This window comes from Oncorhynchus tshawytscha, linkage group LG19 (genome assembly GCF_018296145.1).
Source record: "Oncorhynchus tshawytscha isolate Ot180627B linkage group LG19, Otsh_v2.0, whole genome shotgun sequence".
Lineage (NCBI taxonomy): Eukaryota > Metazoa > Chordata > Actinopteri > Salmoniformes > Salmonidae > Oncorhynchus > Oncorhynchus tshawytscha.
The window spans coordinates 58265485-58336687 of record NC_056447.1 but is presented as its reverse complement, the minus strand read 5'-3'; the positions used below and the strand labels follow the sequence as shown (position 1 = coordinate 58336687).

The 71203-nt window shown below is 44.2% G+C and overlaps 3 protein-coding genes across 8 annotated transcripts; 1 reads left to right on the top strand and 2 right to left on the bottom strand.

Annotated features, from left to right (window-relative positions):
• Positions 1-13425: 13425 nt before the first annotated feature.
• Positions 13426-52068, bottom strand: kif23 (kinesin family member 23). 4 transcript variants are annotated; one of them, XM_042301991.1, is made up of 24 exons: positions 51964-52068; positions 51681-51747; positions 50928-51056; positions 49862-49967; positions 48336-48472; positions 48051-48163; positions 45653-45823; positions 42429-42476; positions 41962-42074; positions 41314-41435; positions 39063-39165; positions 38695-38774; positions 36762-36881; positions 35635-35794; positions 33378-33542; positions 32894-33060; positions 30905-31078; positions 25810-26010; positions 24463-24825; positions 23786-24022; positions 20243-20331; positions 18310-18391; positions 14569-14639; positions 13426-13528 (listed from the first exon to the last, which is right to left on the bottom strand). In XM_042301991.1, exons 1-24 carry the CDS (start codon positions 51975-51977, stop codon positions 13513-13515), a joined length of 3048 nt encoding a protein of 1015 aa, XP_042157925.1. In that variant the 5' UTR covers positions 51978-52068; the 3' UTR covers positions 13426-13512. The 4 variants fall into 4 exon arrangements, with proteins under 4 accessions (XP_042157925.1, XP_042157927.1, XP_042157926.1 ...); XM_042301993.1 differs by lacking the exon at positions 24463-24825; XM_042301992.1 differs by lacking the exon at positions 42429-42476.
• Positions 52069-56190: 4122 nt separating this feature from the next.
• On the bottom strand, positions 56191-59831 carry LOC112221693 (protein FAM180A). Its single transcript, XM_024383937.2, has 3 exons — positions 59210-59831; positions 58898-58977; positions 56191-56670 (listed from the first exon to the last, which is right to left on the bottom strand). The coding sequence occupies exons 1-3, from the start codon at positions 59316-59318 to the stop codon at positions 56317-56319; spliced, it is 543 nt and encodes a 180-aa protein (XP_024239705.1). The 5' UTR covers positions 59319-59831; the 3' UTR covers positions 56191-56316.
• kbtbd4 (kelch repeat and BTB (POZ) domain containing 4) lies at positions 59774-63822 on the top strand. Of its 3 annotated transcripts, none has more exons than XM_024383933.2 (7): positions 59774-59822; positions 60229-60403; positions 60681-60835; positions 60967-61138; positions 61377-61518; positions 61655-61761; positions 61977-63133. In XM_024383933.2, the coding sequence occupies exons 2-7, from the start codon at positions 60251-60253 to the stop codon at positions 62835-62837; spliced, it is 1590 nt and encodes a 529-aa protein (XP_024239701.1). In that variant the 5' UTR covers positions 59774-59822; positions 60229-60250; the 3' UTR covers positions 62838-63133. The 3 variants fall into 3 exon arrangements, with proteins under 3 accessions (XP_024239701.1, XP_024239703.1, XP_024239702.1); XM_024383935.2 differs by having other exon boundaries at positions 59812-59933; XM_024383934.2 differs by lacking the exon at positions 59774-59822 and adding an exon at positions 63653-63822 and having other exon boundaries at positions 60019-60403; positions 61977-62867.
• Positions 63823-71203: the final 7381 nt, after the last annotated feature.

Here is a 71203-nt window from a genome sequence, read left to right as displayed (position 1 = left end):
GTAGCATGGTAGTGTGGTAATAGTAGTTTAGTAGTATAGTGGTGTGGTGATAGTAGTATAGTGTAGTAATAGTTGTATAGTAGTGGAGTGGTTTAGTAGTACAGTATAGTAGGGTAGCGGTATAGTAGTATAGTGTAGTGGTATAGTATAGTATTATAATGTAGTAGTGTAGTAGTCGAGGTATAGTAGTGTAGTAGTGTGGAGACAGTGCTGGAGTGTAGTAGTGTCTCGGCCCACAGCAGACAGTCTTGGTAAAACTCCACATAACTCAGCTGGTACTCCATCTTGGACAGGACATGAACAGGAACCACCTGTCCCTCCGGTGTAAAACGGTGCCCCTCTGTGAATCGGTGCCCTCTCGGTGCCCCTCTGTGAAATCGGTGCCCCTCTGTGAATCGGTGCCCCTCTGTGAATCGGTGCCCCTCTGTGAAACGGTGCCCTCTGTCGGTGTCCCTCTGAAACGGTGCCCCTCTGTGAAACGGTGCCCCTCTGTGAAACGGGTGCCCCTCTGTGAAACGGTGCCCCTCTGTGAAACGGTGGTGCCCCTCTGTGAATCGGTGCCCCTCTGTGAATCGGTGCCCCTCTGTGAATCGGTGCCCCTCTGTGAACGGTGCCCCTCTGTGAATCGGTGCCCCTCTGTGAATCGGTGCCCCTCTGTGAATCGGTGCCCCTCTGTCGGTGCCCCTCTGTGAATCGGTGCCCCTCTGTGAAACGGTGCCCCTCTGTGAAACGGTGCCCCTGTGAATCGGTGTGAATCGGTGTCCCTCTGTGCCCCTCTGTGAAACGGTGCCCCTCTGTGAAACGGTGCCCCTCTGTGAAACGGTGCCCCTCTGTGAAACGGTGCCCCTCTGTGAAACGGTGCCCCTCTGTGAAACGGTGTCCCTCTGTGAACGGTGTGCGGTGCCCCTCTGTGAAACGGTGCCCCTCTGTGAAACGGTGCCCCTCTGAAACGGTGCCCCTCTGTGAACGGTGCCCCTCTGTGAAACGGTGTGAAACGGTGCCCCTCTGTGAATCGGTGCCCCCTGTGAATCGGTGTCCCTCTGTGAATCGGTGCCCCTCTGTGAAACGGTGCCCCTCTGTGAATCGGTGCCCCTCTGTGAATCGGTGCCCCTCTGTGAATCGGTGCCCCTCTGTGAAACGGTGCCCCTCTGTGAAACGGTGCCCCTCTGTGAATCGGTGCCCCCTCGGTGTGAAACGGTGCCCCTCTGTGAATCGGTGCCCCTCTGTGAATCGGTGCCCCTCCGGTGCCCCTCTGTGAATCGGTGCTCCCTCTGTGAATCGGTGCCCCTCTGTGAATCGGTGCCCCTCTGTGAATCGGTGCCCCTCTGTGAAACGGTGCCCTCTCGGTGCCCCTCTGTGCGGTGCCCCTCTGTGAAACGGTGCCCCTCTGTGAAACGGTGCCCCTCTGTGAAACGGTGCCCCTCTGTGAAACGGTGCCCCTCTGCCCCTCTGTGAAACGGTGCCCCTCTGTGAAACGTGTGCCCCTCTGTGAACGGTGCCCCTCTGTGAAACGGTGCCCCTCTGTGAAACGGTGCCCTCTGTGAAACGGTGCCCCCCCTCTGTGAAACGGTGCCCCCCTCTGTGAAACGGTGCCCCTCTGTGAAACGGTGCCCCTCTGTCCCCTCTGTGAATCGGTGCCCCTCTGTGAATCGGTGCCCCTCTGTGAATCTGTGGGTGCCCTCTGTCGGTGTCCCTCTGAATCGGTGTGCGGTGGTGCCCCTCTGTGAAACGGTGGTGAAACGGTGCCCCTCTGTGCGGTGCCCCTCTGTGAAACGGTGCCCCTCTGTGAAACGGTGCCCCTCTGTGAAACGGTGCCCCTCGGTGCCCCTCTGTGAAACGGTGCCCCTCTGTGAAACGGTGCCCCTCTGTGAAACGGTGCCCCTCTGTGAAACGGTGCCCCTCTGTGAAACGGTGCCCCTCTGTGAAACGGTGCCCCTCTGTGAAACGGTGGTGCCCCTCTGTGAAACGGTGCCCCTCTGTGAAACGGTGCCCCTCTGTGAAACGGTGCCCCTCTGTGAAACGGTGCCCCTCTGTGAAACGGTGCCCCTCTGTGAAACGGTGGTGAAACGGTGCCCCTCTGTGAATCGGTGCCCCTCTGTGAATCGGTGCCCCTCTGTGAATCGGTGCCCCTCTGTGAATCGGTGCCCCTCTGTGAATCGGTGCCCCTCTGTGAAACGGTGTCCCTCTGTGAAACGGTGTCCCTCGGTGCCCCTCTGTGAATCGGTGCCCCTGTGTCCCTCTGTGAATCGGTGCCCCCTGTGAAACGGTGCCCCTCTGTGAAACGGTGCCCCTCGGTGCCCCTCTGTGAAACGGTGCCCCTCTGTGTGAATCGGTGTCCCTCTGTGAATCGGTGTCCCCTCTGTGCCCCTCTGTGAAAACGGTGCCCCTCGGTGCCCCTCTGTGAAACGGTGCCCCTCTGTGAAACGGTGTCCCCTGTGAAACGGTGCCCCTCTGTGAAACGGTGCCCTCTGTGAAACGGTGCCCCTCTGTGAAACGGTGCCCCTCTGTGAAACGGTGCCCCTCTGTGAAACGGTGCCCCTCTGTGAAACGGTGCCCCTCTGTGAAACGGTGCCCCTCTGTGAATCGGTGGTGCCCCTCTGTGAATCGGTGCCCCTCTGTGAATCGGTGCCCCTCTGTGAATCGGTGCCCCTCTGTGAAACGGTGCCCCTCTGTGAATCGGTGCCCCTCTGTGAATCGGTGCCCCTCTGTGAATCGGTGCCCCTCTGTGAATCGGTGCCCCTCTGTGAATCGGTGCCCCTCTGTGAATCGGTGCCCCTCTGTGAAACGGTGCCCCTCTGTGAAACGGTGCCCCTCTGTGAATCGGTGCCCCTCTGTCTCTCTGTGTCAACCATCCATCTGCTCCAAACTGGTATGACATTGTTGCCGCTAGTAGCATTGAATGGAAAGCAAGGGAAGCCAGCGAGCATTTGACCTCCCTTGATAAAAAAAAGGTATAAGAAATTAGCCAATCAGCATTGAGCTAACCTGAGCAAGCTCAACTGTGAATGGTCCTGGCACACCAAAAAACAAGTGTCAAGAGAAGCCACTCCAATCAAATCGCATTGAGAGCAATAGGTCATTGAAAGAAACAACTTGAATTGTTGCATCTCGTTGTGTTGTTGTCCTCCGGTGGCTAGCTAGCTAAAGTTGTCCCTTTCCTAAATTAGCCGTGGATGGAGATAGGACTCGTGTTTTTACTTAATTCTCCTTACTGGTCAATGATTATAACGGCGATTCTGAACCAACCAGTCAAACGTTTGGACACACCTACTCATTCAAGTTGTTTTTTTCTTCTAGATTTCTAATCAATACAAAATGTAATTAAAATGACTGAATTAGGTTGGCTAAATGAGAAGGAGTAGACTACAATGATCCAACCAACAGGTAGGCTGTTGTTTCATATGAATAGAGTTGTTGTAGACAAGGACGCCTCAAAATATCCTTAATTAGCCTTGCTACATCAACAAGCTAGATGGTTAGGCTAACTAAGCTGGCTAATGTAGTTAGCTAGCTTCTTTACAAGGATGTGGTGCAGTCAAGACCGGCACTACCGGGTGGCATGAAGTTTGTCTTTATCAGCAGCAGTCAGTCTACACTCCCAATCACATCTGCTATCCATGTGTATGTGAGCAATAAACATTTCATTTGACATACACTGGCTTCTGCTCCTCTCTCGACCATCAAGACCACAAAATTAAACTTGAGCGCTTTCAATTGTGACTTTTGAGCATGGCATCATCGTCCCAGATCACAGAGAAAAAGTACATCTAGAAGCTTCCGTTGGCCAGTCCAGCGTTGTGATGCGCTATGATGAGCCGTCTGTTTAGTTAGCAAGCCGGGTTGACCCTTACAAAAAAAAGACTGCGGTTTTGAAACTGCAGTAAAAGTGCATTAAATGCTTTATTTTGGACGCAATAGTCACACTCTAACTGCAATCTTTTTTCGTAAGGGCCAGCAGCTTGATAACCAAATTAATTTGGGAAATAAATTCTAATAGGTATACTAGACCTTGTGTAGGGTGGAATCTACTTGCTAAATTTAGCTATTACTTGTTAGCCAGCATAACGAAAAGCAGACACGTCAGCTCTATCAAACACCACCACTAATTACAGGCACTAATACACAATATTTAGGAGATTAAGGAAGGACACACACAACACATGGGAGATTTTTGATTATATACTGAACAAACATATAAAAACACAACATGCAACAATTGACGATTTTTACTAAGTAATAGTTCATATAAGGAAATCAGTCAATTGAAATATATTCATTAGGCCCTATTCTATGGATTTCACATGACTGGGCAGGCCACAGCCATGCATAGGCCCACCTACTAGGGAGCCAGGCCCAGACAGCCATAATGCGTTTTCCCCACAAAAGGGCTTTATTACAGACAGAAATACTCAGTTTCATCAGCTATCCGGGTGGCTGGTCTGAGACGATCCTGCAGGTGAAGAAGCCAGGTGTGGAGGTCATCTTCTGCGGTTGTGAGGCCTGTTGGATGTACTGCCAAATTCTCTAAAATGACAGAGGTGGCTTATGGTAGAAAAATGAACATTCAATTCTCTGCCAGCAGCTCTGGTGGACACTGGTGTAAAGTACTTGTTTTTTGGGGTATCTGTACATTTGTATGTTTGACAACTTTCACTTAATGTACTTTTTACTGCATACATCTTTCCTTACACACAAAAGTACTCATTACATTTTGAATTCTTAGCAGGACAGGAACATTGTCGAATTCACTTATCACGAGAACATCCATGGTTATCCCTACTGCCACTGATCTGGAGGACTCACTAAACAGAGAACATCCCTGGTCATCCCTACTGCCTCTGATCTGGAGGACTCACTAAACAGAGAACATCCCTGGTCCTCCCTACTGCCTCTGATCTGGAGGACTCACTAAACAGAGAACATCCCTGGTCATCTCTACTGCCTCTGATCTGGAGGACTCACTAAACAGAGAACATCCCTGGTCATCTCTACTGCCCCTGATCTGGAGGACTCACTAAACAGAACATCCCTGGTCATCCCTACTGCCTCTGATCTGGAGGACTCACTAAACAGAGAACATCCCTGGTCATCCCTACTGCCTCTGATCTGGAGGACTCACTAAACAGAGAACATCCCTGGTCATCCCTACTGCCTCTGATCTGGAGGACTCACTAAACAGAGAACATCCCTGGTAATCTCTACTGCCTCTGATCTGGAGGACTCACTAAACAGAGAACATCCATGGTCATCAGAGTGCCCCTGGCTATCTGTAAATGATGTCTGAGTGTTGGAGTGTTCCCCTGGCTATCTGTAAATGATGTCTGAGTGTTGGAGTGTTCCCCTGGCTATCTGTAAATGATGTCTGAGTGTTGGAGTGTTCCCTGGCTGTCTGTAAATAAAAAGGAAAAAGTGGTATCATCTGGTTCTTTATAAAAAGTAATTTTAAAAGATGTATACTTTTACTTTTGATACTTCAGTATTTAAAACCAAATACTTTTAGTCAAGTAGTATTTTACTGGGTGACTCACTTTTTCTATTAAGGTATCTTTACTTTTACTCAAGTATGACAAATGGGTACCTTTTCCACCACTGGGTGGATATTCCTGCAGTCAACATGCCAATTACACACTCTCAAATCTGCGGCATTGTGTTGTCACACAAAACCTCACATTGTAGAGTGGCCTTTTATTATCCCTAGCACAAGGTGCACCTGTGTAATGATTACTGTTTAATCAGCTTCTTCATATGGCACACCTGTCAGGTGGATGGATTATTATTGCAAAGGAGAAATTATCACTAACAGGTAAGTTAAAAAAAAAAAAAAAAAAAGTGCACAAATTGAGAGAAATAAGCTTTTTGTGCGTATGGAACATTTCTGTGAACTTTTATTTCAGCTCATGAAACCAACACTTTGTTGCGTTTTATATTTTTGTTCAGAATATGAAGACACAAAGGGGAGAATCTTCTACATGCTACTGTTCATCCAGTACATAACCATTCCCAAATCATTTAAATGTAAATTTATGATAAACCAGCAAAACTCAGGTTAACATGTCAGAATCAGATTCATTGACCAGATACATTTATATGTACAGGAATTTGACTGAAATGGTAAACAATAAACAGAATATATAGAAAATAAAATATATTGATGCAGAATTTCCACAGATCCACATAGTGCATTTGGAAAGTATTCAGACCCCTTAACCTTTTCCCCATTTTGTTGCATTACAGCCTTAATCTAATATGGATGAAATAAAATTTGATGAATTACACAAAGTCCGTTAGTGAGGGCGATGGCGTGGGGGGAAGAAACTGGTCAGGTGGTGGGAGGTTTTGGTTGCGATTGACCTGAACGGTTTGCCAGAGGGGAATCTTTGGAAGAGGGGGTGAAGGGGTCGGCGATGATCTTTCCTGCACGTTTCCTTCCTGGAGTCGTGCTGGACCTCGGTGGAGGGCACGTGGCAGCCAATGATCCTTTTGGGGGGTTTGCCATCTACTATAAGTGGTGTATATTCACATTTTTGGGGGCAAATTTAACTTGCAACATGGCCTAACAGTTTTTATTGAAGCCAGTAACACAATCTTAGTGATTGACAATACACAATATTGCATGTTGACTAACCAATGGCAGTGAAATTAGATTAAATCTAGTCATGATCAGTTCCATATATTTCCTTCAGAAAGAGGCGACCCATCATTCAGAGCAAGGTGTTTCAGCCTAGCAGAGCAAGGTGTTTCAGCCTAGCAGAGCAAGGTGTTTCAGCCTAGCAGAGCAAGGTGTTTCAGCCTAGCTGAGCAAGATGTTTCAGCCTAGCTGAGCAAGGTGTTTCAGCCTAGCAGAGCAAGGTGTTTCAGCCTAGCAGAGCAAGGTGGGCCAGAGCTTTCAGCCTAGCTGAGCAAGGTGTTTCAGCCCAGCTGGGCAAGGTGTTTCAGCCCAGCTGGGCAAGGTGTTTCAGCCCAGCTGGGCAAGGTGTTTCAGCCCAGCTGGGCAAGGTGTTTCAGCCTAGCTGAGCAAGGTGTTTCAGCCTAGCTGAGTGCTTTCTGTGGTGGTGGGGCAGCCAGCGGAAAATACATAGCGTAGGGGTTGGTAATGTTCTCTCGTTGCGCCGTGATTGGCTCAGTGTTCTGTCACTGAAAAATCTACAGGTAGAGCTCAAAAATTCAAGCCCCTTGGGTGCTGCCATAGAGTTACATTAGTGCCCATTGGACTGATCATGTCAACATCATACTTTCAAAATCATAGCTTGCAAACTAGGCAAGCAGTCATCATCATGAATCAAGTTAACAATCTACTGGCAAATCCTATTCAATCCTTCAACAATGAGGGGTCTGGAAGGAATCAGTGGCTAAGTGCAAATGTTGCAAATCAATCACTGGCCTGCCTATTCAGTGGAGAGGGTGTGAAGTCCAAGTCCGGGTTTAAGGGTCTCTTTTCCAAGTTTAAAAGGATGAACATTCAACATTGGCCATGCTGTCAATCCAGCTTGACTCGGGTGGGTGGGGGGGGGGCAACTAGCTCTGACCGTGAAAATACACTTTGAACAGTCATCCAACCTGGAAATCCAAGTCGGGAGCTCTGGCCTGAAGATCACTGATGTCATGATTCAACCTGGTTTCTTTCAGGGTTCCAGTTGTCTTGAAAGCACCATCAATCCAGAGAATGACAGACTGATGAATAAATTTGCCCTTAAGAAGGACCGCCGCTCCACCTTTCTGTTCAAATGAGCACAACAAGGCGAGTCCAAAAATGTCTTGTATGCCGCTGCATGAATGATGTAATAGGGAGATATTATACTGTAGCTAAGAAAGTAATACTAAGTGTATGTTGTGTAGTAAGATGTTAGTAGCCCATGTGCCTCACACTAATCATTTGGTCTATTTTCACCTCTTAATTTCACCGACTGTTCTGACTTGGTGGTGCACATGTAGCCTATAACCTGTTTTTGAGAAATGTAATCATTGAATACTGCAACAGCTGTCATTGTCTGCTTGTATGCCCCTTTATTCTACGGTTCTGACTTGGTGTACAGGGAGACCACTGTAACGGTCCATTTTCGGAATTCTGTTGTACATTTCAAAAGTGCTGAAAAATATAGTTATATTGACTACGTCTGTTATCACTCGCTCATGTCTAAATCGAAATGACAGATTGCCACTTATCCGCTCATCGTGTTTTTTTTAAAAGGCAGTAAATTAAGCTGAATTAACCGTTTCGCTGCCAGACAAGGCTCCGCTGATAGCCAGGTGTAGCAGTGGTAAGGTGTTGGGACTGATGTTGGGACAGCTTTATGTCGGCCCTAACAATTTGTGGGCACCATTTGTCACCTTTATAGTGCAATTAATGTACTGTTTAGAATTGTGTAGTGGCTTTGCTGGCATGCATCTAAAATAATTTGGGGGAGTCTTCCCAACCAAGATGTACATGCTAAAATAGCCACTGCATTCAGGTAGTCTTTTCAGAGCTATTATTTCAGTGGCATAACTCACCACTAGAGGACTCAGGCTGATGGTAGGTCTTCAGTGATGTCATGTCTTTGTAATGGGTATAAAGTTCAACTCTTTACTGGCATACCTTGGTATGGCCCATCAACATAAGGTTCAAAGATGCCACGTCTATCAACTCAAATTGTCACGGGCCGAATACAACATGTGTTGTATTATAGTGAAATGCTAACTGACGAGCCCTTAACCAACAATGCAATTAAGAAAAGAGCAACAATAAAATAACAGTAACGAGGCTATATACAGGCTGTTACGTTACCGATTAAATGTGGAGGCCATTTTTATTTTACTTTATTTAACTTAGGCAAGTCAGTTAAGAACAAATTCTTATTTTCAATGACGGGAACAGTGGGTTAAACTGCCTTGTTCAGGGGAACAGTGGGTTAAACTGCCTTGTTCAGGGGAACAGTGGGTTAAACTGCCTTGTTCAGGGGAACAGTGGGTTAAACTGCCTTGTTCAGGGGCAGAAAGACAGATTTTTATCATGTCAGCTCGGGGATTCCATCTTGAAACTTTCCGGTCACTAGTCCAACGCTCTAACCACTAGGCTACCCTGCGCCCCCCTATATACAGGGTGTTACAGTAGAGTCAGTCTGGAGGCTATATGCAGGGGGAACAGGTTAGTCGAGGTAATATGTGCATGTAGGTAGGGCTAAAGTGACTGCGCATGGTTAAAACGGAGTAGCAGCAGCGTAAAAAAAGGTGGTGAGGGTTAATGCAAACAGTCTGGGTGGCCATTTGATTACCTGTTCAGGAGTCTTATGGCTTGGGGGTAGAAGCTGTTAAGAAGCCTTTTTGTCCTCGACTTGGCACTCTGGTACTGCTTGACGTGTGGTAGCAGAGCAAACAGTCTATGACTTGGGTGGCTGGAATCTTTGACAATTATTAGGGCCTTCCTCTGACACCACCTGGTGTAGAGGTCCTGAATAGCAGGAAGCTTGGCCCCAGTGATGTTCTGGGCTGTACACACTACCCTCTGTAGATGTGAGCCACGACCAGCCTTTCAAAGCACTTCATGGCTACAGACGTGAGTGCTACGGGTCCGTAGTCATTTTAGGCAGGTTACCTTAGTGTTCTTGGGCACAGTACTAGGGCGGTCTGCTTGAAACATGTTGGTATTACAGACTCAGACAGGGAGAGGTTGAAAATGTCAGTGAAGACACTGCCAATTGGTCAGCGCATGCTAAGTACACGTCCTGGTAATCCGTCTGGCCCAGCGGCCTTGTGAATGTTGACCTGTTTAAAGGTCTTATATCACCTACGGAGAGCGCAATTAGTCATCAGGAACAGCTGATGCTCTCATGCATGCTTCAGCGTTGCTTGTCTCGAAGCGCACATAGAAGTAATTTAGATCGTCTGGTAGGCTTGTCACTGGGCAGCTCACGGCTGGGATTCCCTTTACAGTCCGTAATAGTTTGCAAGTCCTGACACATCTGATGAGCATCAGTGTAGTAGGATTCAATCTTAGTCCTGTATTGATGCTATATCAATCTTAGTCCTGTATTGATGGCTCGTCTGAGGGCATAGCAGGATTTCTTATAAGCGTCCGGGTTAGAGTCCCGCTCCTTGAAAGCGGCAGCTCTACCCTTTAACTCAGAGTGGATGTTGCCTGTAATCCATGGGTTCTGGTTGGGGTGTGTACGTACAGTCACTGTGGGGACAAAGTCCTCGATGCACTTATTGATGAAGCCAGTGACTGATGTGGTGTACTCCTCAATGCCATCGGAGGAATCACAGAACATTCCAGTCTGTGCTGCAAAACAGTCCTGTAGCATAGCAGTCATCTGACCACTTCCGTATTGAGTGAGTCACTGGTACTTCCTGCTTTAGTTTTTGCTTGTAAGCAGGAATCAGGATAGCATTATGGTCAGACTTGCCAAATGGAGGGCATGTACGCGTCTGTGTTTGGAGTAAAGGTGGTCTAGAGTTTTTCCCCCCTCTGGTTGCACATTTAACATGCTGGTAGAAATGAGGTAAAACAGATGTAAGTTTCCCTGCATTAAAGTCCCTGGCCACTAGGAGACCCACCTCTGAATGTGCATTTTCATGTTTGCTTATGGCCTCTTAGTGAATCGACTTGTGGTGGTAAATAGACAACTAAAAATAGATAAATTCTTGTGGTAAATCTGGGATGTTCACATACTGCTTTACACACACTATATTCTATTCTACTGTATAATAGTCAATGACACGCCAACATTGTTCACCCTAATATTTATATATTTCTTAACACCATTTACTTTAGGTGTGTGTATTGTTGAGAATTGTTAGATACTACTGCACTGTTGGAGATAGTGAAATGCTTGTGTTCCTACACCCGCAATAACATCTGATAAATATATGTGATTGGATCTTCCTTAATATTAGATTTGGCGCACCAGCGGTGACCTATCAAATAGACCCACACCACCACACCTCGTCTTACCAGAGGCAGCTGTTCTCTCTTCCAGATGCACCGAAAACCCAGCCAGCTGTACGTTATCCATGTTGTCGTTCAGCCACGACTCGGTGAAACACAAGATAATACCGTTTTTAATGTTCCGTTGGTAGGATAGTGCTGAACGCAGCTCACCCAGTTTATTTTGAGTATGAGGAGAAAAACAGTAGATGTTCAGACTACATGTAAATCGAGGCAGGGGGAGGACAGAGAAGATAGGAGGCATGGTTCGTAAGGAGAGAAGGATCTACAGCTAGCCTAAGCCAATGGCATTACAACTTAGTTATTTTAGAGAGAGCTGCAGGCTGGAAGGTTTCTCTTGTGTTGATGGGGAAGTTGTTTTTTTTACACATCGCCCCAATCTCTTTTCCCTCCAGTGCATTCTTAGTTCAGGAAGAGAACAGCTGATCCTCTACAGTAAATTACAGTCATTCTTATAATATCCAGTCCAGCCATTTATACTTTTTACATTTTAGTCACTTAACAGATGCTCTTATCCAGAAGGGCTTTAGAATTGTGTACCATAAAACAGCAGATGATCTAAGTTAACACTTCACATGCAAAACTCATTCCATATCAAAATAATAACACAAAAAGGTGTTTTGAAAGGAATTTAATTCCTAAACTACTTTTACAATGAAAGCTGTGGAGATCAGTTTAGTTCAAACCAGAATAAAATATCTTTACAAAACGACCAGAGAAATATGAAAAATATAATATACCAGCTGATTCAAAACAAAAGTGAACATGAATGAAGGCTTGAACTTAGTTTCAAACAGACAGAAAATCAGCAGAGAAAATATTTCACTGAACAAAATGTATCCCGACATTAGCCTGGTCTCAGATCTGTGCCGTCTTGTCAACTCCTGTGCTCATTGTCACGCCACAATAACTATAGTATTTAGCAACACAGTACAAACGGATCTGAAACCAGGCTACTCTTCACTGACTTGCCTATGTGCCACCTAACAAAATACAACTATCCCTTATTTAAAAAAAAAGAAGAAATCTGAAAACATTGAACTATTGTTATATTGTCAACAGGCCCAGTTCGTTATGAACCACAGCAGTCCATCTTTGGCTGAATCATGATGCATTCAGTTAATACTGGCTTTATATGTGACCACACCACACACCAAAATATTAAATATTTTACAAAATAAGTTGATGTATATATACACACAAACACACTACTGTACAAAAGTTGGGGGTCACTTGAAAATGTCCTCTTTTTAATTTTTTTTTTTTTAAAGAAAAGCACTTTTGTCCATTAAAAAATCATATTGATCAGAAATACAGTGTAGACGTTGTTAATGTTGTAAATGACTTTTGTAGCTGGAAAAATCTGATTTTTAATGGAATATCTACATAGGCGTACAGAGGCCCATTATCAGCAACCATCCCTCCTGTGTTCCAAGGGCACGTTGTGTTAGCTAATCCAAGCTTATCATTTTAAAAGGCTGGCTGATCATCATAATTTTGCAATTATGTTAGCACAGCTGAAAACTGTTGTGCTGTTTAAAAGAAGGAATAAAACTGGCCTTCTTTAGACTAGTTGAGTGTCTGGAGCATCAGCATTTGTGGGTTCGATTACAGGCTCAAAATGGCCAGAAACAAAGACCTTTCTTCTGAAACTCATCAGTCTATTCTTGTTCTGAGAAATGAAGGCTATTCCACGCAAGAAAGATTTCATACAACTCTGTATATTACTCCCTTCACAGAATAGCGCAAACTGTCTCTAACCAGAATAGAAAGAGTGGGAGGTCCCGGTGCACATGGGCCTCTATACGCCTATGTAGATATTCCATTAAAAATCTGCCGTTTCCAGATACAATAGTCATTTACAACATTAACAATGTCTACACTGTATTTCTGATCAATTTGATGTTATTTTACTGGACTTTTTTGTTGCTTTTCTTTCAAAAAACAAGGACATTTCTAAGTGACCCCGAACTTAACGGTAGTGTATACACACTGTTTTTCATATATAAAAAAAGCAATAGGAAATGTTTAAATAGTTGTTACTAAGGCTAAAGATTAAAAATAAAACGTTTCCAGAGTGTTAGCTATTGCACACCAGCCGCGTGGAGGTGAGGAGGGAGGGGCTGAGGAGGACAGAGGGAGGGGCTGCTGAGGACAGAGGGAGGGGCTGCTGAGGACAGGGGCTGCTGAGGACAGGGGCTGCTGAGGACAGGGGCTGCTGAGGACAGGGGCTGCTGAGGACAGGGGCTGCTGAGGACAGGGGCTGCTGAGGACAGAGGGAGGGGCTGCTGAGGACAGGGGCTGCTGAGGACAGAGGGAGGGGCTGCTGAGGACAGGGGCTGCTGAGGACAGAGGGAGGGGCTGCTGAGGACAGGGGCTGCTGAGGACAGGGGCTGCTGAGGACAGGGGCTGCTGAGGACAGGGGCTGCTGAGGACATGGAGGGGGCTGCTGAGGACAGGGGGAGGGGCTGCTGAGGACAGGGGGGAGGGGCTGCTGAGGACAGGGCTGGGGGAGGGGCTGCTGAGGACAGAGGGAGGGCTGCTGAGGACAGGGGGAGGGAGTGTATGGAGCAGCCCAGACAGGATCTTCAGGGCTTTCTGCGTCTAAAAACACAAAAACATAACAGTTACTCACTTTAGAAACACACAAACACCTTCCTAATACGCTGAACATACCAAGCATGGGAGCATCTTCCTAATACGCTGAACATACCAAACATGGGAGCATCTTCCTAATACGCTGAACATACCAAACATGGGAGCATCTTCCTAATGCGCTGAACATACCAAACATGGGAGCATCTTCCTAATACGCTGAACATACCAAGCATGGGAGCATCTTCCTAATACGCTGAACATACCAAACATGGGAGCATCTTCCTAATGCGCTGAACATACCAAACATGGGAGTATCTTCCTAATGCGCTGAACATACCAAACCATCTCCTAATATTGAGTTGCACCTCCCCTCCACACTTTTCCCTTAGAACAACCTCAACTTGTCAGAGCATGGACTCTACAAGGTTCCACTGGCCAATGTTAACCCAATGCTCTTCCGGAGTGTACAAAACAGTTCCAACCCTTTTCGCCCCTCAGAACAGCCTCAATTCTTCGGGGCCTGGACTCTACAAGGAGTTGAAAGTGTTCCACAGGGATCCTGGCCCATGTTGACTCCAATGATTCCCACAGTTGTTTCAAGTTGGCTGGATGTCCTTTGTGTGGTGGACCATTCTTGATCCATATGAAACTGTGGAGCATGTAAAACCCAGCAGCGTTGCAGTTCTTGACCCAAACCGGTGCACCTGGCACCTACTACCATACCCCGTTCAAAGGCACTGAAATATCTTGTCTTGCCCATTCACCCTCTGAATGGCACACATACACAATCCATGCCTCAAGGCTGAAGAATCCTTCTTTAACCCGTCTCCTCCCCTTCATCTAGACTGAATGAAGTGGATTTAACAGGTGACATCAATAAGGGATCATAACTTTAACCTGGATTCACCTGGTCAGTCTGTCATGGAAAGAGCAGGTGTTCCTGATGTTTTGTACACTTGTGTATTAATTTAGAAACCTTGAAAAGTGTCCCCCCGAAAGTTCAGACGCATTAATAGAACAAAACCTATGGAAGACATTATACTTACTTCTGATGTCCATGGTGCTGGTAGCCTGGACCCAGGTTAGATCCAGCCCTCATCTCCACAGCCATAGAACACTGGAACACAGAACACACAGTGTGGAAGCTTCTAGAATGGTTAACTATAACTGATCAGAAATGTTTTAACATCAAGTGTCTTAAATGGGGGGCGTTGAGCCACCACAAGCCAGAACAGCTTCAATGCACCGTGGCATAGATTCTACAAGTGTCTGAAACTCTGTTGGAGGGATGCGACACCATTCTTCCACATCATTTGGTGTTTTGATGGTGGAAAACTGGTCTTGGGAGCCGCTCCAGAATCTCCAATAATGTGTTCTATTGGGTTGAGATCTGGTGACAGACTGCCCTGTGGATGGGGGCTTTGTCATGCTATAGCCATGGTAGTCAAAACAATGGCCTCCCAGCATTTTATACAGGACCCTAAGCATGATGGGATGTTAATTGCTTAACTCAGGCACCACACCTGTGTGGAAGCACCTGCTTTCAATATACTTTGTATCTTTAATTGACTCGTGCATCCATTGTTTTGGCAGTTACCTGTACCTTACTGTATACCCTACAGCCATGACAGCCTGGTACCAGATATGAGTGTACGGTCTTGGTCATTGTCCTATGGTCAGTCACAGGCCAATGAATATAGTGGTATGTAGCAGTGGTGTTAGCACACAGTTAGGCCAGGATACAGTTCCACACTCCATCCCCCAGGGGCAGCAGAAACCTTGTCCAGTTGCTGAGCCTGGTTGATGACCACAGCTCAGGGTCCCAGCTGGTAAGCAGTGAGGCTTTTCCTTTGGTTCAGTCTTTAGATTGGGGATGCCTTTGGCATTTTTCCTTTGGTTCAGTCTTTAGATTGGGGATGCCTTTGGCATTTTTCCTTTGGTTCAGTCTTTAGATTGGGGATGCCTTTGGCATTTTTCCTTTGGTTCAGTCTTTAGATTGGGGACGCCTTTGGCATTTTTCCTTTGGTTCAGTCTTTAGATTGGTGACGCCTTTGGCATTTTCCTTTGGTTCAGTCTTCAGATTGGGGACGCCTTTGGCATTTTCCTTTGGTTCAGTCTTCAGATTGGGGACGCCTTTGGCATTTTTCCTTTGGTTCAGTCTTTAGATTGGGGACGCCTTTGGCATTTTTCCTTTGGTTCAGTCTTCAGATTGGGGACGCCTTTGGCAGTTCAGTCTTTAGATTGGGGACGCCTTTGGCATTTTTCCTTTGGTTCAGTCTTTAGATTGGGGATGCCTTTGGCATTTTCCTTTGGTTCAGTCTTTAGATTGGGGATGCCTTTGGCATTTTTCCTTTGGTTCAGTCTTTAGATTGGGGATGCCTTTGGCATTTTTCCTTTGGTTCAGTCTTTAGATTGGGGATGCCTTTGGCATTTTCCTTTGGTTCAGTCTTTAGATTGGGGACGCCTTTGGCATTTTTCCTTTGGTTCAGTCTTTAGATTGGGGACGCCTTTGGCATTTTTCCTTTGGTTCAGTCTTTAGATTGGGGACGCCTTTGGCATTTTTCCTTTGGTTCAGTCTTTAGATTGGGGACGCCTTGGTATTTTTCCTTTGGTTCAGTCTTTAGATTGGGGACGCCTTTGGCATTTTCCTTTGGTTCAGTCTTTAGATTGGGGACGCCTTTGGCATTTTTCCTTTGGTTCAGTCTTCAGATTAGATTTTTCCTTTGGTTCAGTCTTCAGATTGGGGACGCCTTTGGCATTTTCCTTTGGTTCAGTCTTCAGATTGGGGACGCCTTTGGCATTTTTCCTTTGGTTCAGTCTTTAGATTGGGGACGCCTTTGGCATTTTTCCTTTGGTTCAGTCTTTAGATTGGGGACGCCTTTGGCATTTTTCCTTTGGTTCAGTCTTTAGATTGGGGACGCCTTTGGCATTTTTCCTTTGGTTCAGTCTTTAGATTGGGGACGCCTTTGGCATTTTTCCTTTGGTTCAGTCTTCAGATTGGGGACGCCTTTGGCATTTTTCCTTTGGTTCAGTCTTCAGATTCTTTGGCATTTTTCCTTTGGTTCAGTCTTCAGATTGGGGATGCCTTTGGCATTTTCCTTTGGTTCAGTCTTCAGATTGGGGACGCCTTTGGCATTTTCCTTTGGTTCAGTCTTCAGATTGGGGACGCCTTTGGCATTTTTCCTTTGGTTCAGTCTTTAGATTGGGGACGCCTTTGGCATTTTCCTTTGGTTCAGTCTTTAGATTGGGGACGCCTTTGAACCAAAGGAAAAATGCCAGTTGCTGAGCCTCTAAAGACTGACCAAAGAAAAAATGCCAGTCTTTAGATTGGGGACGCCTTTGGTATTTTTCCTTTGGTTCAGTCTTTAGATTGGGGATGCCTTTGGCATTTTTCCTTTGGTTCAGTCTTTAGATTGGGGATGCCTTTGGCATTTTTCCTTTGGTTCAGTCTTTAGATTGGGGATGCCTTTGGCATTTTTCCTTTGGTTCAGTCTTTAGATTGGGGATGCCTTTGGCATTTTTCCTTTGGTTCAGTCTTTAGATTGGGGATGCCTTTGGCATTTTTCCTTTGGTTCAGTCTTTAGATTGGGGATGCCTTTGGCATTTTTCCTTTGGTTCAGTCTTTAGATTGGGGATGCCTTTGGCATTTTTCCTTTGGTTCAGTCTTTAGATTGGGGATGCCTTTGGCATTTTTCCTTTGGTTCAGTCTTTAGATTGGGGATGCCTTTGGCATTTTTCCTTTGGTTCAGTCTTTAGATTGGGGATGCCTTTGGCATTTTTCCTTTGGTTCAGTCTTTAGATTGGGGATGCCTTTGGCATTTTTCCTTTGGTTCAGTCTTTAGATTGGGGATGCCTTTGGCATTTTTCCTTTGGTTCAGTCTTTAGATTGGGGATGCCTTTGGCATTTTCCTTTGGTTCAGTCTTTAGATTGGGGATGCCTTTGGCATTTTTCCTTTGGTTCAGTCTTTAGATTGGGGATGCCTTTGGCATTTTTCCTTTGGTTCAGTCTTTAGATTGGGGATGCCTTTGGCATTTTTCCTTTGGTTCAGTCTTTAGATTGGGGATGCCTTTGGCATTTTTCCTTTGGTTCAGTCTTTAGATTGGGGATGCCTTTGGCATTTTTCCTTTGGTTCAGTCTTTAGATTGGGGATGCCTTTGGCATTTTTCCTTTGGTTCAGTCTTTAGATTGGGGATGTCTTTGGCATTTTTCCTTTGGTTCAGTCTTTAGATTGGGGATGTCTTTGGCATTTTTCCTTTGGTTCAGTCTTTAGATTGGGGACGCCTTTGGTATTTTTCCTTTGGTTCAGTCTTCAGATTGGGGATGCCTTTGGCATTTTTCCTTTGGTTCAGTCTTCAGATTGGGGATGCCTTTGGCATTTTTCCTTTGGTTCAGTCTTTAGATTGGGGATGCCTTTGGCATTTTTCCTTTGGTTCAGTCTTCAGATTGGGGATGCCTTTGGCATTTTTCCTTTTTGTCCATGTGGGGCGTAACATATCTTCACCATCTTTACAAATACTCATTTGCTTGGAAGACCAAGAGGTCAGAGACAAAGCTGGCCCTGGACCAAGGTAATGTTGCCGTCTCCCTGAGTAAATATTCAGGTTCCAGACCAGTCAACAAGGCCTTGGACCCCTAGACATGATTCAGGTTTCAGACCAGTGAGTGCAGCAAAATCAGTAGGCTTGTTATGGGTTTCGTAACACTAGGGCTTGTACTGCAAAAACTGACCTGGGACGAGACAAAAACAGTACAATAGCCAGTGTAGGGAGTGAGTCCTGTCTCTTACCCTGGTCTCCACATCTGTCCAGTCTCCCTCCATACGGTCGCCCCCCTGGGCAGTGTTGCCCTCTGACGACCTCCTCTTACGGCTGAACAGAGGAACACAGTGAGTGTTTGACATCAACATCAGACGATACAAAAGCAAATGATCTTCACCTTATCGTTCTGATCTAAGACTCACAAAACGATCATTATGTGATCCAAGATTAGACATTTTTAGAAGTGTTTGCACATTTGTAAAAACTGAAATAACCTAAGTATTCAGACTCTTTACTATGTTGAAGCGCCTTGGGCAGCGACTACATCCGCATGTCTTAGGTATGAAGTTACAAGCTTGGCAACACCTGTATTTGGGGAGTTTATTCTCTGCAGAGCCTCTCAAGCTCTGTCAGGTTGGATGGGGAGCGTCTACATAAGTATTCAAACGTGATTTCAGTTTTTTATTTTTAATAAACCGGTTTTTGCTTTGTCATGTGGTATTGTGTGTAAATTGATGAGGGGAAAAAAATATTTAATCCATTTTAGAATAAGGCTGCAACCTATCAAAAGGGGTCTGAATACTTTCCGAATGCACTGTATGCAATGAACAAAAATATAAACGCAACATGGAACAATTTAAAATATTTGACTGAGTTACAGTTCATATAAGGAAATCAGTTAATTCAATTCCTTAGGTCCTAATCTATGGATTTAACATGACTGGGAATACAGATATGAATATGTTGAGCAAACAAGAGAAAACAAGTCAGTATTGGGTGTGACCACCATTTGTCTCATGCAGTCAACACATCTCTTTCGCATAGAGCTGATCACGCTGTTGATTGTGGGATGTTGTTCCTCTTCAATGGCTGTGTGAAGTAGCTGGATGTTGGCGGGAACCGGAACACGCTGTCGTACACGTCGATCCAGAGCATCCCAAACATGCTCATGGGTGACATGTCTGGTGAGTATATGCAGGCCATGGAAGAACTTGCGACATGGGGCCGTGCATTATCATGCTGAAACATGAGGTTATGAGGCGGATGGCACGACAATGGGCCTCAGGATCGCATCACGGTATCTCTGCATTCAAATCAATAAAATGTAATTGTGTTCATTGTCTGTAGCTTATGCCTGCCCATACCATAACCCCACCATGGGGAATTCTGTTCACAATGTTGACATCAGCAAACCGCTTGCCCACATGACTCCATACACGCCGTCTGCCCGGTGCAGTTAAAAGTGGGATTGATCCGTGGAGGAGCAAGTCAAGACCCTGGTGAGGACGATGCACACAGATGGAACTTCACTGAAAAGATTTGACAGTTTGTGCAGAAATTCTTTGGTTGTGCAAACCCAGTTTCATCAGCTGTCCGGGTGGCTGGTCTCAGACCATCCCGCAGGTGAAGACGACGGATGTGAAGGTCCTGGGCTGCTGTGGTTACACATGGTCTGCGGTTGTAAGGCCGTTAGGACGTACTGCCAAATTCTCTAAAATGACGTTGGAGGCGGCTTATGGTAGAGAAATTAACATTAAATTCTCTGGCAACTGCTCTGGTGGATATTCCTGCAGTCAGCATGCCAATTACACACTCCCTCAAGACATGTGGCATGGTGTTGTGTGACAACTGCACATTTTAGAGTGGCCTTCTATTGTCCCCAGCACAAGGTGCAGCTGTGTAATGATCATGCTGTTTAATCAGCTTCTTGATATGCCACACCTGTCAGATGGATGGATTATCTTGGTGAAGGAGAAATGCTCACTAACTGGGATGTAAACACATTTTGGCACAAAATCTGAGAGAAATAAGCTTTTGTGTGTAACATTTCTGGAGTATTTTAATTCAACTCGTGAAACATGGGATGTATGGAGCAAGTTAGCAGTAGCAGTAGTAGTAGTAGTAGTAGCAGTAGTAGTAGTAAGTTAGCAGCCATAAAATGGCAGTAGACAGGACACCTACCTTGGTCCAGTGGGCAGCTCCTGTCTCAGAGTTTCTATATCAGTGAACTGGACTGCCTGTCCTCCCCCTCGTGTCTTGAACACTTCACCCTAAAAGTTCACAACACAGGCATCACAACACAGTCACATTTTAGTCTTTGAGCAGACTCATATCCAGAGCCACCACAGTAGTGAGTGCATAAATTTTCAATACTGGTCCCCAGTGGGAATCGAACCCACAACCAGACGTTTCTAGCGCCACCAACTGATCCCCACAGGAATACAGGCATGAGAACACAAGCATTAAAGATGGCGATGTAGAGATGGACAGCTGGCACCTTTATGAGCTCCTGACCAATTCTGCATGGTGGTGGTAGTAGTACTGGTAAATTAGTAAAAGTAGCAGTAGTAGTACTAGTAAATTAGTAGAAGCCATGGATTACAGGCAACATTCGCACTGAGCTGAAGGATAGAGCTGCCGCTTTCAAGGAGCGGGACACTAATAAGAAATCCTGTTACGACATCCGACAAGCCATCAAACAGTCAAACCATCACTGCAGGACTAAGATCGAATCCTTCTACGCCGTTTCTAATGCTCGTCAGATGTGTCCGGTTTTGCAAACCATCATGGATTACAAAGGGAAACAGCCACGAGCTGCGAGCCTACCAGACGATCTAAATTCCTATTATGCTCGCTTCAAGGCAAGCAACACTGTACCATGCATGAGAGCAGCAGCTGTTCCGGATGACCGATCTCGTTCACCGTAGAAGATCTTTAAAACAGGGTAACATTCACAGGGCCGAATGGCCAGACGGATTAACAGGACTCATACCCAGAGCATGCGCTGACAAGGGTCTAAAGTGACATTATCAAACCTCTTCCTGACCCAGTCTAATACCTACATGTTTCTAGCAGACCACCATCGTCCCTGTGCCCAAGAACACCAAGGTAACCTGTAAATTATTACCACCCCGTAACACTTACACATGTAGCCCTGAAATTATTTGAAAGGCTGACATGGCTCACATCAAATCCATCATCCCAGACACCCTCGGCCCACTCCAATTCGTATACCGCCCCAACAGATCCACAGATGAACCAATCTCGATCTATCTATACACTCCACACTGCCCTCTCCCAACTGGACAAGAGGAACACCAACGTGAGAATGCTGTTCATTGACTACAGCTCAGCATTCAACACTACAGTGTCCTCAAAGCTCATTACTAAGCTAAGGACCCTGGGACTGAACAGTTCCCTCTGCAACTGGATCCTCAACTTCCTGACGAGCCACCCCCAGGTCCCGAGTGTAGGCAACAGATCCGCCATGATGACCCTCAACACGTGGGTCACTCGGGTGTGTGCCCTCCTGTACTCCCTGTTCACCCACAACTGCGTGGCCGTGGACAACTCCAACAACATTATTAAGTTTGCTGGTCCGATCGACGACGAGAGCCTATAGGGAGGTCGTCAGACACCTGGCAGTGTGATGTCAGGACAACAACCTTTTCCTCAACGTCAGCAAGACCAAGGGGCTGATCGTGGACTACAGGAAAAGGAGAGCCGAGCACACCCCCATCCACACCGAACGGGGCTGTAGTGGAGCAGGACGAGAGCTTCAAGTTCAGTGCCCATATCACTTAGGAATTATCATGGTACACGCATCACAAAATATTTTCTTATGGGCCCTCCGATCCTCAAAAAGTTCTACAGCTGCACCATTGAGAGCATCTTGACCGGCTGCATCATCGCTTGGTATGGTAACTACTTGGCATCCAACTGCAAGGCGCTATATACACTTTACACAGGGCGTTGTCAGAGGAAGGCCCTAAAAATGGTCATAAACTTAAGCCACCCAAGTCATAGACGGTTCTCTTCGCTACCGCACGGCAAGCAGTACCAATGCACCAAGTCTGAAACCAACAGGACCCTGAACAGCTTCTACCACCAAGCCAGAATACTGCTAAATAGTTAAACAATAGATACCCGGACTAACTATTTGCATTGATCATGAAGGCCATCGTAACAACATTTTGACTCATCACATACACTGCTGTTACTGTTTAATCTGGTTGCCTAGTCACTGTGTCCCTACCTATATGTACATATCTACCTCATTTATTTCATACCCCTGCACATTGACTCAGTACTGGTACTCCTTGTATATAGCCATGTATGTGACTGTGGAATGTGACTGTGGAACACAGAGACACTTGGACATCAAAAGGTTGAATAATTGAACAGTATTTCTGTATTCCAAGCAGTTGGAATGGTCAGTGGAAACTTAAGTCATGTCAAGCTTGTTTCATCTGGTGACCTCATGAAGGACAGGAGACAACTTTTTTTGTTTGTATACACTTCTCAATTATGGGGTTAGCATCTGAAAGTTGTATAAAATAAATGATTATGCATAAGAATACTTTTGGAAAGACAACGTGATGTTTTTCTTCTAAATGAGAATTGTTTTTCATAGTAACTTAGGATCAGTCAGTGGCCCGTGAACACCTCCTGTTCTGCTAAAAGGATAAAACCTACTTCCGACAAAATGTACAATAGACCAGAAAACATGGACGCTGTCGCTACATGTTGAAATGGTTGACAACTCTACCAAAGGACAGAACCAGAGAACATTGAGATCATTCCCACGTTGAAAATGGCTAAGAAATCTACAAACTAAAAGGAAAAATTATTCAGACTGCAGCTATTTTAATTCTATAGTCTGGTAAACAACCGGTTGAACGACCGAATGGTACTCTGACGTATCCATTATAACAATCTACAACTGATCTAATCAATTCTGTGATTGATTAGTTAGTATATAAATAACTAAGCCAGTTTGTATAGCGCTGATTCATGATGTTAGGGTTGGTGCAGATCTCCAAGGGTTTGCAACATTCAGGAATGAGACTGATGAGGTCATAACACATTAATAGAAGACTGTAATCGATATGAGTTAATTCGGGAAATAGACTATAAACATTTTCCCGTGGTGCCCCAACTTCCTAGTTAATTAAAGTTACATGATTAGTTTAATCACGCAAGGAATAATTACACAGAATTGATTTGATAACAGTCACATGTAATGACAGCAAACGCTACGACACCAGCACACATTTCAGCAAATAAACAGCGTGTCTAAATTAACAGATTTCAAGGTTACAATGGACAACTGATATTCCCACGGTCATTAAGGTCATTGACAAAATATTCTGTCATCGTTGCCAGCCATGGTGCCACCTAAAAGAAAATTACATCAAATTCAAGCTAGCAATGATCAAATTGGCAGAACAAAATTTGGGTGAAGCAACAGCCAGGCAATCTGGGATCGATCCAAAAGTTAGAATGGCGAAGTCAAAAAGTAGAAAAAAAATCAGAAGAGGGCGAGACTGCAAGGTGGGGGTGGGTGGTTTAGTAAGGAAATAGAAGCCTGGCCCAAATAGAAGCCCCTCTCTAATAAGCGCTGGTTGTGTTCAGTGATTAAAGCAAATAAACAGCCAGGCTATTCATTGAAATTTGACGGTAGATAAATTCAGAGAGCTTTCTGCAAGTCTGGCTGGTACATACCTTAATGAGTTTGGTCTGTATCTCTCCATCAGAGGCCACGTCTTGGTGAGTGAGCATGTACTTGTCACATTTGGCTAGAGCCTTCTCGCTGGGGGCCGAGACCTTAATGGCATTGGAACCCAGGATGGGCTGCATCACCGTGTCCAGCTCCACGTTAGACGACGGCTTGTGGTCCACCCACCTCTCCCCGCCCGCAGAGTGGGAGCGCCTGTGGACCGCACGCACCGGGGGACCCGTCTGGTCGTCGACGGAAATGAAGCAGAGTGAAAGTCAGAGAATCATGTGTTGCTAACAATAAAACTATTCCTGGAGTTAGTGACAATAATAGATCATCAACTCTACAGGAAGTACAATCTAGCCAACCAAACAAAAACAACTCAATCTGACTCAATCAGGGATCAGTCAACATGGTGGTAGAAAACGACAAACATGGCTTGGTAGTAGACATGTTGATTTAGAAGAACCAATCCTGTTACGTTAGAAAATCATTTTATTTCAGTCTAAAGTGTAAACAAGAACATAGTACCAGTACCAGTTATATAGAGGGAGTGTTCATAAAAACATTACCCCACAAACCCAAAGGTCAGCTGATGAGCTGGTTGGAGGAATCTACTTTAAATGCAGCTCTGCTACCTACCAGATGACCTTACCACCTTAGTCTGATGAGACTCACTGACCCTGTATGCTCCTTCCTGTTCCTCTAGGTCTAGATCACAGGCCTGGTCAGGAACCTCTCTCTCTTCCTCTCTTTCTCTGGCCCTCTCCCAACACCTGCCTCTCCTCCTGCTAAGGCTGCTGGGTAGACCCTGGGTCTGAGCTAAGGTTCTAGTCTTAGGGGTCCCGTACTGGGCCGGGTCAGCATGTCTGTCCTGAGGGACTCTCTGCTCCCACTCTGAGATGCAGGAGGTGACAGAGGGGGAGCTGGTGCCGGTGCTAGCGCTCTGAGGAGGGGAGGTGGGGTGGGAGCTTGGCCACTGTCTGACCTGCTGGGGAGGGGCGTACACTGGGTCTAGGGCCTGGCTGGACCTGGAGTGGACAGGCTGCAGGGCAGAGTACAGAGTATGGTGGTGGTGCAGATAGACAAGTCAACCAGCTAGTTGGGATACATAGCATCCATCCATTACATACCATTCATCCCATACATGGCTGGCTGCACACACTAACAAACACACACAGGCTGCATGAACACCAGATAAACAACACACAATTACATAAATGTTACATTCAATCAAAGTCTGACAAAGTTTGGGATAGAACGGTGGATTTCAGTTGAACCTTCTACAAAAATGTCAGTGTCAGTAAATTCAACTCATTAAGTCCACATTGTAACACGTAAAATAACAACCAGACGTGTTTCCACATCCTGATTAACAGACTTGCCAGTCAGTCAGACGTGTTTCCACATCCTGATTAACAGACTTGCCAGTCAGTCAGACGTGTTTTCACATCCTGATTAACAGACTTGCCAGTCAGTCAGACGTGTTTTCACATCCTGATTAACAGACCTGCCAGTCAGTCAGACGTGTTTTCACATCCTGATTAACAGACCTGCCAGTCAGTCAGACGTGTTTTCACATCATGATTAACAGACCTGCCAGTCAGACGTGTTTTCACATCATGATTAACAGACCTGCCAGTCAGTCAGACGTGTTTCCACATCCTGATTAACAGACTTGCCAGTCAGTCAGACGTGTTTCCACATCCTGATTAACAGACTTGCCAGTCAGTCAGACGTGTTTTCACATCCTGATTAACAGACTTGCCAGTCAGTCAGACGTGTTTTCACATCCTGATTAACAGACCTGCCAGTCAGTCAGACGTGTTTTCACATCCTGATTAACAGACCTGCCAGTCAGTCAGATGTGTTTTCACATCATGATTAACAGACCTGCCAGTCAAGAGGCTGGTCAACCTGTTAGCAGTAAAGGGGGAAACAGTAGCTTGATTAGGAAAGGAAAACACATCAGTAGGGTATATTAGCTGGATGAGTCAGTGCTCTAGAAGCGCATGTCGTGGTAACGTACGGGAACGGGTGACGGCGAGGCCGATCTCTTGGCGGGAACGCGGTCCCTCTCCCGGGAGGGGCGCTGGGGCTTGTCGGGGGCGGGGCGCTGGTCTGAGGGGGTCTTGCTCTCCGTCACGATGGCCTTCAACTGCTTCAGCTTCTCGTCTTTCACCCACAGCTTGTTCTGCATCTCCAGCTGCTTGGCGCACACACGACGCTCCTGGAAACACACCACAACCAGGGTTAACACGTGCCCAGACAGATGATGGTTGTCAGTTAAAAACCAAGAACTCAGGACACGTGTTAATGCGAGAGCTTAATGGAGTAAATTAACTAACGAGTAGGAAAACAGATGTATAGATCAAGCACCCTGATGAAGTCTAGTCTACATTTCTTGTGTTCTTCAAAGTGCTTGCCACCAGCTGTTAGCCAGCTGCTCTGACCAACTAGAGTGAAGTTTAACACAGAATCCAAGTTTGTTTATTGGAGCCACCCTGCTTCATTTAAAAAAAATAAACCTCACGTCACGGTTGGCCTTAGTGCTGGGACTGTATTTCCAGACCCGAGTGCACACCATCTGTGCATATACAAGCTAGCTAATGACTGAAGATGGGAGCCAGTTAAACTCCACAAAAGCCAAGAAATGTGAGAACTCTAAATGTTTGGTTTAGTGTAACTCGCCGCCTTCCATTGTGAAAAATGTGAAGACATTTGTGACTTAACAGGTGGGATGATTTGGCCTCACTTGGAAGAACAAGGAGCTCCAGGAACGACCGGCCTTACTGAAGGATGCTACCCAATAGGAGGCATCGGAGAGCGCCACCCTAAATGACCAGACGGGGTTCCTCAGCTATAGTGGCAGGGGAGGGAGTGCTTAGTATGGGGCCTTCACGCGCCTCACAGGCTTGCCTGCACTACCCCATCCAGCGGAGCATCGTTGGAGGAAGGTGGGAGGTGCCCACGGTCACTCACAGCGGTCACTCACAGCGGTCACTCACAGCGGTCACTCACAGCGGTCACTCACAGCGGTCACTCACAGCGGTCACTCACAGCGGTCACTCACAGCGGTCACTCACAGCGGTCACTCACAGCGGTCACTCACAGCGGTCACTCACAGCGGTCACTCACAGCGGTCACTCACAGCGGTCACTCACAGCGGTCACTCACAGCGGTCACTCACGATTCCACCAGACACGGATCTGCGGCTGTTTAACCGCTTCCAGCCGCCCCCCACCCCCTCCCATTTGACAACTTCCACCATCATTGTGGTAAACTCCATGGTGAGGGAATTACATATACCGTTGGAAGTATGTGGGCCCACTAAAGTCCACCGTCACCCCGGTGCCCGAGTCCGGAAGATGTGATCGGGTTTAGAGATGCTTTGGCCTCCTGGGAACGGATTTGTATTCAGTTAGCACAGTATGTATTAATTCATCTGACCTCATTTTAGAAGTGATGTTCCCTACCCTGACAGTATGTCGGAAGTCCACCTTAGCCAAATATGAGATATTTAGTCCAAATTGTGCAACCCTACATCACATCTCAGCTACAGGCCCTAAACAATCTCAGACTTGGCATATTGATTATTAGATCTCTGTCCTAAGGCAGCACTTCTAAATGAACGTATCACTGACAGTATATCTAACACAGTGCAAGCAGAAAGTAAAATCAGACCCCATCCCTTCTTCCACAATTAGTTACGTTACTGCTTTACTCTAAAATTGATTAAATAATTCCCCCCCTTCAATCGACACACACCAACCCATAATGACAAGGGCAAAACAGGTTTAGAAATGTATATAAAAACAAAAGTAACTTATTTACATAAGTATTCAGCCCCTTCAGTCACTAGCCGGCTATCCTCCGGTACTGCTGCCCTATGTAGATGGTCATGGAATACTGGTCACAACAGTCTACAGACTAAGCCCTGTCTACGCTGGGGGAGGGGTCTCCATATAGACTTCTATTCATTTTTCAACCAGGGGACCTTCAGATGAGTCTTGTGAGGCCTGTGGGTGTCGTAGAACAAAACCACCAACGTGTGCGTGAGTCTGACCTTTCCATTGAGGGTCATATTATTGTGTAGCCCAAACTGTTCGGATACTACAGACAGAAGTTTGTAGATCGGCTAGTACCCTAGAGTCGATTTATGTTAATAGTGGTTAGATACTGTACATATGTACTGTGCATTCAGAAAGTTCAGACCCCCTTTCAAAATGTTGTTCCGTTACAGCCTTGTTATTTTCCCGCAGTCTACACACAATATCCCATAATGACAAAGCAAAAACTACATCTGGACCTTAGAACTGACATTTTACATAAGTATTCAGACTTCACTCAGTACTTTGTTGAAGCACCTTTGGCAGCAATTACAGGCCTGAGTCTTCTTGGGTATGATGCTACAAGCTTGGCACACCTGTATTTTGGGAGTTTCTCACATTCTTCTTTTCAGATCCTCTCAAGCTCTGTCAGGTTGGATGGGGAGCGTTGCTGCACAGCTATTTTCAGGTCTCTCCAGAGATGTTAGATCGGGTTCAAGTCCAGGCTCTGGCTGGGCCACTCAAGGACATTGAGACTTGTCCCGAATCCACTCCTGCGTTGTCTTGGCTGTGTGCTTAGGGTCATTGTCCTGTTGAAAGGTGAACCGTCTCCCCAGTCTGAGGTCCTGAGAGCTCTGGAGCAAGTTATCAAGGATCTCTGTACTTTGCTCCATTTATCTTTCCCTCAAATCCTGACTAGTCTCCCAGTCCCTGCCACTGAAAAACATTCCCACAGCATCATGCCGCCACCACCATGCTTCAACTTAGGGAGGGTGCCAGATTTCCTCCAGACGTGACGCTTGGCATTCAGGCCAAGGAATTCAGTCTTGGTTTCATCAGACCAGAGAATCTTGTTTCTCATGGTCAGAGTCCTTTAGGTGGTTTTTAGCGGGATGTCATTTACCTTTTACTGGAGGAGTGGTTTCCGTCTGACCACTACCATAAAGGCCTGATTGGTGGAGTGCTGCAGAGATGGTTGTCCTTCTGGAAGGTTCTCCCATCTCCACAGAGGAACTCTGGAGCTCTGTCAGAGTGACCATCGAGTTGTTGGTCACCTCCCTGACCAAGGCCCTGCTCCCCTGATTGCTCAGTTTGGCTGGACAGCCAGAGTCTTGGTGATTCCAAACTTCTTCCATTTAAGAAAGAGGGAGGCCATTGTGTTCTTGGGGACCTTCAATGCTGCAGAAATGTTTTGGTACCCTTCCCTCGATCTGTGCCTCGACACAATACTGTCTCGGAGCTCAACCGACACTTCCTTCCACCTCATGGTTTGGTTTTTGCTCTGACATGCACTGTCAACTGTGGGACCTTATATAGACAGGTGTTTGCCTTTCTAAATCATGTCCAATCAATTGAATTTACCACAGATAGACTCCAATCAAGTTGTAGAAACGTCAAGGATGATCAATGGAAACAGGATGCACCGGAACTCAATTTCAAATCTTATAGCAAAGGGTCTGAATACTTATGTAAATTAGGCTGTTTATTTTAAATTCAGTTCTGCCCCCACATTTTCTATAGGTTTGAGGTCAGGGCTTTGTGATGGCCACTCAAATACCTAGACTTTGTCCTTAAGCCATTTTGCCACAACTTTGGAAGTGTGCTTGGGGTCATTGTCCATTTGGAAGACCCATCTGCGACCAAGTTTTAACTTCCTGACTAATGTCTTGAGATGTTGCTTCAACATATTCACATCATTTTTCTTCCTCATGATGCTATCTATTTTGTGAAGTGCACCAGTCCTTCCTGCAGCAAAGCACACCCACAACATGATGCTGCCACCCCTGTGCTTCACGGTTGGGATGGTGTTCTTCGGCTTGCAAGCATCCCCCTTTCTCCTCCAAACATAAATGGTCATTATGGCCAAACAGTTCTTTTGTTCTTTTGTTTCATCAGACCAGAGGACATTTCTCCAAAAAGTACGATCTTTGTCCCCATGTGCAGTTGCAAACCGTAGTCTGGCTTTTTTATGGTGGTTTTGGTGCAGTGGCTTCTTCCTTGCTGAGGGGTGTTTCAGGTTGTTGATATAGAACTCGTTTTACTGTGGATATAGATACTTTTGTACCTGTTTCCTCCAGTATCTTCACAAGGTCCTTTGCTGTTGTTCTGGGATTGATTTGTACTTTTCGCACCAAAGTACGTTCATCTCTAGGAGACAGAACGTGTGTGTGTGTGTGTGTGTGTGTGTGTGTGCGCGTGTGTATATATAAATTAGCAAACATGTCATTATGGGGTATTGTGTGTAGATTGATGAGGAAAATGTTTATTTAATCCATTTTAGAATAAGGCTGTAACGTGACAGAATGTGGAAAAAGTCGAGGGGCCTGAATACTTCCCGAATGCAGTGTATGCAGGAATCTCTTTGCCGATTTAAAACTTGAGCTTAATATGGGCAAAACTAAATACATTGTTTAAAGTTTGGTAAGAATGTTCCAGATTAACTGCATGTTCAGTCATCAGATGGTTCTCCAATGGAACGTGTTCCTGCAGATAAATACTGAGGCATTTGGATTTATATGGGTTGACGTTTATAAAACAGAGATGAGCTGGTTAAGATTTAAAGTTGTCAATTTTTCTACAAAAACAGTTGGTGTCTTTCTCTGAGCAGTAGGAAGTAGATTATTCAGTCAACCTTTTGATCTGTTAATTATGGTGATGTTATTTATCAAAGTGCAGCTGCTCTTAAACCTTTGGCTGCCATCTACCATAGTGCCCTTCATTTTGTTACAGGCCAGTTTTGATACTGATCACTGTATCCTGTCTGAAAGGTTTGGCAAGACTTGGATAAAGCCCCGTAGATCTCTCAATTTTTGTTTACAAGGCCCGTCTTTGATGGGACAGGAGGAGGCACTCTTTCCTCTAGTCTAAAAAAAATATCCCAAAGCCCCAGGGCAGAGATCCCCCTCCTGCTGCGGCACAGAGACAACCCCCCCCCCTGCTATGGCACAGAGCGAGGAGATCCTCCTACAGAATGTGGAAAAAGTCGAGGGGCCTGAATACTTCCCGAATGCAGGAATCTCTTTGCCGATTTAAAACTTGAGCTTAAATATGACCCTCCTCCTCTAGGCTACTCACACACTCCTTCTCCCACTTGTGCTTGGTGTCCTGGACCATGCCCTGCATGCGTTGCTCCATGCGTCTCTTCTCCGTCTGCTCTCTCTGCAGACGCTGCTCTCTGCTCTCCAGCTCCTGTTGCAGCGTACGCTTGTCATCCTCATAGATGTTGGTGGTCTTCTGCAGGATCTCAATCTGACAGAGAGAGATGTTAAGTGACAGTACATGGCACTACAGACCAGGAAATACCTGACTGGTACACTAGGGATGACCCAATTTAGTCGACTGGGTCGATTGGTTGGTCGACAAAGATTTTAACTGCATCGTGTGAATTGTTTGCGTTTGAGTGTATCAATTCTCCATTACATATCATCACCAGCAGTACATCATCTTTTAATTCCTATCATTTACAATGTTTATTTGGTTATGGTAATTTCTGTTAATGCATTCAATATATTATTATTTCAGCCATCATGCATACATTTATTTTCTCCCCCCACACCAAACGCAGGTTAAAATATCAAAAACAAACTCTGAACCAATTGCATTAATTTGGGGACAGGTCGAAAAGCATTGAACATGTATGGCTATTTAGCTAGCTTGCTGTTGCTAGCTAATTTGTCCTATTTAGCTAGCTTGCTGTTGCTAGCTAATTTGTCCTATTTAGCTAGCTTGCTGTTGCTAGCTAATTTGTCCTATTTAGCTAGCTTGCTGTTGCTAGCTAATTTGTCCTATTTAGCTAGCTTGCTGTTGCTAGCTAATTTGTCCTATTTAGCTAGCTTGCTGTTGCTAGCTAATTTGTCCTATTTAGCTAGCTTGCTGTTGCTAGCTAATTTGTCCTGGGATATAAACATCAAGTTGTTATTTTACCTGAAGTGCACAAGGTCCTCTACTCTGACAATTAATCCACACATAAAACGGTCACCCGAATCGTTTCTAGTCATCTCTCCTCCTGCCAGGCTTTTTCATCTTTGAACTTATATGGTGATTGGCATCTAAACTTTAATTATATTACCACGACAACCAGCAACAGTTCATCTTTCAATCACCCACGTGGGTATAACCAAATGAGGAGATGGTACGTGGGTACCTGCTTCTATAAACCAATGAGGAGATGGGAGCGGCAGGACTTACAGCTCGATCTGCGTCAGAAATAGGAATGACTTCTATTTTAGCCCTTGGCGTAGCAGACGGTCGTTGGCGCGCGCGGGCAGTGTGGGTATAATAACATGGACACGCGACGTGTCTGGTCAGCAGGTTACTGTTCTCATTGTCAGAGTGGACACGTTGAGTGGAAAACCTAAGCTACACTTGTGAGAAACAAGTTTTGGTTTATTTCATTCCATCTACAAGTTGTCAATTTAGTCCTGGTCTTGAGAGCTCTTGTCAATGTTGAGTAAGGATGTGCACCCGATTACACATAGAAGTAGATTTGGGGATCTGATAGCATTTCTGATTGGCTTAATGCTGCCACCACCACCACCACCTCAAAGTAATGTTTTCAGCTCAAAACAGCAAGTAAACAAAGTCTGTTCTTACATTATTGAAAATGACAATAGTTCTTCAATGTATTAGAAAAATCTTTCAAGCCCTCTTCCTTTCAATAACCACTCAATGTGAAAGGGAATGCATGTTAGGGGCAACTTCATGAAATCGGCCTGTCTACCTCATACCATCTTATTCCTTGCGCAAATAGCCTACAACTGTGTGTCCCGAGCTGCAGTGGTGGGGTAAACTCAGTTTGTCATGGTAAAAAGTGCCCCAGGCTCTGCATCGAAATGGCTGTCTGCCTGTCACCTACCTACCTGCCTGGTACACTCAATATGTCAGTCTGTCACCTACCTGCCTGCCTGCTACACTCAATATGTCAGTCTGTCACCTACCTACATGCCTGGTACACTCAATATGGCAGTCTGTCACCTACCTGCCTTTTGGAACTTGTTCTCCGTCATACCTTGTAGTGAATGGTGAAGGCCAGCAGTATATTGGGTACTATTTCATTGTGTTTACCTTGTACTCCAGCATCTTGGACTTCTTCTCCAGACGGTCAATCTCAGTCTTCTGGCTATGAAGGGTCTTGTCCTTCTCCCCCAGTTGACCTCTCTGGTCCTGGATCAAGTTCTCCTTGGAGACCAGGCTACTGTCCAGCTCCTGGAGCATGGACTTCAACATGTCGGCTGGAGTAGGAAAGGGGAAGAAAACAAATTAAGACGTGATCAAAAAGCCCCATCACAGCTTGATGAGTTTGTAGTCACCATCCTACCAGCCCCGTTGTACTCCTGGGTCACCATCCTACCAGCCCCGTTGTACTCCTGGGTCACCATCCTACCAGCCCCGTTGTACTCCTGGGTCACCATCCTACCAGCCCCGTTGTACTCCTGGGTCACCATCCTACCAGCCCCGTTGTACTCCTGGGTCACCATCCTACCAGCCCCGTTGTACTCCTGGGTCACCATCCTACCAGCCCCATTGTACTCCTGGGTCACCATCTTACCAGCCCTGTTGTACTCCTGGGTCATCATCTGCCTGATCTTGTGTCTCTTTTCCAGCACCTCTATGAGGCGGGGCAGAGTGACGTCATCATGGGGGTCCGTGATCTCGCTGGCAGGCAGAGGGGGAAGGTTCTGGAGCAGTTGGTGCATCACTGACTGGGTGGATTCTAGACCCAGAGGGGAACACAGACCACAGTTCATAAGTACAACCCATTGGATAAGACCATGGCACCAGCGGCCCATCATTTACACCACCTTCAGATAACATACTCCTACGAGAAACATGTAGTGTCTTCAGCAAGTATTCAAACCTGGACTGAGTTGGGTTCGACAGTTTGAACATTGAGACATTAAAGACATGATAGATCAGACGCATAGTGTATTAAGGAGTGAAAGAGACTGGGTCTCTGTAGAAAGACAGATAGCTGTGGAATGTGTTGGTGGACAAGAGGAGAGCAACGTGTTGATACAGGTGAGACATCTGTGGATTAGGTGAAGGAGGGGTTGAGGTCAGGTGGTGAGGTCATCAGGAAGTAATAAACATTTGGTATCCTTTTACACTCTTCCTGTGAAACCATAAGATGCAACCATTGGGAAGAAGGAGGGTCTTAAGTGGGATATATATCAGAACCTTTGGGAAGAATTAAACTTGGTTAAAGCTTCTCTAGTGTCCGTGAGTGATTTACTCTGAAAAATAAGAACCGAACAACTACTTACACATTGTTGTTACAGCCTGAATTTAACATGGTCACTGGCCGACACACAACACCCCATAATGTCAAAGTGGAATAATGTTTTCCCCAGAAAATGATGTCTTGAGTCAATAAGTATTCAACTCCTTTGTTATGGCAAGCCTTAAGTTCAGGAGTAAATATGTGCTTAACAAGTCACATAATAAGTTGCATGGACTCAGTCTGTGTGCAATAAGTGTTCAACATGATTTTTGAACGTCTACCTCATCTCTGTACCCCACACATACAGATAACTGTAAGGTCCATCAGTCGAGCAGTGAATTTCAAACAGATTCAACCACAAAGACCAGGGAGGTGTTCCACTGCCTTGTAAAGAAGGGCACCCATTGGTAGATGGGTAAAAAAAATAAAAGCAGACACTGAATATCCCTTTGAGCATGGTGACGTTATTAATTACACTTTGGATGGTGTATCAATACACCCAGTCACTACAAAGATACAGGCGTCCTTCCTAACTCAGTTACCGGAGAGGAAGGAAACCCCTTTGGGATTTCCCCATGAAACCAATGGTGACTTTAAAACAGTCAGAGTTGAATGGCTGTGATAGTAGAAAACTGAGGATGGATCAACAACATTGTAGTTACTCCGTAACCTAATTGACAGAGTGAAAAGAAGAACAGACTATACAGAACAAAAACATTCCAAAACATGCATCCTGTTTGCAACAAGGCACTAAAGTAATACGGCAAAAAAATGTGGCAAAGAAATTAACTTTTTGTCCGGAATACAAAGTGTTATGTTTGGGACAAATCCAATACATTACTGAGAACCACTCTCCATATTTTCAAACAGTTGTGGCTGCATCATGTTATGGGTATGCTTGTAATAATTAAGGACTAGGGGTTTTTTCAGGACTAAAAAGAAACAGAATGGAGCTAAGCACAGACAAAATCCTAGAGGACAACCTGGTTCAGCCTGCTTTCCACCAGACACTGGGAGATCAAATCTCCGTTCAGCAGGACAATAATCTAAAACACAAGGCCAAACCTACCCTGGAGTTGCTTACCAAGAAGACAGTTACTGTCCTCGAGTGGCCAAGTTGAAAATCTATGGTAACACTTGAAAATGGTTGTCTAGCAATGATCAAGAACCAATTTGACAGAGTTTAAATAATTTTGAAAAGAATAATGGGCAAATATTGTACAATCCAGGTGTGCAAAGCACCGAGACTCACCCAGAAAGACACAAATCACTGCCAAATGTGATTCTAACATGTATTGACTCAGAGGTGTGAATACTTATGAAAATTAGATATGTATTTTATTTTCAATACATTTATAAAAAGATAATTTTGTCGTTATGGGGTAGTGTGTGTAGACGGGTGAGAAAAACAATTGAATCCATTTTGAATTCAGGCTGTAACAAATCGTGGAATAAGTCAAGGGGTAGGAATACTTTCTGAAGGCTCTGTATACCCTCACTGTACCGTGAGTGACTTTGAATAAAAGCTTCTGGCAAGAGGCATGATACATATTATTACTCAAAGTGCAACAGTCATCCTCTCTACCTGTATTGACAGGACCTCCTCGTTCCTCCAGGCGTCGCGACAACTCGTCTTTGAAGGCTTGGTTTTTCTGCCGGCGCCCAGCAGCTAAGCCACAGATGGGCCTGTCCACGGGCCTGGCTACCTCCACCTCCTGGGTCATCTCAGCAAAACGCATCACCAGCTGCAGAAACACACACAGATCAGACAGACCCCCAGCAGTAGAAACACACACAGATCAGACCAGACCCCAGCAGTAGAAACACACACAGATCAGACCAGACCCCCAGCAGTAGAAACACACACAGATCAGACCAGACCCCCAGCAGTAGAAACACACACAGATCAGACCAGACCCCCAGCAGTAGAAACACACACAGATCAGACCAGACCCCCAGCAGTAGAAACACACACAGATCAGACAGACCCCCAGCAGTAGAAACACACACAGATCAGACAGACCCCCAGCAGTAGAAACACACACAGATCAGACCAGACCCCCAGCAGTAGAAACACACACAGATCAGACCAGACCCCCAGCAGTAGAAACACACACAGATCAGACCAGACCCCCAGCAGTAGAAACACACACAGATCAGACCAGACCCCCAGCAGTAGAAACACACACAGATCAGACCAGACCCCCAGCAGTAGAAACACACACAGATCAGACAGACCCCCAGCAGTAGAAACACACACAGATCAGACAGACCCCCAGCAGTAGAAACACACACAGATCAGACAGACCCCCAGCAGTAGAAACACACACAGATCAGACAGACCCCCAGCAGTAGAAACACACACAGATCAGACAGACCCCCAGCAGTAGAAACACACACAGATCAGACAGACCCCAGCAGTAGAAACACACACAGATCAGACAGACCCCCAGCAGTAGAAACACACACAGATCAGACAGACCCCCAGCAGTAGAAACACACACAGATCAGACAGACCCCCAGCTGTAGAAACAAACAGACCACCCATGGACCGGTGTGACTCAGTAAGTAAAAGCATGGAGCTCAAAGCCAAGTTGTGGGTTCAATCAAGCAGTCATTTTGTCACCATAGAAGAATGTCAGGCCAAAGACACATCCATTCCTAGAAACAAACGGTGGGAGAATGATTCCACGTAGGGGATAATGGACTCACCATGGTTTCTTCGTAGTCGTCTGCTTTAGGATTGACACATACAACCATCCGTACTTTACCCTCCCCGTCAAAGTAGTTCTTGAACAAGTGAGTCACCTTGGAGTCACGGTATGGAACCATCTGTGTGTGGGAGAGAGAAAGACTTCCATTAGGCCTGTTCACGGTGCCTTGTTGTTAGCCCCAGACTGGCTCTGGGCTGGATTAGCATGCATGTTAACCCGGGGCTCGACTTTAAACTTCAGGCCTAACGATTCACACAGACCAACAACACGAGACCAACATTCTCTCTGACATGCGACCAATGTTATTATAAGCAATATGACATGTATTAACACAGCTTCTAGCCTAGCATTTGATTTCCAACAGTTAAGGTTTGGATAAACCTTGCTGTCCGCTGGACCTCGGAAAACAAGGTTTAACTTTTGAAATTCAATCTGGCCTGTACAGAGAATGCTGTGTACGTTTCCTGATCCAGGAGAAATCATTCAACATCATCATGGATATAGCAAAATAAATAAAGAGCTATGAAACTAGACAAATGGAGAGTTTGCTCATAAAGACCCTATTCAATTACTAGCTTAATTACTAATTCTATGCATTTGCTGCCCTTCCTACTGTAGACTTTTGCATGCAGTTTATAAAGCTATGGATGCTATAAGTGAGGAACTTCACAGGGTGGTGGAATTGCACGGTGACGAGCTTCATGCTCCTGTCAATAAATATTCAGGGTCTAATTCTGGTGACATGACGACGGACGCTTGACTGCAGTTTGACTAATAAAATAAATATTCTCACTCTTATCCACAATAATGTCATCATGTAGAATAGGCTACCAGCACTGCATCTGCCAGCTGTTGGCTAGAGAGCATGTCAAGACCAGACTATTTAATGCAACAGTTGTGACTAAACTAACGGTAGAGTTGAAAATGTGATGCAAACATATGGAACATTTTATGCACTACGTCATCACTGATTGTTATCCTCAAGTACATTTGGTGGGAAAATGTACCCATTTACTTTACGCGGATCCTAGAATAGTCACAAGAAAACCTGTCACCAAAGTGAATGGAAACCCAGCGAGAACAACCAAAGTTTCTACACAGATTAAAGTAGTTCGGTTTTTGTCCTCGGATGATTTAGTATGAATTAAGATACTTATCAACATAATGTGGAGAAGGTATTACAGGCATCACAAGCATATGATGATACAGCATGGCCCGTCTACTCTGCCAAATACAGACCCTGTGATACAGCATGGCCAGTCTACTCTGCCAAATACAGACCCTGTAATACAGCATGGCCCGTCTACTCTGCCAAATACAGACCCTGTAATACAGCATGGCCCGTCTACTCTGCCAAATACAGACCCTGTGATACAGCATGGCCCGTCTACTCTGCCAAATACAGACCCTTTAATACAGCAAGTACATTTGGTGGGAAAATGGCCCGTCTACTCTGCCAAATACAGACCCTGTAATACAGCATGGCCAGTCTACTCTGCCAAATACAGACCCTGTGATACAGCATGGCCCGTCTACTCTGCCAAATACAGACCCTGTGATACAGCATGGCCCGTCTACTCTGCCAAATACAGACCCTGTAATACAGCATGGCCCGTCTACTCTGCCAAATACAGACCCTGTAATACAGCATGGCCAGTCTACTCTGCCAAATACAGACCCTGTAATACAGCATGGCCCGTCTACTCTGCCAAATACAGACCCTGTGATACAGCATGGCCCGTCTACTCTGCCAAATACAGACCCTGTAATACAGCATGGCCATTTACAGAGCGGTACAGCCAGATAATGTGGTGTAGTACAGATACATATCCCCAACTGTACCTAGTTGGCTCCAATGCCTACAGCATCATATACACAACGATAGTATGGAGTACATAAATGGTCCAGAATGTATTAAATACAGTCCGAACCTTGTTTGTGCCACACATTTGATTCTCCCGAAGCACTTCGATACACGTCCTCAGAGTCATGAGCGACTGGTTGATGTTCCCTGAAATCAGAAATATACATTTCAACTTACAAGTAGAAAATACATAATTCCTGAAGAAAATGTGAGCTTTCTTCAGCAGTCCAAGTAAGTGTCTTCTGGTAGTGGGTAACATTTATACTCAGGGTTCTCCCTAAAGAACGCCCTTTGGTTTAATACCATTGAAGGCTCTAGATGGCAGATGCAGGCGTTCAAAAGGCCCTCCCCCCAATCGTGCTCAGAAGCCCCACCTTGTTAAAACCTCCTGGGGAGAACCCTGACATTGTTGAATGGAAAGTGACTAGAACCCACCTGCTTCTCTGAGGCGGTTGCCCTCAGCCCGGGTCCTGCTTGTGCGCTCACTCCCCGCCAAGTCAACCAGGCACAGCTGGCTGACGTTCACCTGGTTCTTATCCTGAGCACACAAAGTCAAAACATTTATACATATTTACTCAACTAGACAGTTATTTTTACCCCCCCCCCCTATAGTCAATGTACACACACCCACAGAAAACAAATTATCATAATAAAAAAATCCCCATAGAAATGATTCTGTTTCGGCTAGAGATATGTCGATGTCAGCCTTTCACATCTGCAGTGGAAGGTGGCAAAGCTACAGCAGTGTTTAGCAGACCAGGAGACATCCCTACACCCGAGTCCCCAGACGGAAACGTGACGGGACTCTTCTGAAGTCGGTAGCACCGATCTGCCAACTTCCAGATAGCTAGATGATCCTATGTATATATCCATAGCTTAGCAAGCATGCACGGGAGATACAAAAACCGTTCTGCAGATGAGTGATCCAATCAGTGGATTCAGAGGAAATCATTCATACCCCCTTCCCTAGGCTGTGTATGTTTCTAACAGAAAACAGCATCAGTGTCCCACACGAGTTAAAAATGCTCACCTCAAAACGCTCAAAAGAGCTCTTCGGGGCCTACTTCCCAAGCAGTTTGGCTCAGTTGACATGCTAGTGAGTGAAATCGAACAGCTGATCGACCTGTCATGTGACCGAATGCTGCAGACAACACATTCCAAGGTCACTAAGGAGGAGTTTTGGGTCCTGAATCAAAAGGGAACACCCTGCCGTCTCCCTCTGAGCATTAATGCTGCGTTCAAAACCACTGGGAACCCAGACCTGGGAAATCTTAGACTTCCAACTCCATTAAACTGATAGTACCCTTCACCAGCTGATATCGATGTGAAGCTGGATTCAGTGCTCTCGTCTGCATTAAAACCAAATACCAATCCAGGTTGGATGTGACAGCAGAGATGAGGTGCTCACTGTTGACCACGCCCCCTGACTTTGAGAAGCTCTGACGCGACATTCATCAAGCCACACCCATCTCATTATTGATGGTGAGATAAGATACATAATGTAAGACTAGTTTGAAATTGACTATCATCATAGCCCCACATTAACCGTATGTGATGGTGAGTTGAAGTCGATTGACTGCTATAGCCAAAAAATTAAAAAGTAAACATTGGCTGCTGTCAATTTTTTTCACATGGTTGAGGTCACAGAATGTTCAGATATCAAAATGAGGTCATGGGAATACCTGATGTAAACATTAAAGTGACCAGTGTCCAATGATTATGTACATAGCACGGTTTCCATTAGCCGGTAAAAGCTGGCTTTTGGACGTTATGTATTTTTGCCGATAAATAAAATTGGCGACTGCCAATTGTTCGGGTCGAAGGGGGAGAAAAAATTTTTTTTTAAATCACTGTGATAATGAATTTCAGCCTCTTCATTGATTGAAATGCCAGTGGATGTAGAGCAACAGCAGCCGCTACGGCTCAAAAGGGCAGCCGCTCAAAACATCTTGTCCAGATGGGATAGGGCAGTGTGCAGCGCGATGGCGATTGTGTCATCCATGGATCTTTTGGAGTGGTATGCAAATTATAGTGGGTCTAGGTGTCACTGTCAGGTAAGGTGGAGGTGATAGGATCTATGACAAGCCTCTCAAAGCACTTCATGGTAACAGAAGTGAGTGCTACGGGGCAATAGTCATATAGTTCAGTTAACTTTGCTCACAGGAACAATGGTGGACATCTTGAAGAAAGTGGGGACAGCAGACTGGGATAGGGAGAGATTGAAACTGCCCGTAAAGACTCCAGCCCGCTGGTCTGCACATGTCGTCTGACCCGGGAGCCTTGCGAGTTAAGATGCTTAAAATGTCTCACCAGTTACCTTTCCGTGGTTAAATGCTGCCACCTATCCAGGGTTTCTGGTTTGGATAGGTTCTAATCATCACTGTAGGAACAACACCCTCTACCCACTTCCTGATGAACCCCGTCACTGTAGGAACAACATCCTCTACCCACTTCCTGATGAACCCAGTCACTGTAGGAACAACATCCTCTACCCACTTCCTGATGAACCCCGTCACTGAGTCATTGTATATGTCAATGTCAATTTTCAGAGTCAACACAGAACATTTCCCAGGCCACGTGAGCACCATCTTGAAACATGGATTCCGATTGGTTAAAGAGCGAGATTCTTGTCTGATTCCATTGGAGAGAATGAGATAAAAGGGACATTTACTATATATGATATTACCTGTAAGATGTTGTCCCCATCTGCATCTAGAGGGGCCTGGGCCAGTTTGATGATGAAGACACTGTGGGAGCGGCTGGACTCTCTGTTGAGCTGAGTGTTGGCTATACGCCTCTTCTTCTGTCCTGTAACATAGACACAGTCAGCCTACCATCAATACACCTTTACAACATCACACTGTGGGAGAGACTGGACTCTCTGTTGAGCTGAGTGTTGGCTATACAACATCACACTGTGGGGGAAGAGACTGGACTCTCTGTTGAGCCGAGTGTTGGCTATACGCCTCTTCTTCCGACTTATAAACAAGGAACAGGAGCTCAAGCTCGACCAAATCACCCAACCAACCTCAATTACCTACTCAAGAACATGATAGGGCCCAGGTCAAACACAGAATGGACAGGCTGTGATAGTATGAAAATGTTGCTTGGTCTCTGGTTGGCTAGGACGAGTTAAGCACTTTAAGAAAACAGTATTGCTGTAAAAAAAAAAAAATTATAACAATAATATTTTTTTTAAAAAGGGCATTAATGGCTGCATTTACAGACAGACCAATCGCCCCCCAATAATTGTGCAAACGGTCTAAAATCGGGCTGCGCCCGTGAATAAAATGTAATTGATTACATGTTTAGTGAAGGTTTGAGACGATCTTACCTCTCCAGAACACTTCAAAGGCCTCTTCTGTAGACTTAACTTCTACCTCGGTGCAGCCGGCCACATACATGTTGTGGTTCTGGTCCTCTCTTAGGAGCTTAGACTGGGGCGGTCTACAGAGAGAGACCGAGTGTCAACTGACTGATAATGCTGAGCTAGCCTGGTCCAAGCTCTGTGTGTGTCGTCTGGCCAACATCAATGGTAATTCGTAACATTCCAAACAGATCTGGAACCAGGCTAATGCTGTGTATTATGATGGCAGCCACAGAAAGCATTACAGTCAAGACTAAAGCAACATAGAAAGACAAGCAACATTCCAAACAAAGCAAGAGAGCATTCAACATGATTAAATTAAGCACTTCTGCCACTACAAAGCACAACAGACAAAATTCCATGAACACTTCCTGGTTGCAACATTCAGTATATTATACATGTAGCTAAATGCGTATGCTCTATGTGTGACATACATGAACTCTTGGTTGGGCTGCCTCTGAGGAGTACCTCCTCCATTCCACCTAACAAAGTAAGGAACACAAACATTTATCTGACTGCAATAACTACTCTGATATAAAACTATACCTTCCAGTAGCCAGTAGGACCAGGAGATAGCTACTACTCTGATTTTAAACTATACCTTCCAGTAGCCAGTAGGACCAGGAGATAGCTCCTACTCTGATTTTAAACTATACCTTCCAGTAGCCAGTAGGACCAGGAGATAGCTACTACTCTGATTTTAAACTATACCTTCCAGTAGCCAGTAGGACCAGGAGATAGCTCCTACTCTGATTTTAAACTATACCTTCCAGTAGCCAGTAGGACCAGGAGATAGCTACTACTCTGATTTTAAACTATACCTTCCAGTAGCCAGTAGGACCAGGAGATAGCTACTACTCTGATATAAAACTATACCTTCCAGTAGCCAGTAGGACCAGGAGATAGCTACTACTCTGATTTGAAACATCATACAGTGCCTTCAGAAAGTATTCATACCCTTTGACTTATTGCATATTTTGTTGTGCTGTAGCCTGAATTCCAAGTGGATGAAATAATTGTTCTCTCACCCATCTACACACAATAGCCCATAATGACATCACAATAGCCCATAATGACAAAGTGAAAACAAGTTTTTAGAAATGTTTGCATAAAAAAAATGAAATACAGAAATCTAATTTGCATAAGTATTCACAGCAGCGTCAATACTTTGTAGAAGCACCTTTGGTGGCGGTTACAGCTCCGAGTTGTCTCGGGACAGGTCTGTATCAGCTCCGAGTTGTCTCGGGACAGGTCTGTATCAGCTCCGAGTTGTCTCGGGACAGGTCTGTATCAGCTCCGAGTTGTCTCGGGACAGGTCTGTATCAGCTCAGAGTCGTCTCGGGGCAGGTCTGTATCAGCTCAGAGTCGTCTCGGGACAGGTCTGTATCAGCTCAGAGTCGTCTCGGGGCAGGTCTGTATCAGCTCAGAGTCGTCTCGGGACAGGTCTGTATCAGCTCAGAGTCGTCTCGGGCAGGTCTGTATCAGCTCAGAGTCGTCTCGGGGCAGGTCTGTATCAGCTCAGAGTCGTCTCGGGCAGGTCTGTATCAGCTCGGGGCAGGTCTGTATCAGCTCAGAGTCGTCTCGGGACAGGTCTGTATCAGCTCAGTCGTCTCGGGACAGGGTATCAGCTCGTCTCGGGGCAGGTCTGTATCAGCTCAGAGTCAACTCGGGACAGGTCTGTATCAGCTCAGAGTCGTCTCGGGGCAGGTCTGTATCAGCTCAGAGTCGTCTCGGGGCAGGTCTGTATCAGCTCAGAGTCGTCTCGGGGCAGGTCTGTATCAGCTCAGAGTCGTCTCGGGGCAGGTCTGTATCAGCTCAGAGTCGTCTCGGGGCAGGTCTGTATCAGCTCAGAGTCATCTCGGGGCAGGTCTGTATCAGCTCAGAGTCAGAGTCTCGGGGCAGGTCTGTATCAGCTCAGAGTCGTCTCGGGGCAGGTCTGTATCAGCTCAGAGTCAACTCGGGACAGGTCTGTATCAGCTCAGAGTCAACTCGGGGCAGGTCTGTATCAGCTCAGAGTCAACTCGGGGCAGGTCTGTATCAGCTCAGAGTCGTCTCGGGGCAGGTCTGTATCAGCTCAGAGTCAACTCGGGACAGGTCTGTATCAGCTCAGAGTCGTCTGGATTTGGGGATTTCCTCCCATTATTCCTTGCAGATTTCTCAAGCTCCATTAAGTCAGATGGCGAAGCTGTGGTGAACATCATTCTTCAAGTCTATCCACATATTTTCAATGAGATTCAAGTCTGTTCTTTGGCTGGGCCACTCAAGGACTTTCCAAATTCAATTGATTGGACATGATTTGGAAAGGCACTCACCTGTCTATATAAGGTCCAACAGTTGACCGTGCATGTCGGAGGAAAACCCAAGCCATGAGATGGAAGGAATTATCCATAGAGTTCAGAGACAGGATTGTGTTGAGGCACAGATCTGGGGAATGATACCAAAACAAGAAGCCGATGATCACTCTGACAAAGCTCCGGAGTTCCTCTGTGGAGATAGGAGAATCTTCCAGAAGGACAACCATCGCCGCAGCACACCACCAATCAGGCCTTTATGGTAGTGGCCAGACTGAAGCCACTCCTCAGTAAAAGGTAAATTACGCGTAGAGTTTGCCAAAATGCCCCTAAAGGACTCTCAGACCATGAGAAACAAGATTCTCTGGTCTGATTATTGAACTCTTCGACATGAATGCCAAATGTCATGTCTGGAGGAAACCAGGCACCACTCATCACCTGGCCAATACCATCCCTATGGTGGAGCATGGTGGTGGCAGCATCATGCTGTGGGAATGTTTTTCAGCGGCAGGGACTGGGAAACTAGTCAGGATCGAGGGAAAGATTAATGGAGCAAAGTACAGAGATTCTTGATGAAAACCTGCTCCAGAACTCAGGTCCTCAGACTGGGGTGAAGGTTCACCTTTCAACAGGATAACGACCCTAAGCACACAGCCAAGACAACACAGGTGTGGCTTCGGGACAAGTCTCTAAATGTCCTCGAGACTTGAACCCGATCTAACGCTGCTGGAGAGACCCGAAAATAGCTGTGCAGCGACGCTCCCCATACAACCTGACAGAGCTTGAGAAGCTCTGCGGAGAAGAATGGGAGAAACTCCCCAAATACAGGTGTGATTAGCTTGCAGCGTCATACCCAAGAAGTCTTGAGGCTGTAATCGCTGCCAAAGGTCCTTCAACAAAGTTCTGAGTAAAGAGTCTGAATACTTATGTAAATGTGATTGCTAATTTATTAAATAAAAAAAACAGCTAACATTTCTAAAAACTTGTTTTTGCTTTGTCATTATGGGGTATTGTGTGTAGATTGATGAGGATTTTAAAATCCATTTCAGCATAAGGCTGTACTGTAATAAAAGGTGGAAAAAAGGAAGTGGTCTGAATACCTTCTAAATGCTTTGTATTTTAGGAATTAGTCTCATCTAGGGTTATGCTGAGAAATTAAATTATGCTGGGTTAGGATTTTAATCCATAACTTCACTAGTTTTCCTTGCTAGGTCGCAATTGTAAATGAGAACTTGTTCTCAACTTGCCTACCTGGTTAAATAAAGGTAAAATAAATAAATAAAAATACCTACAGACTGACCGAAACATGAAAACATGAAAAATAAAAAACGATATCCATTTCCAACCAGCTGCTGTAACTGTCTTACTTGGGTTTGATGGGGTCGTAGGGGGCTTCTTCCAGCAGATCATAGATATAGTTGTTGTATATCTCGATATAGGACACAAACACACTGTAGCTACTGTCCTCGTCCACCCCGTCCGCCCGGCAGGCCTCCTCTGGATTGATCATGTCTGCAAACTCTGGGTCCAGCCTCTGCCTGGAAACCAGGGGTTGGAAACAAAATTAATTTTGAATCGTTCCGTTCTGAACAAAACCATATTTATTTTTGTTAAACCGGGGTCGGAACAACCCACAAAATAAAGTTCTGAATCGGGAACAAACACACAAAATACCAGGTAATATTGTGCCTTTCTGTTCCATTTTAAACCTCTGAAAGAATCAATTATTCACCTTCAGCTCAACATTAAATGACTTCACCAATCAGTGTGGATAGAGCAGCTTGCTATGGCGCGTGCCAAGCTATATTTGTTTACATGGGCGACAGACACATGTAGGGCGTGAGATGCGACTGACATTTTGCGTGTCGGGAGAGAGCAAGCGAGGGTAGCGGAGGAGGCTTGAAGCACTGGGCATATTGTTATGATATCATTATCTGAATTAGGCTCACAGAATTATACATAAGAGGAGCGGCTTCTGTGGAGGAACCTTGAATGTCTGAACTTCCTGGAGTTGACTTAATGATGGACCAGAGCTAGCTAGCTAACAAGCGTGTGTGTGCAGAGCAGCACCAGGATTAAAACACACATCTTAACCTTTTTGTAGTTTATAAATCCAAAGTGAAAAATGATAAATATAATATCCTTAAATAGCGTTGAAAAAGTTATTCCATTCTTCTCTAATTAATACTTTCCCCCTAATTTCTGAACCGCGCTTGTAACGTCAGCACAGTGGGCCGTGCTCCCGAGGGGGAGGGGCCACAGAGGGGGCCGTGCTCCCGAGGGGGAGGGGCAGGTAGCCTACACACCCCTTGGTAAAGATTTCTAGCTGACTGGCAGACACTGGAACAAGTTCCTGAGTGACAGAGGGAGGGGCTATGGTTATATTGGGAAATGATAACTTTGTAATCTGAATACTTTCCTTGGTGCCCTTATTTCCTAGTTAATTACAGGTACACGATTAATTAATTTGATCACGTTATACTAATTACAGGGAATCTTTGATAAAACTATGTTTTCAATTTAATGATAGTAAAGACATGACAATGGCTTGAACTACCCAGTTTATAATGTGCAAATGTAATGCTTAATATTGGGTTCCCGAGTGGCGCAGCGGTCTAAGGCAATGCATCTCAGTGCACTACAGTCCCTGGTTCGAATCTAGGCTGTATCACATCAGACCATGATAGAGAATCACATAGGGCGGCGCACAATTGGCCCAGCGTCTCCCGGGTTTGGCAGTCATTGTGAATAAGATCTGTTAACCGACATGCCTAGTTAAATAAACATTTTACAAAATGCTCACTGTAGAGCCATGCAAATTGACCACCCGCCAACATGGCTGGTGAAATAGAATGTCTCACCTGCCAATACCTAAATCTACCCACATTTGGCAGGTGGTCATTTAAAGCCCTTAGTATTACATAGGGCTGAGAATATTATCACCATACTGAGGTGCCGACACCATACGTATATGAATCATACAGTATATGATTGAATTGCGATTCTTATAAAATACATTTGTGGCCATTTTAGTTTCTCACTGTTTTAGGTTTTCGTTAGCAAAATCACATGTGATTTTAGGAAAAGCTTTTCCATCTACCAGAAGACTTTTCATTAGCATGATCGCTAACAGCTACATAGTTACAGGAAATACGAATCACTGATGCATTCTATTCATGTCTTATGATAAACTTGGACAAATTAATTCATTTTCAATACATTCAGTTGATTCCCTACTAAGTTCAATACATTCAGTTGATTTCCTACTAAGTTCAATACATTCAGTTGATTTCCTACTAAGGTCAATACAGTCAGTTGATTCCCTACTAAGTTCAATACATTCAGTTGATTCCCTACTAAGTTCAATACATTCAGTTGATTCCCTACTAAGTTCAATACATTCAGTTGATTTCCTACTAAGTTCAATACATTCAGTTGATTCCCTACTAAGTTCAATACATTCAGTTGATTCCCTACTAAGTTCAATACATTCAGTTGATTTCCTACTAAGTTCAATACATTCAGTTGATTCCCTACTAAGTTCAATACATTCAGTTGATTCCCTACTAAGTTCAATACATTTGAATATTGTTTAATTATGTTTTAATGTCTTGATTCTGTGATTCTGTTGTCCACATTCTCCGCATCGCAAATTTTATAGGGCCCGGAATAAAACATATTCCATTGACATACAGTATTACAATCACACAGGGAAAATATATTTGAGAGATTGAGTTTCAGGCTTTCTCGTTATAAAACACTCACCTGGAGGGTGTTTTAGGGACAACAGTTGGCTGGTTTTCCCTCTTCTGGCGCTCCAACAGAGCATCCACCTGATTCTGGACCTCCATACCATTCTTATCATCTGTCTTTAACACCTGCACATCACAGTGGAATTAAATAGTACCAGACTGTCCCATTCAATATGGATCGAAGCTGGGAGATTTCTCTAACCAAGTCTCAACATCATTATAACACATGGTATGTATTATGGACATTAGACCAGCTTTGAAGACGACATAAAAACAAAAAGTTAGTTATTTCTCTTACGAATCGTTTGGCCTGGTAAGGGCCGACGCTGTTGAAGATCATGTCCAGGGAGCGGGGCAGGAGCCCCCCCTGTCCTGGAGACCCAGTCATAGTGAAGGTCTTCCCACTGCCCGTCACCCCATAGGTAAACAGCAGACCTGGAGAAGGGAAAGAACAGACATCCTGATTAATAGACATACAACACGAGATGGTAAGACATTCCAGGGTCGTACATGCATTAGTGCACACCGGAGCAAAACATTTTGCAATGGAAAACAAGTTACTCATGAAAAAGTTCAGGTCGTCCTTCCCCGTTTCCTGCAGTTTAGTTCCAAGTGGATAGACAGGTTAGCTGACGTCACAAAAACAATACTCCGCTTTAAAAATGTTGTTATGGTTCTGGATGGCCAGACAGCTAGCTACAATGACAAGAAGCTGCCATGTGCTGTTATGGTTCTGGATGGCCAGACAGCTAGCTACAATGACAAGAAGCTGCCATGTGCTGTTATGGTTCTGGATGGCCAGACAGATAGCTACAATGACAACAAGCTGCCATGTGCTGTTATGGTTCTGGATGGCCAGACAGCTAGCTACAATGACAAGAAGCTGCCATGTGCTGTTATGGTTCTGGATGGCCAGACAGCTAGCTACAATGACAACAAGCTGCCATGTGCTGTTATGGTTCTGGAGGCCAGACAGCTAGCTACAATGACAACAAGCTGCCATGTGCTGTTATGGTTCTGGATGGCCAGACAGCTAGCTACAATGACAACAAGCTGCCATGTGGAGAATCCTAGGTGGCTCGTTTCATCTCGTTGTAGATACCATGTCTTGTTTTTAGGTGTTGACTGATGTCATGTCTATGCTAATATGGGTTAAATTAGCTATCTAGGTAACCAACAACTATAAGGATGTATTGAGACAAGTGCGCATATGTATCTTGTTTTCAATAAACATTGGAGACAAATTATAGATACATGTTGTCGTTGTCAACAATCTTAGCTAACCCAGTCTGTTTTTTTTACCATAGTTAAGGTTGCTAAGCAACCCATCTAGAACTCATGTATGCGGTTCACCCCCATTAACATACCATAGTTGAGGTTGTTGCTAAGCAACCCATCTAGAACTCATGTATGCGGTTCACCCCCATTAACATACCATAGTTGAGGTTGTTGCTAAGCAACCCATCTAGAACTCATGTATGCGGTTCACCCCCATTAACATACCATAGTTGAGGTTGTTGCTAAGCAACCCATCTAGAACTCATGTATGCGGCTCACCCCCATTAACATACCATAGTTGAGGTTGTTGCTAAGCAACCCATCTAGAACTCATGTATGCAGTTCACCTCCATTAACATACCAATACAGGGTACAGGTCATGAGGGTTTAATTGACCCTGACCTTGTAATAACATCCCACTGTATAAAACTGCAGGGCCTGTTCATCTTCCTGTCAAACAGCAGCTGAAGAGTGTCGAGCCTCTGATCACAGATGACCAGCTGTTGGGCAACAGAACAGGGTTCTGAACCGGTTTTTCCCCCTTACCATTTTTACTGTGAATGAGGTCATCCACTAGGGGCTTGGCAACATCCTGAAACAATTCCATCTGGGACGTCTTAATGCAGAACACCTTCTTGAAGGAGTACTGCGTCTGTCAAAGCAAAGTGTCTGTTAGCCCAAACCTATCTGGCCGTCTGTCTGATGCCAGGACACATACAGCACCTTGTTTAGCTTTAATGACAGACATGAAACACAGGTTAACAGTGGTTGCAGAAAGTATTCATACCCCTTGACTTACCTCCATCATCACATTATTATAATTTTTTTTACACAATTATGGGTCCAGTGGGCATCATTTGAAAGCATGTTATATTGCCAATATGACTAGCTAAATGATGAAATATGATCTTAGTGTTGTCTTTCACAATGCAAGTCAAGGAAAAGGATAATTGTGGTGTGCATAGAATGAAGGCCTTCAGTGTGTTGGCCGCGGCGGCTGTCTGAGGTAGTGTTTATTACATTCCTCAACATCTGATCTTTCAAAATACATCAAGTCGTATCCAGCATTTCCCTCACAACATTTTTTTTGCAAAAGTTGCCAAATTAGCAGGAGGGATGGGACAGCTGTCAGACAAAACACATACAAATCAAATTATTTTGGCAACATACACATATTTAGCAGATGTTATTGCGGGTGTAGCGAAATGCTTGTTACTAGCTCCAACAGTGCAGAAGTATTTAATTCACAACAATGCACACAAATCTAGAAGTAAAATGTAATTAAATAAAAAAAGATGAGCAATGTCAGAGTATCATTGACTGAAATACAGTAGAATAGAACACATTACATACGAGATGAGTAAAGCAGTATGTAAACACTATTAAAATGACAGCGACCTGAAGCGCAGAGCTCTGTCGTCGTGTATAGCATTTTACTGTACAGCCACTGCATTCCAATTTAAGCATTAATCAGTGCCCAAATATGCCATGTACAACCCGTATATGGGTCGTACATGCACTTCTACATTCTTAGGGTGTCTGTCAACTCATGCTTTTCAGTTTTCAGCAGCGGAAATAGCTCATGTCACACAGAGGTTTCAGACAAACATACCTCCTTGAACTCGCCATTCCTGTTGGCTTTGAGTCCGTCAGGAGCGTGTAGCTGGATGGTGGTGTTGCTGATCACCTCAATACAACACTCCTCATCCTCCACTCCAAGAGGTCTCACACGACAGTAAACCTGAGAGACAGCACCAAAACAATAACTACAGCTAAAACAATTACAACGTGATGCACCTCAGAGTAATCCTGTAGGAGTGGCCTGACGTCCCCCAACTCTTTCTCTAGTAGTCTGAGACTGAGCTCCAAATAACACATTCCCTATTTAGTGCACTAATTTTGACCTATATATTAGTACACTAGTTTTGACCAGGGGGGCGTAGGGTTCTGGTCAAAAGGAGTGCACTACATAGGAAATTTGGGGGACACTTTATCAAACACTTACAGACATGGTTTTCATTGGCTTAAAGTGGCTGGATCATATAGTTAGCCAATTAGATTAATTCCATGGGCACAATTTCAATCAGGTCCCCAACCCACCAGTCTCCAGACATACAATACATCCCAACCCACCAGTCTCCAGACATACAATACATGTAGCTCTGCTGTGGCTTTATTATAGAACATGAGTAACATATATAGATATAAAATAACTATGTTTCCAAATGGATTTAGTTATTCTTTCTTGCCATGCAGGACAATTGAAGAAATCATTAAACCGATCACAGTAACCAACTCAGTGGCAGATACATGTTTTCCAAATGTGCTGACTAGTTAGTAAGGAATGTTTTTGTCGTTTACTTACACCAACTGGATCTTTCTGGTTGCTGGATTGCTTCTTTGGAGCAGGTCTACGGGGGGTTTTATGCTTCCTAAGCAAATCAAATGAAAAACCCAACAACAGGTAACCAAGTTAGCGACTCGACCAATTTAGCCTTAGTTGACCTGGTCAGCTAGCGTTAGCCAGCTAACGACAACTTGACGCGGTTTACATTACGCAAATAGCTGTCTAAAGATATTGGTTATTTGCAAATAACTTTAATAATAAATCATGTTTTCTTTATTGAATTCGTAATTTTTCTACTCACGTAGGTCGTATCATGGTGAAATGTTTTGGTTTGATTTCTTACTTCCAGCTCCAACGTTCCCTCTACCTCGCGGACTAAATATTTTTCAAATTTAACCAATCAGAGGAGACTGAAACAACGGAAGTTCCTCCCAACTATTTCTGGTAAACGAAAAAAGTCCGGAACTTCCAAATAAAAGCCATTTATACAACACTGCCGCTTACTGGGTAGAAGCTGTAACTTACAGAGTAGGTACACAACACATGTGGTGTATGCATGGAAATTGCAATAAAACGAAGAACAAGGAGCTCAACACATATGTTGAACTCGTGCATCAAGTAATTTGAAGAACATGCATTACATGCAGTCTGGCTGTCTGCCCTTGCCCCCTACCGTTCTCGTTTGTTCTTGTGCAACCATCTAGCTACAGTAAATGTGAGTTTAATAAGCTATGTCGATCAGTGTGGTTGATTCCAATTGTGTTCCTAAATTAAAGTGATAGTTACCAAAAAAATGTGTATGTTTGTATTCGTGTTGAGAAGAGTCCATTTCATCAGTCATAAATGGATTGGAAAGGTCTAATTTCCAGTGGTGTAAAGTGCTTAAGTACAAATACTTTAAAGTACTACTTAAGTAGTTTTTCTGGGTATCTGTACTTTATTTTACTATTTACATATTTGACAACTTTTACTTTTACTTCACTACATTCTTAAAGAAAATATTGTACTTTTTACTCAATACATTTTCCCTGACACCCAAAAGTACTCATTACATTTGGAATGCTTAACAGGACAGGAAAATGGTTCAATTCATCCCTACTGCCTCTGATGCGGCAGACTCCCTGACCACACATGCTTCATTTGTAAATTAGGTCTGAGTGTTGGAGTGTGACCTTGACTATCCATAAATAAAAAAACAAGAAAATTGTGCTGTTTGGATTACCTACTTAAGTATATTTTTGCAAATAATTGTACTTTTAATAGTGAAGTATACTTAAAATCAAATACTTTTAGACTTTTACTCAAGTAGTATTTTACTGGGTATTTTACTGGGTGACTTTCACTTTTACTTGAGTCATTTTCTATTAAGGTATCTTTACTTTTACTCATGTATGACAACTGGGTACTTTTTCCACAACTGCTAATTTCCATAAATAATGTCAAAAAAATCTTTATTCGTCACATGCTTCATAAACAACAGGTGTAACAGTGAAATGCTTACGAGCCCTTCACAACAATGCCGAGAGAAATCAAATAGAGAAAAGTAAAACACATAATAATAAATACACAATGAGTAACGAATGATAACTTGGCTATATATACGGGGTACCAGTACCGAGTTGATGTGCAGGGGTACGAGTTAATGAGGTAGATATGTACATATAACGAGGAATTATTCTGTGCCTGTATTTTCCATTCATTTAGAGTTGAGGCATCGGATATCATATCTGTATGTTGACAAACTGTTTTGTGTTGAATAAGAGTGATTCGTTTTTCATTGCTGATTGTTTCATTTCTGCACCCAGCATACACATTCAGAAAGGAAACCGGCTAAGAAGGCTCCTTCTGAGGCATCTCAATCAAAGCAGAAGTCAAGGTAGAGGAATGGAGAAGCCTCCCGTTGCCTGCCGCACTGCTGCTTGGGTTCCACCTTGCGATCTGTTCACCGTCTGCCCTGGTCTGTCTCCCCCTGTATGGTACAGGTACCCCCGCCACACTCCCCCCTCTCTCCGGAGCTTTCGCTCTCGCCTCCAGCACTCACGCACTGTTGGGGCGAATGACTCTGAACTTACAATGGCTAGCCCCAAGTCGTTATATTTCTTCTTGTGCTTGATGCTATTTGCCTCAAGACTCCTGCATGCTTTGCTGACTATGAACTTGCTTTTTTAGCCAGCCGTGGGAGAGACTGTTTGTTCCAACACCCGGGACTCTCTCTATTGGTTACACAGACTTTTAGCCTTCCATCCTATTCTAACCACCTCTCGCCAGCTTTGTATTCATATTACCTGATGAAATTACTGTTGTCATCTGATGCACATTCAAATGTCATATATCAGCACTGCAGAGCTCTCCCTGTCCTCTGCCGTGCCTTGATTGTTTTACTGTTGATGATATCTGGAAATGTGCATGTACACCCTGGCCCATCTACTGTTGCTAGCCCCAATTCTGACTTGTGCTCTGATATGATATCTGCTTCACTGATTTCTGCTTTCGTAAAAGCCTGGGTTCTCTGCACGTTAATACTAGAAGCTTATTACCTAAAATTGATCAATTGAAAGTGTGGGTTCACAGCTCCAATCCAGATGTGTTGGTCATTACTGAGACATGGTTAAGGAAGAGTGGGACCACGCAGCCTTCATACCGCTCAGGAAGGAGACGCGTTCTGTCTTCTAGAGATGAACTTACTTTGGTGCGAAAAGTGCAAATCAATCCCAGAACAACAGCAAAGGACCGTGTGAAGATGCTGGAGGAAACAGGTCTACACTTGTTGTATTCGGCACATGTGACAAATAAAGTTTGATTTGATATGATTTATTATATTTTAGTTGTTCGAACCATGTTCTTTTATTCAAAACTTCCATTGACAAACAAAGCAAATGCTGGAATGGATATAAACATGGACAATCATAATTGACACCACATGATAGAAATCCACAAATGTTTGAAATATGTCTTACAATGTTCCACTGTGTTTCAAAGTATTAATTGTGTTTCAGGTGTTCTGTATACCTCTGTTGCTGATGATAATTTGTTTAAACAAATATATACAGTACCAGCTAAAAGTTTGGACACACCTACTCAAAGATTTTTCTTTATTTTTCCTGTTTTATACAAGAATAATAGTGAATACATCACAACTATGAAATAACACATATGGAATCATGTAGTAATGAAAAAGTGTTAATCAAATCAAAATCAATTTTATATTCTTCAAAGTAGCCACCCTTTGCCTTGATGACAGCTTTGCACACTCTTGGCATTCAACCAGCTTTATGAGGTAGTCACCTGGAATGCTTTTCCAACAGTCTTGAAGGAGTTCCCACATATGCTGAGCACTTGTTGGCTGCTTTTCCTTCACTCTCCAGTCCAACTCATCCCAAACCATATCAATTGGGTTGAGGTCGGATGATTGTGGAGGACAAGTCATCTGATGCAGCACTCCATCATTCTCCTTCTTGGTAAGATAGCCCGTACACAGCCTGGATGTGTGTTTTGGGTCATTGTCCTGTTAAAAAACAAATGATAGTCCCACTAAGCTCAACCCAGATGGGATGCCTTGAATTCTAACTAAATCACGGACAGTGTCACCAGCAAAGCACCCCACACCATCACACCTCCTCCTCCATGCTTCACGGTGTGAACCACACATGTGGAGATCATCCGTTCACTTACTCTGTGTCTCACAAAGACACGGCGGTTGGAACCAAAAATCTCAAATTATGACTCATCAAACCAAAGGACAGATTTCCATGAGTCTAATGTCCATTGCTCGTGTTTCTTGGCCCAAGCAAGTCTCTTCTTCTTATAGGTGTCCTTTAGTAGTGGTTTCTTTCCAGCAATACGATCATGAAGGCCTGATTCACGCAGTCTCCTCTGAACAGTTGATGTGTCTGTTACTTGAACTCTGTGAAACATTTATTTGGGCTGCAATCTGAGGTGCAGTTAATTGCCGATTACCTGAGGCTGGTAGCTCTAATGAACTTATTCTCTGCAGCAGAGGTAACTCTGGGTCTTCCTTTCCTGTGGCAGTCCTCATGAGAGCCAGTTTCATCATAGCGCTTGATGGTTTTTGCAACTGCACTTGAAAAAACTTTCACATTTCTTGACATTTCCAGGATTGACTGACCTTCATGTCTTATAGTAAGGATGGATTGTCGTTTCTCGTTGCTTATTTGAGTTGTTCTTGCCATAATATGGACTTGGTCTTTTACCAGATAGGGATATCTTCTGTATACCACCCCTACCTTGTCACAACACAACGGATTGGCTCAAACACATTAAGAAGGAAATACATTCCACAAATTAATTAACACCTGTTAATTGAAATGCATTCCAGGTGACTACCTCATGAAGCTGGTTGAGAGAATGCCAAGAGTGTGCAAAGCTGTCATCAAGGCGAACGGTGGCTACTTTGAAGAATTTAATTTGTTTAACACTTTTTTTGGTTACTTTTGGTCCATATGTGTTACTTCATAGTTTTGATATCTTCACTATTATTCTATAATGTAGAAAATAGTAAAAAATTTAAAAAAATCTGTGAATGAGTAGGTGTGTCTAAACTTTTGACTGGTTCTGTATATATCCTTTTGTACACTGTATTAAAAAAGATAATTACAAGCTTGGGACCAGGCTAATGAACAGTCTGTATCTCAATCTAAGTGAATATTGTGATGGTCTCCAGTCTACGCAGCTCGTTGACTGTAATATTAGCCAGACGTATCAGCACCTCTCCCCATTTCTCCTGGTCCTTCTCTCTCTCCTGGAGCTTGGCCTGGTGAGCAGAGTAGACCATGCCCAGGATGAGGCTCTCAAAGCGGGGTTGGGCGAGAGGGAGAGGCCCTCTCTTGTCCTCCAGGTCCTTCACCATCTGCTCCATAGAAGAGAGCGTCTTGGGGATGTTGTCGTTGATGTGAGCCAGGAAAGCTCGTCCCTGCCTCATAGATGCCATCTCCAGGTCCAGCAGAGCGATGTTGTTGTCTTTGTCGATCTCTACTCCACCCAACAAGAACTGTATGGAGAGGTAAGAATCAAATGTGGGATGATGCACATGACTTGCTGCACCCTCAACAACTACTGTGATTATTATTATTTGACCATGCTGGTCATTTATGAACATTTGAACATCTTGGCCATGTTCTGTTATAATCTCCACCCGGCACAGCCAGAAGAGGACTGGCCACCCCTCATAGCCTGGTTCCTCTCTAGGTTTCTTCATAGGTTTTGGCCTTTCTAGGGAGTTTTTCCTAGCCACCGTGCTTCTACACCTGCATTGCTTGCTGTTTGGGGTTTTAGGCTGGGTTTCTGTACAGCACTTTGAGACATCAGCTGATGTAAGAAGGGCTATATAAATACATTTGATTTGATTTGATACACAATATATACAAAAGTATGTGGACACCCCTTCAAATTAGTGGATTCGGCTTTTTCAGCCACATCCATTGCTGACAGGTGTATAAAATCGAGCACAGAGCCATACAATCTCCATAGACAAACATTGGTAGTAGAATGGCCTTACTGAAGAGTTCAGAGACTTTCAACGTGGCACCATCATATGATGCCACCTTTACAACAAGTTGGTTTGTCAAATTCCTGCCCTGCTAGAGCTGCCCCGGTCAACTGTAAGTATTGTTATTGTGAAGTGGAAACGTCTAGGAGCAACAACGGCTCAGCCGAAAGTACTGAAGTACTGAGCGTGTAGTGCATAAAAATGTGTGCGTAAAATCGCCTGTCCTCGGTTGCAACACTCACTACCGAGTTCCAAACTGCCTCTAGAAGCAACGTCAGCACAATAACTTTTTGTCGGGAGCTTCATGAAATGGGTTTCCATGGCTGAGCAGCCACACACAAGCCTAAGATCACCATGCGCAATGCCAATCGTCAGCTGGAGTGGTGTAAAGCTCGCCGCCATTGGACTCTGGAGCAGTGGAAATGCGTTGTCTGGAGTGATGTATCACGCTTCGCCATCTGACAGTCCGACGGACGAATCTGGGTTTGGTGGATGCCAGGGGAAACACTACCCCAATGCATAGTGCCAACTGTAAAGTTTGGTGGATGAGGAATAATGGTCTGGGGCTGTTTTTCATAGTTCCGGCCTCTTAGTTCCAGTGAAGGGATATCATAACGCTACAGCATACAATGACATTCTAGATGATTCTGTGCTTCCAACTTTTTGGCAACAGTTTGGGGAAGGCCCTTTCCTCTTTCCGCATGACAATGCCCCTGTGCACAAAGCAAAGTCCATACAAAAATGGTTTGTCGAGATCGGTGTGGAAGAACTTGACTGGCCTGCGCAGAGCCCTGACCTCAACCCCACCGAACACCTTTGGGACAAATTGGAACGCCAACTGCGAGCCAGGCCTCATCGCTCAACATCAGTGCCTGACCTAACTAATGCTCTTGTTGCTGAATGGAAGCAAGTCCCTGCAGCAATGTTCCAACATCTAGTGGAAAGCCTTCCCTGAAGAGTGGAGGCTGTTGTAGCAGCAATGTTCCAACATCTAGTGGAAAGCCTTCCTAGAAGAGTGGAGGCTGTTATAGAAGCAAAGGGGGGACCAACTCCATATTAATGGATGAGCAGGTGTCCACATACTTTTGGTCAGGTAGTGTAGATGAGCAGGTATCCACATACTTTTGGTCAGGTAGTGTATATGAGCAGGTGTCCACATACTTTTGATCGGGTAGTGTAGATGAGCAGGTGTCCACATACTTTTGATCAGGTAGTGTAGATGAGCAGATGTCCACATACTTTTGGTCAGGTAGTGTAGATGAGCAGATGTCCACATACTTTTGGTCATGTAGTGTAGATGAGCAGGTGTCCACATACTTTTGGTCAGGTAGTGTAGATGAGCAGGTGCCCACATACTTTTGATCAGGTAGTGTAGATGAGCAGGTGTCCACATACTTTTGATCAGGTAGTGTAGATGAGCAGGTGTCTACATACTTTTGACCAGGTAGTGTAGATTAGCAGGTGTCCACATACTTTTGATCAGGTAGTGTAGATGAGCTGGTGTCCACATACTTTTGGTCAGGTAGTGTAATAACATGTGTACAAGAAAGAAGTTGAGGAAACAGATAGTGGGGCAAAAAACTACAAAAGAGAAAATACAATATGCTCATATAAATTCAGCCTGTTCCCAGATCTGTTTGTTCTTTCTTGCTGACTTTGATGGTAATTGTCAACAAGACCAGACTGACTAACTGATCTGGGACCAGGCTAATAGAAGTGTAACTCCAACCTCAAACATCAGGTTTGAATCGGTGATGGATTGGCCCAAGCCCTGGGAAGGAAGACCGCCATGTACGGCACCAGACACATCTGAGAGAGAGAAAGTTGGTCTTTTCATGATAAAAATGAATAATGTTACTCTCAGAAATATAGGACTTAATTTAACTCAACTTCCACTTAGAACCTGTTGCGGTATTCAATTACATGCGAATGTAAATCTTGATATACAATCCATCTATTTTATATCCATTTATGAATGCATTGCATTCAAAACACAACATATCTTTCATTCAAAGTTAGTTTAAAAACAATTATAACTCACCTTCTAAAAGATCTTGACACCACACTATCGCTACGGTGACCCATATGAGAACTCTTGGTCGAGGTTTTGCCACCATCTCTCTTTTATGACTGTATACCTCTGATTGCATGATGATTTCACTGTCTCCTTCTATCCTTTGCTACTCTTCAATAAAACTCAGTCCGATAGCCACGAGTCTAGGCTAGAATGCCATACATTCTTCCACCTAGGAAAAAGGCATGAGGGCCAGTTGGCTCATAAGTTTACAGCATAGTTGTTCCATCCTGGTCCTAAGGGACCTACTGGGTGTGCAGGCTTATGTTCCATCACGTTAGTAGGCCTACACACACAATTCAAAGATTCAACTACGGTCATCACTAAGCCTATGACTGAATGTGTAGTAGTTAAACAAAGTTCGGTACACCCTGTGTGCCCCAGGACCAGGATTGGAGACCTGCGATTTACACACACAAAAAAATGAAGTAGACTGTTGTAACATATCTCCACCACACAGTGGCAGCACCTATCTCTGGCACCAGCATCAGCTGAGCTGGCCAGGAAAAAGGTTTGTTTACTTCCGGTGAATATTACGCCGTCTTCCGTATGATGAAATAGATCAGATAGTGGAGCAAAGGTAGGCTGAAAAGATTTACTAGCCAATAAATTATATCTTAAACCAGAATCTGATATTGATTAAACTGTTAGTTAAACAACTCGGCGTGTTTGGTGTCAGAATAGTGGCGCGGTAAGGATTTGTACCGTTTGGTTGCTTCGCTTGCTACAGTAACTAACTTTTACTGACAGTCAATGAATGAGCATTATCTATTTTTCTGGTTTCGTAAACCAAAAATAATACATAACGTTAGTCCAGTTAAAACCAGTGTGATTTCAGTTCGCATAGAAACACGAACCAGCATGTTTTAAATCTCTGCACATGCGTAGTCTTTAGTCTGCTTTTTAGTTATTTTTTAGTTGTCTTAACCGGCAGTGTTTTTAACTATACACACTAACTGTTGTGTTTCTCGATGGTTCTCATGTAGCCTAACCCTGCTAGCTGGTGAGATGGAGTCCAGTGGGGACAGGGCCAGGTTCGGGGGACAGAGTGTAGGAGCAGGCTCTTTGGTGGCAGAGGAGAACTACTTCCTAGGTTACACTTTTACAGACCGCTCCCACTCCAGCCGCGTGGTGCAGAGCATCATGGACCTATGTCTGCAGGTAAGGAATCTCAATTCAACTTTCTCTGATTCCTCGCATCCTATCTCCTCAAAACTTATAAGAGGTGAAGGTTCCCTCCCCTCAGGCCTTCATCTCCAATGGGGTTTGAAGAGGAGGCAAGGAGAGAGGATGTGAGTAATCAAGGAAAGATGAATTGAGAAAGAGCCAAGGAATAATATATGCTCCATTCATTTGAAGTCTGTCTCCCAGTGCAGCATTAGTTTCGGAGGTATGATGACATTAACGGTTCCTCCATCTTATATCCCCGTGTCTTCAGGACGGCCTGTTTGCTGACGTGACGGTGAAGGTGGAGGGGAGGGATTTTAACCTGCACCGCCTGGTACTGTCAGCCCAGAGCAGCTTCTTTAGATCCATGTTCACATCCAACCTGAGAGAGGCTCACACACGTACCATCCAACTGAAGGACGTCAGGTAGGGCTGCTGGTCTCTAATCCCTGGTGCCATCGCCTGCCGTTGTGCCCTTTGCACATGGCACTTGACCCATAAACTGCTCAATGAGTTGTTTCTCACCAATTGGACAATAAAGTCTATTTTCTATACAGCGCATCAGTCTTCCAGCTGCTGGTTGACTACATCTACCACGGGACAGTGAAGCTGACAGTGGAGGAGCTGCAGGACACCTATGAGATGGCTGACATGTACCAGCTGACTGCTCTGTTTGAAGAATGCTCCCGCTTCCTGTCACGCACCGTAGATGTCAAGAATTGCCTACAGGTGAGCTGATTGGCTGGGTTTCTATTTCCTGTACCTGATACAGCCAATCATTGGTGTCTGAATTAATGAGCAAATGTATGTTCCCTTTGTAGATAGGAAGGACTCAGGTAGAAATGTGAATTGTATTCGTCAAGGTACTGGATCTGTGTAGCTGCTGTCAATTTGACCATCTTGTCATCTTGTTCCACACGGTAGCTTTTTGAAGTACTGTCAGTTGATTGACTTCTTCCTGCTGTAGGTGATGTGGCTGGCAGACAGGCACAGTGACCAGGAGTTGTATACTGCAGCCAAACATTGTGCTAAGATCCACCTGGTCCAACTTCACCAGACTGATGAGTTCCTCAACCTGCCACTCTGTCTCCTCATGGACATCATCAAAGGTACTTATTGATTTCTTGCTTGATTTGATTTACATAGTAATGGGGGAAACTTACCCCACCACCATATTTATCACCCACCTGGGTAATGCCACGGCGGCCATTTTGTCAGGCCCTTACCCGTGTTTCTGTTGTCCAGACGGTGTTCCAACCTCTCAGAACCCCACGGTCGCCATCCAATCCTGGATCAACCACAACAAGGTGGAGAGAGAAGAGTTCTCCACTGTTCTCCAGGAGAACCTCAAGGTACAGTGTTCTCATTCTAGAACCCTAAACTCCACTGCACGTCTCTAATATTTCTATCAGATTGGGGGGACTTTTTGGGGGGAGTTTTTTTGAGATGCACCCAGTTTTATGGAGGTCGTAGCTAAAAATATTAGTTTTTTCCCCCTAAAATTTTAGTATATATCATTCTAGTTATACATGTAGTGACTATTGATTCCCTCACTGTGTCTTTGCAGGAGATCGGTGAGATGGTGCACATCTACCTGATAGGTAAGGAGGAGACGAGGACCCACTCCCTGGCCATTTCCCTGCACTGTGACGAGGACGATGCCATCAGCGTCAGCGGCCAGAACAGCCTGTGTCACCAGATCACAGCAGCCTGTAAACACGGGCTAGACCTCTACGTGGTAGGGGGGTCCATCCCTCGCCGCATGTGGAAGTGTAACATGCAGACCATGGACTGGGAGCGCTGTGCCCCGCTGCCCCGAGATCGTCTCAGCCACACCATGGTCTCAGTCTCGCTCCAGGATGCCGTCTATAGTCTGGGAGGTAAGACGCTCCAGGACACACTGTCCAACGCCGTGATTTACTACACGGTGAAGGACAACGTGTGGACGGAGACTAGCCAGCTGGATACGGCGGTGTCCGGGGCGGCGGGGGTTAACCTGGGAGGAACCATCTACATACTGGGGGGGGAAGAGAACGACATGGACTTCTTCACCAAGCCGTCACGACTCATCCAGTGCTTCGACACGAAGACTCAGAAGTGCCAATTGAAGCCTTACGTCCTGCCGTTGGCGGGAGTGATGCACGCCGCCGCCCACATGGATCTGCTGTTCATCGTAGCAGAGGGGGACTCCCTGGTGTGTTACAACCCGCTGTTGGAGAGCTTCACCAGGCTACGTTTCCCTGAGGTGTGGAGCTGTGTGCCGTCCTTCTGGAAGGTGGCCAGCTGCAACGGCTCCGTCTACGTGTTCAGAGAGAGGTGTACAAAAGGAGACGCTCACACGTTGAAGTTTAACCCCGCTACGTCAGCCGTGACTGTTATCAAGGGGATTAAAATACTGCTGACCAACTGGCAGTTTGTCCTGGCCTAAAGTTTAAACTCACTACGGTGAGGGCATGAGGTATTTGAGAATATAGAATGGAAAATATTCAGATCCTTTTTACTTTGACCGTTAGTCTTATTCTCTCAATCTACACACCAAACCCCATAATGACAAAGCAAAAGCAGGTTTTTAGATATTTTAGCAAATTTATAGAACCCCCCCGAAATATCTTATTTATATAAGAACCTTTGCTATGAGACTCTAAATGTAGCTCAGGTGCATCCTGTTTCCATTGATCATCTTTGAAATGTTTCTACAACTTGATTGGAGTTCACCTGTGGTAAATTCAAATTGATTGGACATGATTTGGAAAGGCACACACTAATAAGGTCCCACAGTTGACAGTGCATGTCAGAGCAAAAACCAAACCATCTAAATAATTGTCCATAGAGCTCCGAGACAGGATTGTGTCGAGGCAGAGATCTGGGGAAGGGTACCAAAAAATGTCTGCAGCATTGAAGGTCCCCAAGAACACAATGGCCTCCATCATTCTTAAATGGAAGAAGTTTGGAACCACCAAATCAAATTTTATTTGTCACATACACATGGTTAGCAGATGTTAATGCGAGTGTAGGGAAATGCTTGCTATTTTTCTGGTTTCGTAAACCAAAAATAATACATAACGTTAGTCCAGTTAAAACCAGTGTGATTTCAGTTCGCATAGAAACACGAACCAGCATGTTTTAAATCTCTGCACATGCGTAGTCTTTAGTCTGCTTTTTAGTTATTTTTTAGTTGTCTTAACCGGCAGTGTTTTTAACTATACACACTAACTGTTGTGTTTCTCGATGGTTCTCATGTAGCCTAACCCTGCTAGCTGGTGAGATGGAGTCCAGTGGGGACAGGGCCAGGTTCGGGGGACAGAGTGTAGGAGCAGGCTCTTTGGTGGCAGAGGAGAACTACTTCCTAGGTTACACTTTTACAGACCGCTCCCACTCCAGCCGCGTGGTGCAGAGCATCATGGACCTATGTCCAGACGGTGTCACCAAGACTTTTCCTAGAGCTGGCCGCCCGGCCAAACTGAGCAATCGGGGGAGAAGGGTCTTGGTCAGCCAGAACCTGATCAAACATCGCTGGAGAGACCTGGAAATAGCTGTGCAGCGACACTCCTCACCCAACCTGACAGAGCTTGAGAGGATCTGCAGAGATGAATGGGAGAAACTCCCCAAATACAGGTGTGCCAAGCTTGTAGCGTCATACCCAAGAAGACTCAAGGCTGTAATCGCTGCCAAAGTACTGAGTGAAGGGTCTGAATACTTATGTAAATGTGATATTTCCGTTTGTATTATTTGTAATAAATTTGCAAAAAATTATTATATATTTTTTTAGCTTTGTCATTATTGGGTATTGTGATGTCATTATTGGGTATTGTGATGTCATTATTGGGTATTGTGATGTCATTATTGGGTATTGTGATGTCATTATTGGGTATTGTGCGTAGATTGATATGGATTTTTTTTCCTGTTTTGAAAAAAAAATCAATTTTAGAATAAGGGTTGTAAGATAATGTGTAAAAAGTCAAGGGGTCTGAATACTTTCTGAATGCTCTGTAAGGTGTTACATTACATAAGCTGATATTTCTGTCTCTTATGGTCTCTGATGCAGTCATCCTCACAGCTTTAAACATGCTCATTGTACAGCAATAAGTGATGGGATGAAACCACACGATCGGAGAATTCAGAGATCATATTTTCTTGCATATGTCACAAATACATCCCATTATCTGTAAATATATTCAACAAAGCTCAAATAAAACTACAATGTGAACAAACAGGTTGTTCAGACATCCCTAACATTTACACCTGTGGAACGTGGATTTACGTATTCAGAAAAAAGTGCTTGTGGATCTGTATTCTGTGCTTAAAAGAAATTTTAACAAGTTATGCCTGTCGAAGTATTACAGTCAGCGAATGTGACTTCAGATGAGTCGACTATCTCCATTCATTGGGATTATCTTTGGTCACCGCATTCTCATTCGCCATTTCCTGGGAAAATACTTTCTAGCTAGATAAATAACTTCATGAAATGTGAGTATAACGTTTTATTTATTAAATGTTAAAATGTTAACCAAATGACTTTTCATATGAATGTTAAATTCAATCATTGGGGCATGCAACGCACTAGGCAATCTCGTCAGCTGTTTAGACAAAGTTAAATGAACTAGTTTATTCAGCAATGTGTCAATTATGAAGAACCGCTCAGTTTTCAAATCATGAATTGTTGATCTGGCTAGCCAGCTAATCTTTTTGAATATGTGATATTTTTGCAGCACAAAGCACTCTGTTCCGCCTTGTGGTGGTAAGAAATGTTAATATTATCCAATAAAAATGTTAGAAATCCAGCTGTTTTTCTGTTCCATGTTGGATGACCTGCAAGCAATGCCTGGGTTTCAAACCAACAACTTGTTAGCCACTCCCAATGTTTTGGGCCTGTTCCACTCCCAATGTTTTGGGCCTGTTCCACTCCCAATGTTTTGGGCCTGTTCCACTCCCAATGTTTTGGGCCTGTTCCACTCCTAATGTTTTGGGCCTGTTCCACTCCCATGTTTTGGGCCTGTTCCACTCCCATGTTTTGGGCCTGTTCCACTCCCAATGTTTTGGGCCTGTTCCACTCCCAATGTTTTGGGCCTGTTCCCTCCCAATGTTTTGGGCCTGTTCCACTCCTAATGTTTTGGGCCTGTTCCACTCCCATGTTTTGGGCCTGTTCCACTCCTAATGTTTTGGGCCTGTTCCACTCCCAATGTTTTGGGCCTGTTCCACTCCTAATGTTTTGGGCCTGTTCCACTCCCAATGTTTTGGGCCTGTTCCACTCCCAATATTTTGGGCCTGTGCCACTCCTAATATTTTGGGCCTGTTCCACTCCCAATGTTTTGGGCCTGTTCCACTCCCAATATTTTGGGCCTGTGCCACTCCTAATATTTTGGGCCTGTTCCACTCCTAATGTTTTGGGCCTTTGCTTTGTCTCTTGAGTGTTCTGACGTCAGAGAAATGGTTTACCATGTTATTGTCACGAGAACTCACTACAGTCAACGTGGGGTGAAGTAGATACAGTAACAAACCAACAACTACTGGAATGTCACATTCAGCCTTCAAATGCCTTTCGCAGCATTACAGTCAAGTAAAAAAACACTCACAAATTGCTTCCTTATGTCTGCTGAATACAACAGGTAGACCTTACCGTGAAATGCTGAATACAACAGGTAGACCTTACCGTGAAAAGCTGAATACAACAGGTAGACCTTACCGTGAAATGCTGAATACAACAGGTAGACCTTACCGTGAAATGCTGAATACAACAGGTAGACCTTACCGTGAAATGCTGAATACAACAGGTAGACCTTACCGTGAAATGCTGAATACAACAGGTAGACCTTACCGTGAAATGCTGAATACAACAGGTAGACCTTACCGTGAAATGCTGAATACAACAGGTAGACCTTACCGTGAAATGCTTTCTTACAAGCTCTTAATTAAGGATCGGACCCTTTTTTTCAAAATTTTCGCCTAAAATGACATCCCCGAATCTAACTGCCTGTAACTCAAGACCTGAAGCAAAGATATGCATATTATTGATACCATTTGAAAGGAAACACTTTGAAGTTTGTGGAAACGTGAAATGAATGTAGGAGAATATAACACATTAGATCTGGTAAAAAGATAATACCAAGAAAAAAACATGGGTTTAAAAAAAAAAAAAAATTGTTCAATCATCTTTGGAAGGCCATAATGTATTATTCCAGCCCAGGTGCAATTTTGGTCACCAGATGACAGCAGTGTATGTGCAAATTTTTAGACTGATCCAAAGAACCATTGCATTTGTGTTCAAAATGTTGTATCAAGACTGCCCAAATGTGCCTAATTGGTTTATTAATAACTTTTCAAGTTCATATCTGTGCACTCTCCTCAAACAATAGCATGGTATTATTTCACAGTAATAGCTACTGTAAACTGGACAGTGCAGTTAGATTAACAAGATTTTCAGCTTTCTCTCCTACATCAGATATGTCTATGTCCTGGGAAATGTTCTTGTTACCTACAACCTCTTGGTAATCGCATTAGCCTACGTTAGCTCAACCTCATGCTAATCGCATTAGCCTACGTTAGCTCAACCTCATGCTAATCGCATTAGCCTACGTTAGCTCAACCTCATGCTAATCGCATTAGCCTACGTTAGCTCAACCTCATGCTAATCGCATTAGCCTACGTTAGCTCAACCTCATGCTAATCGCATTAGCCTACGTTAGCTCAACCTCATGCTAATCGCATTAGCCTACGTTAGCTCAACCGTCTTGTGGGGGACCCACCGTTCCTGTAGAGGTTTTAATGAACCAATAATGCAATTCAAGAAAGAGGAAAGAAAATATTTACTAAATAAAATAAACTAAAGTTAAAAAAATATATAAAAAGTAACACAATAAAATAACAAGGCTATATATATATAAAGGGTACCGAGTCAATGTGTGGAGGTACAGGTTAGTGGAGGTCATTTGCACATGTAGGTTGGGTTGAAGTGGTACTGCTTGCCGTGTGGGAGCAGAGAGAACAGTCTATAACTTGACTAGAGTCTCTGACCTGTATCAGTCCTTTATCAAACCTGTTACCTGTATCAGTCCTTTATCAAACCTGTTACCTGTATCAGTCCTTTATTAAACCTGTTACCTGTATCAGTCCTTTATCAAAACCTCAGTCCTTTATCAAACCTCAGTCCTTTATTAAACCTGTTACCAGTCCTTTATCAAACCCCTTTCTTTCTCAAACCTGTTAGCTGTATCAGTCCTTTATCAAACCTGTATCAGTTCTTCATCAAACCTGTTACCTGTATCAGTCCTTTATCAAACCTGTTACCTGTATCAGTCCTTTATCAAACCTGTTACCTGTATCAGTCCTTTATCAAACCTGTTACCTGTATCAGCCCTTTATCAAACCTGTATCAGTCCTTTATCAAACATGTTACCTGTATCAGTCCTTTATCAAACCTGTTACCTGTGTCAGCCCTTTCTCAAACCTGTTAGCTGTATCATTCCTTTATCAAACCTGTATCAGTCCTTTATCAAACCTGTTACCTGTATCAGCCCTTTCTTAAACCTGTTACCTGTATCAGTCCTTTATAGAACCTGTTACCTGTATCAGTCCTCTATCAAATCTGTTACCTGTATCAGTCCTTTATCAAACCTGTTACCTGTATCAGTCCTTTATCAATCCTGTTACCTGTATCAGTCCTTTATCAAACCTGTTACCTGTATCAGCCCTTTATCAAACATGTTACCTGTATCAGTCCTTTATCAAACCTGTTACCTGTATCAGCCCTTTATCAAACCTGTTACCTGTATCAGCCCTTTCTCAAACCTGTTAGCTGTATCAGTCCTTTATCAAACCTGTATCAGTCCTTTATTAAACCTGTTGCCTGTATCAGCCCTTTATCAAACCTGTTATCTGTATCATTCCTTTAGCAAACCTGTTACCTGTATCAGTCCTTTATCAAACCTGTTACCTGTATCAGTCCTTTATCAAACCTGTTACCTGTATCAGTCCTCTATCAAACCTGTTACCTGTATCAGTCCTTTATCAAACCTGTTACCTGTATCAGTCCTCTATCAAACCTGTTACCTGTATCAGTCCTTTATCAAACCTGTTACCTGTATCAGTCCTTTATCAAACCTGTTACCTGTATCAGTCCTTTATCAAACCTGTTACCTGTATCAGTCCTTTATCAAACCTGTTACCTGTATCAGTCCTTTATCAAACCTGTTACCTGTATCAGTCCTTTATCAAACCTGTTACCTGTATCAGTCCTTTATCAAACCTGTTAGCTGTATCAGCCCTTTCTCAAACCTGTTAGCTGTATCAGTCCTTTATCAAACCTGTATCAGTTCTTCATCAAACCTGTTACCTGTATCAGTCCTTTATCAAACCTGTTACCTGTATCAGTCCTTTATCAAACCTGTTACCTGTATCAGTCCTTTATCAAACCTGTTACCTGTATCAGCCCTTTCTCAAACCTGTATCAGTCCTTTATCAAACCTGTTACCTGTATCAGTCCTTTATCAATCCTGTTACCTGTATCAGTCCTTTATCAAACCTGTTACCTGTATCAGCCCTTTATCAAACATGTTACCTGTATCAGTCCTTTATCAAACCTGTTACCTGTATCAGCCCTTTCTCAAACCTGTTAGCTGTATCAGTCCTTTATCAAACCTCTATCAGTCCTTTATCAAACCTGTATCAGTTCTTCATCAAACCTGTATCAGTCCTTTATCAAACCTGTTACCTGTATCAGCCCTTTCTCAAACCTGTTAGCTGTATCATTCCTTTATCAAACCTGTATCAGTCCTTTATCAAACCTGTTACCTGTATCAGCCCTTTCTTAAACCTGTTACCTGTATCAGTCCTTTATAGAACCTGTTACCTGTATCAGTCCTCTATCAAACCTTTTACCTGTATCAGTCCTTTATCAAACCTGTTACCTGTATCAGCCCTTTATCAAACATGTTACCTGTATCAGTCCTTTATCAAACCTGTATCAGCCCTTTCTCAAACCTGTTAGCTGTATCAGTCCTTTATCAAACCTGTATCAGTCCTTTATCAAACCTGTATCAGTTCTTTCTCAAGCCTCTTACCTGTATCAGTCCTTTATCAAACCTGTATCAGTCCTTTATCAAACCTGTATCAGTTCTTTATCAAACCTGTTACCTGTATCAGTCCTTTAGCAAACCTGTTAGCTGTATCAGTCCTTTATCAAACCTGTATCAGTCCTTTATCAAACCTGTAGCAGCCCTTTATCAAACCTGTTATCTGTATCAGCCCTTTCTCAAACCTGTTAGCTCTATCAGTCCTTTATCAAACCTGTATCAGTCCTTTATCAAACCTGTATCAGTCCTTTATCAAACCTGTATCAGTTCTTTATCAAACCTGTTACCTGTATCAGTCCTTTATCAAACCTGTTACCTGTATCAGTCCTTTATCAAACCTGTTACCTGTATCAGTCCTTTATCAAACCTGTTACCTGTATCAGCCCTTTCTCAAACCTGTTAGCTCTATCAGTCCTTTATCAAACCTGTATCAGTCCTTTATCAAACCTGTTACCTGTATCAGTCCTTTATCAAACCTGTTACCTGTATCAGTCCTTTATCAAACCTGTTACCTGTATCAGCCCTTTATCAAACCTGTATCAGTCCTTTATCAAACATGTTACCTGTATCTGTCCTTTATCAAACCTGTTACCTGTATCAGTCCTTTATCAAACCTGTATCAGTCCTTTATCAAACCTGTTACCTGTATCAGTCCTTTAGCAAACCTGTTACCTGTATCAGTCCTTTATTAAACCTGTTACCTGTATCAGTCCTTTATCAAACCTGTTACCTGTATCAGTCCTTTATTAAACCTGTTGCCTGTATCAGCCCTTTATCAAACCTGTTATCTGTATCATTCCTTTAGCAAACCTGTTATCTGTATCAGTCCTTTATCAAACCTGTATCAGTCCGTTATCAAACCTGTTACCTGTATCAGTCCTTTATCAAACATGTTACCTGTATCAGTCCTCTATCAAACCTGTTACCTGTATCAGTCCTTTATCAAACCTGTTACCTGTATCAGTCCTCTATCAAACCTGTTACCTGTATCAGTCCTTTATCAAACCTGTTACCTGTATCAGTCCTTTATCAATCCTGTTACCTGTATCAGTCCTTTATCAAACCTGTTACTTGTATCAGCCCTTTATCAAACATGTTACCTGTATCAGTCCTTTATCAAACCTGTTACCTGTATCAGCCCTTTCTCAAACCTGTTAGCTGTATCAGTCCTTTATCAAACCTCTATCAGTCCTTTATCAAACCTGTATCAGTTCTTCATCAAACCTGTTACCTGTATCAGTCCTTTATCAAACCTGTATCAGTCCTTTATCAAACATGTTACCTGTATCAGTCCTTTATCAAACCTGTTACCTGTATCAGTCCTTTATCAAACATGTTACCTGTATCAGTCCTTTATCAAACCTGTTACCTGTATCAGCCCTTTCTCAAACCTGTTAGCTGTATCATTCCTTTATCAAACCTGTATCAGTCCTTTATCAAACCTGTTACCTGTATCAGCCCTTTCTTAAACCTGTTACCTGTATCAGTCCTTTATAGAACCTGTTACCTGTATCAGTCCTCTATCAAACCTGTTACCTGTATCAGTCCTTTATCAAACCTGTTACCTGTATCAGTCCTTCATCAAACCTGTTACCTGTATCAGTCCTTTATCAAACCTGTTACCTGTATCAGTCCTTTATCAAACCTGTTACCTGTATCAGTCCTTTATCAAACCTGTTACCTGTATCAGCCCTTTCTCAAACCTGTTAGCTGTATCAGTCCTTTA

Bases quoted from the DNA above. Each gene is read 5' to 3' on its own strand.
- kif23 (XM_042301991.1), bottom strand. The intron at 42,075-42,428 runs GTATGTCACACA...CTCTCTCTGTAG, and splicing joins CAGCCCAACCAAGAGTTCAT to ACCGCCCCAGTCTAAGCTCC. The intron at 35,795-36,761 runs GTGAGTCCATTA...GTGTTTCTGCAG, and splicing joins ACGACTACGAAGAAACCATG to CTGGTGATGCGTTTTGCTGA.
- LOC112221693 (XM_024383937.2), bottom strand. From the start codon at position 59,318: ATGCAATCAGAGGTATACAGTCATAAAAGAGAGATGGTGGCAAAACCT. The intron at 58,978-59,209 runs GTGAGTTATAAT...TCTCTCTCTCAG, and splicing joins GTGTCAAGATCTTTTAGAAG to ATGTGTCTGGTGCCGTACAT. The intron at 56,671-58,897 runs GTTGGAGTTACA...CTCTCCATACAG, and splicing joins ATTCAAACCTGATGTTTGAG to TTCTTGTTGGGTGGAGTAGA.
- kbtbd4 (XM_024383934.2), top strand. From the start codon at position 60,251: ATGGAGTCCAGTGGGGACAGGGCCAGGTTCGGGGGACAGAGTGTAGGA. The intron at 60,404-60,680 runs GTAAGGAATCTC...CCGTGTCTTCAG, and splicing joins TCATGGACCTATGTCTGCAG to GACGGCCTGTTTGCTGACGT. The intron at 60,836-60,966 runs GTAGGGCTGCTG...TTTTCTATACAG, and splicing joins ATCCAACTGAAGGACGTCAG to CGCATCAGTCTTCCAGCTGC.